The sequence below is a fragment of the Silene latifolia genome, chromosome Y (genome assembly GCF_048544455.1).
Source record: "Silene latifolia isolate original U9 population chromosome Y, ASM4854445v1, whole genome shotgun sequence".
Lineage (NCBI taxonomy): Eukaryota > Viridiplantae > Streptophyta > Magnoliopsida > Caryophyllales > Caryophyllaceae > Silene > Silene latifolia.
The window spans coordinates 346,962,445-347,034,533 of record NC_133538.1 but is presented as its reverse complement, the minus strand read 5'-3'; the positions used below and the strand labels follow the sequence as shown (position 1 = coordinate 347,034,533).

General features: G+C 35.1%; 2 protein-coding genes and 1 long non-coding RNA gene across 3 annotated transcripts; all 3 read left to right on the top strand.

Annotated features, from left to right (window-relative positions):
- Nucleotides 1-11,118: 11,118 nt before the first annotated feature.
- LOC141631568 (putative mitochondrial protein AtMg01250) lies at nt 11,119-11,667 on the top strand. Its single transcript, XM_074444223.1, has one exon. The coding sequence runs from the start codon at nt 11,119-11,121 to the stop codon at nt 11,665-11,667; it is 549 nt and encodes a 182-aa protein (XP_074300324.1).
- A 53,106-nt stretch (nt 11,668-64,773) lies between these two features.
- Nucleotides 64,774-65,268, top strand: LOC141631567 (uncharacterized). The gene has a single exon (XM_074444222.1). The coding sequence runs from the start codon at nt 64,774-64,776 to the stop codon at nt 65,266-65,268; it is 495 nt and encodes a 164-aa protein (XP_074300323.1).
- A 507-nt stretch (nt 65,269-65,775) lies between these two features.
- On the top strand, nt 65,776-67,662 carry LOC141633932 (uncharacterized). Its single transcript, XR_012538702.1, has 3 exons — nt 65,776-65,912; nt 66,022-66,093; nt 67,358-67,662. It is a non-coding gene; the product is annotated as an uncharacterized LOC141633932 (long non-coding RNA).
- The last annotated feature ends 4,427 nt before the right edge of the window (nt 67,663-72,089 follow it).

The window sequence follows — 72,089 nt, the reverse complement described above, 5'->3', positions numbered from 1 at the left end:
CGGTTGTTGTGGTTGTATTATGATTATTTAATATCATATTTGTATTGTGACGACGGTGATTGTGATTGTTTGTCTCAGGTTCTCGAGATGCGTTCTCGGCTGAGTGGAGTCACTTGCGGGAGTGGTTTCACGCCCTTGATTCGCCTTCTGTGGAACCCGCCACAGAAGGGATGTGCACATTAATGGACAGGGTTATCGCTCGATATAATGAGCGGGGCTTAGGTGGGAACGGCTGCGGTCCCCCACTGGCAGGGCTGGTCTAGTGGACAGTCAGTGACAGAGGTTGCTTGGATTATGGTGATTGTGTGTGAGATTGTTAGTGTCGTGTCGTGTTAATAGCTATGTTGTTGTTGTCATATTTTATCTCAATACTGACCTTGTGTGGTTGTTTGTTTGTTTGTTATGTGTTTGTCGTGATCCCTTATGGTGAGCAGTCGGTCTTAGCAGGTGTTGATGTTGTTGATAGCTGGAGTCCGGCAGGGATGAGTCTTCACAAGATTCGATAGCTTTAGAGTGTAGCTTTGAGTTGTATCTTTATATTGTTTGTTGGTTTAAATCACTTGTAATATAACAGAATAGTTCTCTTATCGATATTTGATAATTACTATCCTCGGGCAACCGAGATGGTAACGCCCTTATATGCTAAGGAAGGCCTAGTTAAGGCTCCTCTGAATATAGGGGTGTTACAAAGTGGTATCAGAGCGACGATTTTGGAACCTGTAACAAATAAAAATAATGAACGTAGTGAGTCTAATAAAATGAACCTGGTGTATGTGTAATGGGAGCCCCAACTGATGCTAGGTTTTGGGTGAGTAGGCGCCCTCATTTCAAAATCTTGGCCCCATGATACTTAAGCCAGTCACATGGTACGGGAATGTGGAGTCCGTGTGTATATGTGTGATGTGTATGCTAATTGTGTCGAAGCTACTTGTAGTTGAGCCTTGGTTGGAGTTAATAAGGATGTGATAGCTGTATTTGGGCCGTGCTTAGTGAAGTTTTGGCATGATTAGTGAGCTTGTGCGATGATTTCGAAATACGTGACAAAAGTTTATTCGATAGAAATGCGTGGGAATGTGAATAGGTGTGCTATAATAGAAGGATGAACATCTTTGGTGTTTCTTTGTAAGTTGATGGTGACGGTAGTCATGTACAAGTTTATAAACCCTACCGTGAGTACGATGATGATAGTTATAGAATTGTTGAGTTATAATTTAAAACATAGCATATAGTAATGCGTTTATGCCTTGTTTATTGGTTGAAATTTTTCCGCTGCGTAATAATTGATTTGTGTAAGATGATTTGCTTATGATTGAATGTAGAACATGATAGATTAATTTGTTATGCGGATATGCAATTATATGTTATATGAAAGAATGAATTAATGTTAATTATATGTTTCATGTTATTGTGAACGCGAGTTTGGTAGCGATATGTTAAGGCGAGTTTTTAAGTGTAATATGATTACGTGATTATGTTTATGAATGATTTGGTAGCAGGTAAACCGAGTTGGGTAATTTGTGTAGCGTAATGTGACATACACCTTATTAGTTGAGGCGATACGTTATGCGTGAGTAATGATTGTAATACGTGAATGAGTGTGATAATTAGTGCCGAATTCCGAACTTAGTTTGGAATCGACACGTGATGTTGTTTTGCAGGAATCTTCAAGTTACTTCGTATTTATGACCGAGTATTTAACTATACTTGACCGAGTGCGAGTGCTTACTAGACCGAGTAGACCTCACTCGATCTAGTTAGGAAGCTATGACGTCGGGATGTGGAAAAATTTCTGCAGATACTCGACGAAATAGCGCCTACTCGATCGAGTAGGGTGGTACTCGATCGAGTACCCTAGACACTCGATCGAGTAGGTTACTGTACAGTGAATCTTACGGGTTTCTTAAAACCCCTATTCTTTCTATTCTTCTCATTCTTCTTCTATATTTCAAAAACCTAAGCCTACTTCCTCTCAAAACCTTTCCTCATCCTGTGTTGGTGGTGATTCTTGGGGTTGATTTCTTTGTTTAATTTCGTTTCTTTACTTTGCTACTCAATCAAGGTATGCTTTTCTTCCTAATTGACATGATTTATTGATTTGAATGTGTTAGAATGGTGAAACAATCTGAAATTTTCGATTCACATGGATAGATTATTGCTTTTAATTGTTGTAATAGGATTCACATGCTTCCCTTGTATGATTGTTGGTGATTAATTCCTGTAAATTAGACTAGAAATTGCAAAATGGAAACCGAAATTTCTAGGGTTTACAAAAATCGAAATTGATTTTGATTGTTTTACAATGATTAGATGATGGAATTGAGTCCTATGTATTGTTTTTATCATGTTGAAGGATGGATTTTGATGATTTTCACCTTAAAAAGTTGCCTTAAAACTCCGTCTTAAAAGTGCCCCAAGAGGAAATTCGTTTGTTATATCTGAAATTTGGTGTTGTATATGACTGTTTAAGTAAAGGTTGAACTTCAGTATGATAGTAGGGACGATGAATGATGAAGAATATGTCAAAATTATTACAGCTGTAGAGACCGTCTGAAAAGTTTAATTAAGTTGTTGTTCCTAATATTGAAGGTTGATGATGATATGTTCTAAGTTACCTTTCCATGAGCTTGTTCAAATGCTTCACATGTTGTTAAGTGTGTGTATAGGGTAACATGAGAATCATGCTAGGATGTTAAAATTTGTTGAGCATGCGTATTCACCATGATAAAATTTTCACAATTGTGGTTTATGAGTTGCTGTAAACTGAGTTTATATATCAAATTTGGGAAACTGCTGGTGAATGTGTGTACCTAGCTGAGTATTCAAAGTTAATGGCATGAATTATGTGCTTCACATGTCGAACTTGTTGGTAAATTTGTGTACCTAGCTGAGTATGTAAAGTCAAAATTACATGAAGTATATGCTTTACGTGTTTATGAAAGTTGCTTAAGTCATGTGCTGAACACAGATGCCGAGACCGAATGTAGGAACCCATCAAAGTAAACGGGGGAGGGTTACTCACCCTGAGATTGGGGAAGGGAGTGAACCCGTGGTACCCGCAGTTCCGGAGTACCCTTATGTTGTTTTTGTCGATTTCAAACAGCGAGAGCGTTTTGTAGTTTTGCAAAAACGCAAAATGAGACCGACGAGGTGTATAGATACTACTTTGTTGGAGGATTTGGAGATAGAGACGGATGTCCGTCACATTTTTGAGACTTTGGGCCTTATTGGGTTGTATAGGCTGAGGAAACACTCTTATCCTTTTCTTACCTTGGAGTTTATGAGCTCCTTTAGCTATGACCCAGCGGCACAGACCGTTGAGTTTAAGTTGATGAACACCAGTTTTCTGTTGACTATGGATCTGTTTGCGTCTCACCTTGGGTTGGCCAAGCCTCCCAAGGATTGTATCACTGATATTCCTGCTGAGTGCGGTGTCCGCCGCCTAATGCCTTGTCTCGATCGGAAAGCCGACTCCTACCTCAAGTAACATGTAAATTAATGACTTTCAGCATGTTACCTTGAGGGTCTTTCTCCGTTCTCTTTCGAACCTCCTTTATGATAGACCGGATATCAGTAAACTGAATAATCACGAGGTGTTGCTTCTGATGTCTTACCTCAACCCGGAGCGGTCCAGGAAAGTGGTCTTTAATGCTCCTTCCATGGTTTGTGCTGCCCTTGCATTGATGGCTACCGCCTCTTCCTGGTACTTGAGTTGTGGCGCTATCGCCACTCGGTTAGCTGAAAAGCTAACCTCTTTTGAGGCTTCTTCGGAGTACGTGCCTCTAGCTACCCCAGTGCCCACTATGGACCGTGACTACTATCTCGACCTGAAATGGTTGAGGACCTTGGCTGACGGTAGCCTAGCTTGGAGGGTGTGAGCCATGAGTTGGATGAAAATTCCAGCTCCTGAGCACCTCCCACTGACGGAGCCCTTAGAGCCGGCGGTAGTGACTGTGGACTCTGATGATGAGGAGGAGGAGGAGGATGTTGATAGACCCCGCCAGCTGCAGACATACCTCATCGACGACACGATTCTCGAGGTGATGCCAGAGCCGAAGAAGGGCGAGAATGCGGCGGTCGTGGTGGTGGAGAGACCTAGGTTGGGGAGAGGACCCCGTCGAGTGAGGGAGAGGACCTCGGAGACTAGGCCACGGCCGGTAGCACCACAGCACCAGCAGCATCCTTTACCGTGCTACCCTTATCTCGACACCCTGGAGACGCGATCCAGCTACTTGGCGGAGAGAGTGTCATCTTCTTTGACACTCAGGAACATGCACGAGATGGCGTACACTCAGGGGATAGGGACCGATGGACCGCATCCAGTTTGGTGGAGTGGAGTTGGGGACTACACAGGGGTTTTCCACTCCTACGGGGTGGATCAGTCGACGTAAGGGACACCTCAGTCCTTTGCCTACAGTGGCTTGACGCCATGGTACGTGAGTCCGGGAGCCGGAGCAGGAGTAGATGCGGGGATTGGGTCATCGGGAGCGGGTACTTCTGGAGGTGGTAGTGATGATGAGGTGATGGTAGAGCAGCAGCAGCAGCAGCAGGAGTGATGCTCCTTGTTTTATCATTCTTTATGGTCGTTGGTTTTAGATGTTGGTAGCATTGTTAGATGTTGGTAGTTGTTTTCGTTGAGACTTGGTTTATGGACTTGTATTGTTGGCCATAAGGCCGGATTTGATATTTTGACCTTGTTGCAGGATGTTGGGAGTCGGGGAGTCATCCCGACTCGAGTTATATGACGACTATGTATATGTATGTTGATTTATGGCAAATTTTATAAGACAACTTGGCATGTAGGTACTCAACAGAGTACCCCGTACTCTATCGAGTAGCTGCAAGAAAGAGGGATAAAAAGCATTCTGATCTTTGGGCTACTCGATCGAGTAGCCAAGACACTCGATCGAGTAGCATGGCATTCGATCGAGTACCACTACATACTCGATCGAGTAGCACTGTTACAGGAGGTTTTCGAAAATTAAAAGTGTGCAATTGTTTTATAATTGCAAGTTTGATGTTTAATGTAGTTATTAGTGCGCAGTAACACCTATGAACCATTAATTTCATATGTTGGACGTCAAGTTTCGGTTTTATATGCATATCTGTAAAAAGTAGTGAAGTGGTGACGGTCTCTTGTTGTTTTAATATTATATATGCCATATTTCTATTGCTCCATTGAAGTTACATCTCTTCAAACGTTTGTGCATACGATATTAGCGTGCTTTATCGACGGCGGCTAGTTATTCCGGTGGTTTATGTATGATTTATAATTTAACAAGTATATGCCTAGCGAGTAATGTCCATAATAAATAATATGTTTCTAATTCATGTTATGAAGCAATTAATAGGTAATATGTGTTGTAATTTTTGGTGGTGAATTTCGGGGACGAAGTTCCTTTTTAGAGAGGAAGAGTAATGTCGCAAAATAAAAAAGGCTAATTTTGAAGTTATGTTGTTGTTCGTTTATAATGTTTTGTTGTTTAATTACAAAATTTTATAGTACTTTGATCATATTACTTATATGAAGTGTATGTAGTTACTTTAGTTCATTAAAGTGAATGTGATAGTATGTTTTAAAGGACAGTCATAAGGAGATAGTTGTGGTGCAATGTGGCGTAATAGAATCGCGTTGTTAAGTAAGATGGTGGTATTAGTTGTGCGGCATGAAGTTGACAAGAGATATGTTTCAGGTTGATAGTTGTTATCATATGATGGGTGATGGTTGTTTGTGCTGATTTGTATTGCGAGGTTGATATTTTATATATGATAGTTTGTAAGAGTAGAGGTATACATATAGAGTGACAGTTGATGATGACAATGTTTACATGGTAGTTGTAAGAGTCGGTTTGAATAGAACGTTAGACGGTGATGATGATGACATGGGGGATGGTATTTCCGGGGAGTAATGACTCGAGTAGGAAGAATGGTGATGTCGTGTTTTTCCGTGTCTTGTGTGTTGAGATAGGTGAGTTGAACTTCGGGGACGAAGTTCTTTTAAGGGGGGAAGACTCTAATACCCGCCCTTTTAGAGACCCTTTGACCAGCGTTGACTGACCTTAGGAGAGGGAGTAGTCTTAGAAATGCGTGCCAAAACTATCTTGGGTTACGTGATAAGAGTGGTACTCGATAGAGTAGAGGCTACTCGATCGAGTAGCTAGGTTACTCGATCGAGTAGGGGGCCACTCGATCGAGTATGTTGGGTACTCGATCGAGTACCGAGTTTTCAGCGAGGGTTTTATATCGCGTTTTATTATATCCGCAAATCATTTCTGCCACTTTCCTCCTATCCTTCAGTCGCCTCTTTCCCTTCCCTTCACCATGAAACCTACATGGAAGCCTTTTGAAGATCCTTGTTCCTTAGGAGAGCGTCACTTTAGTCGGGTAGCGGTCTTTTGCTGGGTTTCTCCTTATAGGTATGTCATAATCATCATCCGTGTCCTCATCTTTGCAGTTAGGGTTTGCTTGATAGTAATAGATGATTGTATTGTGGTTATAGGCATTGCTTGATTGCTGGATATGTTGTATGTCGGCATGGAATGGTTGCAGTTGCTTAAAGGTGGGTTCGCCTACTCAGTTTCTGTAGATAGTCTAGTGTGTCGGTTTTTGTGGTTGTATTGTGATTGTTTAATATCGTATTTGTATTGTGACGGCGGTGATTGTGATTGTTTGTCTCTGGTTCTCAAGATGCGTTCTCGGCTGAGTGGAGTCACTTGCGGGAGTGGCTTCACGCCCTAGTTTCGCCCTTCGTGGAACCCGGTACAGAAGGGATGTGCACATTAATGGACAGGGTTATCGCTCGATATGATGAGCGGGGCTTAGGTGGGAACGGCTGAGGTCCCCCACTGGCAGGGCTGGTCTAGTGGACAATCAGTGACAGAGGTTGCTTGGATTATGGTGATTGTGTGTGAGATTGTTAGTGTCGTGTCGTGTTAATAACTATGTTTTTGTTGTCGTATCTTATCTCAGTACTGACCTTGTGTGGTTGTTTGTTTGTTATGTGTCTGTCGTGATCCCTTATGGTGAGCAGTCGGTCTTAGCAGGTGTTGATGTTGTTGATAGCTGGAGTCCGGGCAGGGATGAGTCTTCACGAGATTCGATAGCTTTAGAGTGTAGCTTTGAGTTGTATCTTTATATTGTTTGTTGGTTTAAATCACTTGTAATATAACATAATAGTTCTCTTATCGATATTTGATAATTACTATCCTCGGGCAACCGAGATGGTAACGCCCTTATATGCTAAGGAAGGCCTAGTTAAGGCTCCTCTGAATATGGGAGTGTTACACTTACAAACTTAACGGATGTAATGAGTACAATTGAATTTAACCTGTTACATAATTCATTGAGTAGTTGAACACAGTAACGGTATAGTGATGCTTTATGGTCGTCGAAGCCTTGTCAAGAATGTCGTGAAAAACCACCTTTTTAGGTGTCTTATGTGTCTTAAACTTTGGGTGGCGTTCGTTGTAGTGAAGTGACAGGTCTTTCTTAGGTGTTGTCGCTATGTTAGGAGGTATGAGATGAACTTCGGGGACGAAGTTCCTTTTAAGGGGGGAAGACTGTAATACCCGCCCTATTTAAGGACCTCTTGACCGACCGTTTGACCAGAAAAGACCGTAGGAGGGGATAGGCGAGAGGATAAAGGACCTATGTATCTATTTACTCGACTTAGTAGGGACTACTCGGCCAAGTAGTGGTAATACTCGACCGAGTAAGGCATACTCGGCCAAGAATGAGAGTACTCAACCGAGTATCGCCGCTGTTGACGCGTTATTATAAAACGCAAGTTGGTAAATCTCATTTCATTTTCAACGGTTGCCTATATCTCTAACCCTAACATATCTCCCTCTCACCTATCACCCACCTCTCTATACACTCTCATCTAGCCAAGACCTAATCAAGGAAGGGGATTGGTTTATGCGTGGAGTATTAAAGTAAGGATGTCATCGTTATCGACTTCGGTCCGCGTCTCAAGGTAAGTCGCCGTTTCGTTGTTGTCTTTCAGTAGGTCTTTGGCGTAGTCGTGTAATAGGAGGTGGTTATTGTTTTTAGGATTCGTCTTGGAGTCTTGCTTGGCTAGTTGTTGGATGAATTTTCATGGATTAGAGATAAGGTAAGGTTTCCCTACTCGGTTTACTGTTTAATTGGTTTAAGACTGTGTTGTAATTGTTTGTACGATTGATATCATGATTATCTGCTGTTGTTGGATTGGAGTTTAGTGGTGGTTTTGTGATGGTTGTTGGTGATGTTCGCGAGGTGTGTCCTCGGCTGAGTGGAGTCACTTGAGGGAGTGGCTTCACGCCATAGTTTTGCCCTCTGAGAAACCCGCCACAGGAGGGGATGTGCACATTAATGAACATGGTTATCACTCGTTGATGAGCGGGGCTTAGGTGGACAAGGTTGCGGTCCCCCACTTGCAGGGCTACACACTTTAGTGTGTAGTCAGTTATATGATGAGATTGGAAGTTGGAGGTGGATTGTGACAGCTGTTTACTTTTATCGTACTTGTCTTATTTTGGTTATGCACTAAACTGACCCCGTGTTGTGTTTTATAACTGTGGTGATCCATTCGGGGATGGTGAGCAGTTGTCTTAGCAGGTGCAGCTGGTCTGGTTGTTGCGGGGCTTGGAAGGGAATCGAGTCATCACGCTACCGCAGTAGATGTAATCGTCACTCACGCTTTGTAGTTTAATAGTTGTTTATGTTGTATCTTTATTCTGCTGTTTAACCATGTAAAGTATAAATCTATTTAATATATATGTTCTACTTTTGTTTATTTGATCTACTTACCTCGGAAAACCGAGATGGTAACACTTTCATACATTGGGGTGGTCCTTGGTAAGTCACCTTGATGTACGGTGGTGTTACAATTATAGTTGATTCGAGCCAACAAACAAGACGGGTTTAAAATTATCTACATGGTATAAAAGCCAAGTTTTTTTGAGAATTGTGATTGGCTACTGATTTTAGGGGTATAAAAGTAATTTACTAAAGTGCGGCCTACCCATGATCTTAACAACAATTAGTTAAAATTTTCAACAAATTCTCTACAAGTGTTTGGGTAATTTATTTAATTCATTATTACTACATTTCAATTTAACTCAATGTCAATTCTCTAATTTAATTTCAATTCATATTTTTTTATTTAATTGTTGATAAAATAAATATTATATCTAATTGTATTCATACAAGGTCACTATATGATAATTTAAAACCTACCCGTGCATTTTTTTGCGCGGGCGTAAAACTAGTTATCATTATAAAAAGAAATAAAATAAAATATATTCATATATAATTATTATTATTTTTTTATGTTAAATATATAAATGTTCCTAGAAACATACCCGTCTTGTTTAATATAACATCATTAAAATGAACCAATTCGAATTCAACCCAAATAAATTACGGAGTATTTGTTAACTTAGCGCATGGTTAAAATTAGTGCTACTTTAATAATTCTATAGATAAAGATAACTAGTAGAAAAGAAACATTTGGCAAACACAAAAGGTTATCGTTAATCAGGATTGCCACTTATAAACTATTAATAATTATAGATGAATATTTTATATTTTATTTCTTTTATAATGATAATAATTTTAAACCCGTCTTGTTTGTTGGCTCGAAACAACTATAATCGTCAAACATAAACTAAACGATAAATTATATGAAAGAAAATTTACACATCAAATATGCTAATATTGATATACACACATTTACATTTTCAAACAACATATCTACTTTGATAAAATAAACTTACGTAATCCCTTATATAATAAAAGAATAGGAAAAACCCAAAGTTTTCCAACCTAAAACACTTCCCCTATTTTGATATGATCTTTTATTTACTTTCCTATATTAATGCACATTCTTATTTAGAATTTGCCCCTATATTTTTTGGTAATAAAAAAATCGTTCTTTCTAGGATAATCCGTGGCTAAAAGATATATGCTACCGTATTAAAAAAAATTATAAAATAATATCATTAATTTTGTGTAAAAAATAATATGGAGTATTCATTACTAAAATCATGTTTTATGTCATTACTTAATTCTCTTAATTATTTTTATTGTTATAAATTTTTTTCAAATCAAAATACGAATAATGAATTCTCAATTTACAATCAATAAATAATATACTAAGGAGTAAAAGATAAAACTTTGTAAATACCGTACATGCATTACACGGGGTCTATGCTAGTGTTTATTAATAACATATTTGAACACATGGTTCACATTAAAACAAATATAAACCCAACAACACATCTCATATCCCTTTAGTCCATAATAAGAAGGCATGGTTTCCGTAAATTACTAAATAATACATTAAAACTACTATGACAGTGGGTTATCAATCATTTACGAAATGGGCCGATTACATAGAATATCAACCTTATATACAATAATATCAGTCCAAAGACTTAGAAACAATATAAGCCTTAAACAATCAAACCGTAGCCAAATCCATACAATATCAGCCTCCTATAGATATCCCACCTCACAAAGCAAACCCTATTGTCACAATCAAACCCTCAAATATTCGACCAAGACCGCCTACCTCACACTCACCCTCACAATTAAACCTTATTCACTCACTAATTCCGCCTCCCTCATCGTCTCACTTACCCCTCCACACAATCAAACCCCTCACTCATCCTCACAATAACTCCGCCTTACTCCGCCTATGTAACCTCCCTTATCCTCTCAATCGTAGTCTCTCATGTAATCTTGTCATCACTCAATGAATCCTCTTCAAAACGCAATGAAAATTAAGATGAAGGGATAAATATGAAGACGAAAAGACGAAATTTTCATTAAAATGGAGAAGAGTTGAAGGATTCGATGTCGATTTAAAATGAAAAAGAAGATGATGGTACATAAACTTAATTTAATCATCTCTTTTATCACATGCAATTAATTTCCCATAAATTTAACTTCACTTTCTATTAATTTGTTATCTAAATCCGACATGAAATTGTCAATTCTGACATAAAACAGTGAAAATTGGGTCCGACTCCAAACCAAAGTGCTTTTATCAAGGGGAGAGAGATTGTGGATAATATTCTGATCTGTCACGACATAGTAAGATTATACAATAGGAAAACTTGTTCCCCTAGATGTATTATGAAAATAGATCTTAAGAAAGTATACGATTCTATTGAATGGAAGTTTATTGTGCAGATGTTGCTAGCCCTTAGATTTCCTCCTCAGATGATCACTTGGATTATGGTGTGTGTATCATCCCCCTGGTTTACTATCTCTCTTAATGGATCTAGTTTTGGTTACTTTCAGGGGGAAAAGGGTATTAGACAGGGTGATCCCATATCCCCTTTGATTTTTACTATTTGTATGGAATACTTGAGTAGGATCCTTGTTGTGGTAACTGATAAGATGGACTTCAACTTTCACCCCCTTTGCCGACCTATGAAGCTCAATCATCTGTCTTTTGCAGATGACCTACTCATGTTTTGTAGAGGAGATAGGGAATCTATTAAAGTGTTACTGAAAGCTTTTGTAACCTTTTCTAGTGTTTCTGGTCTTGAGATGAATTGTGATAAGTCCAATATTTATTTCAATGGAGTTTGTCAAGCTGAGATTGATTATGTGTTGAGGATCTCTGGTTTCAAGTCTGGCCAATTTCCTTTTAGATACCTTGGGATTCCTATCTCATAAAAGTGTATGGCTATAGGGGATTGCACTAGGCTTGTGGAAAAGGTGGTTGCTAGGATTCGAGGCTGGGGGGCTAGGAAGTTGAGTTACACTGGCAAACTGGTGTTAGTGCAGAGTGTACTGTCTCAACTTCATGTGTACTGGTCAAGAATTTTTGTCATTCCTGCAACAATTATTGATAGGATCACCACCATTTGTAGAAATGTTTTGTGGTCTGCTTCTGATCACTATGGCAGAACTCCTGCTGTGTCCTGGGAGTTTGTGTGTACTGCTAAGAAGCATGGAGGCTTGGGGGTGGTAAATAGTAGGCAGTGGAACCTGGCAATAATAAGGAAGTATACTTGGTGGTTAGCTTGTAAAAGTGACCACCTTTGGATACAGTGGGTTGATCACATCTATATGAAAGGTGTAACACCCCCATACTCCAAGTGCCTTACCAGGACCACCCAGGTATAAGGATGTTACCATCTCGGTTACCCGAGGCAATGATAATCATAAGACAATAAAGAAACATATTTAAATAGTTAATATAATTTAAGTGATTACATATCTCAAACCAAGACTGTCAAAGGAATTACAAAGTACTCAATCCGTCTACTGATAAAACTATCAAGCTACTAGACATCGTCGACACAAATGAAGACTTCTAACCGCAACGTGATGACTCATCCCGCTATCCCGTACGCATCATATCATACCCGCTCAATAACCGCCACCACCCCGAATGGATCACCACATTTTTTAAAACATTTAAACGGGGTCGATTATTTACACAAGTTATATATCAACGAGACATAGCAACCAACACAAACTCAAGCAATCATACACAATCGTGGCACTCCACTCCATCTCCGTCACCGATCGTCCACCGGACCCCGCCACCCGCGTGGAGGACCGCAGCCGTTCCCACCTAAGCCCCGCTCATCATACCGAGCGATAACCCCGTCCCATTAATTTGCACATCCCCTTCCGTGGCGGGTTCCACGAAGGGCGAAACTAGGGCGTGAAGCCACTCCCGCAAGTGACTCCACTCAGCCGAGAACGCATCTCGAGAACCACAGACAAACAATCACAATCACAATATCAACAACCGTCTGAATTAACCAATTACACCAATTACAGCACAATCACCACACATTATGTAAGTAATACTGAGTAGGGAAACCCTACCTGGAACAACAACACAATCAGACGGTCTCAACAGCTGTATCAAAATTCCTCTCCTACGAATCCTCCTCCTAACATATAATCATGCAATTGCTACCAATCAAGAAACATAACAAAAACCCCCAATCCCAAAATTAGGGTTTAACGAAACTTAACGAAATACTATAAAATTGTATGTAGATCTTACCCTCGACGCAAGGATTACAAAGGTATAAAGAACGATGGAATCCGACCTCTCGAGCTCCGGGATTTGTCAACAACACGTATGAAGGCGAAGAACGTAACTTGAATCTCCCTTTTAATTTTATTAGGTTTGTAAAGGTGTATTATGAAAGTGACGGAATGATTTATATATTAATCCGTGTTATTAACAAAACCCGTCGAATTATCACCCGCTAACCGAGCTACTCGATTGAGTAGCTGAGGTACTCAATCGAGTGCCCCCTTACTCGATCGAGTATCAAGGTTACTCGATCGAGTACCCAACAGGTCAGAAACTAATTTAAAACGCAACACACCCTTACTCGACAGAGTAAGGCCTACTCGATAGAGTACCCAGAGACTCATAAAACCGTAGTATTACAGTCTTCCCTCCTTAAAAAGAACTTCGTCCCCGAAGTTCAACCCATACATAAAAACAAACATACTAACTCGGTCAAGATGCAACAAAGCTACTAAGAACTCAAAACAAAACCCCAACTTACAAAATATGAAACCATGAACTCTTAACACCAACTATACCAACTATTCCTACCTCTACACCTCGCTCACGATGTCGTATCAACTACATCATAAACTCTGCCGACACTAACTCCATACATAACCACTACATAAACATCAAACGGAATGTTACATTCTACCACCCTTAAAAGGAACTTCGTCCTCGAAGTTTACTCACACTCATAACCTCATCATCCAACTCACAACACTATCAAGTATTCTCGCATTCCTAACATCGAACTACTATAAGCACGTCCATGACCTTTTAACACTATCAACCACAACATACACAAATCCATACCTTATGCTACACCAACACTCTACTTCCAAATATACTACCACATGTACAACCATCAAACTTTCTTTTATCGCATCCTACTCCTCTTAAGATAAATGTTACGTCCTCGTAACTCACTAATACTAAATCCTAGATATATCTTTTCATTTTCTCATCACCACCGCATGTCAAAGGTAATCCCCTATAACCTAAACACTCGCCATGCACATATCCAAGGCTTTCATTTTTCATACCTCAACTCATACGGCACACCACCTAATCTATACCATAAAACTCGTGGCAAAATCACCATACTAACTCTCCATTCTTACTGCAAAACAACATACCTCTCTATGTAAGGCACCTATCTCCCAAAAGCATAACTCACGATCTACAATCGTTACGTACACTCACACTAGATCCTCAAGTTCTTTTCTTTATTACCGCAAAACTCATACAAAACTTAACATGACACTAATTCCCCACACCCTACACTCACTGTCCCAAAATCTGATTATGAACCACCTGCAGCGTCCAGATCAGTACAACTCATGTTCCACCAATCACTTACCATTATTATGTCTAAAGCCTCATCTTAAAACAAGATCAAAAGTATCAGAACAACTTCGACAACTGTGTCCCATCAACAGAATGTCACTATACCATGACAACAACGAAAACATATACAACTCTCTTTCATATCATACTCTACCCTCATACCAAAACTTAACTGGTAAGAAACATCAATAAACAAAACAACTGTCTATCTGTACAAACTGAAACTCACAGGAAGCAACATCAAATAAAACAACAATCTATGTATGACTGGTATGAACTTTCGAAACTCGAATCATAATCATCCCGCCTACTCCACCACAACCGGTGACGGCTTCGCAACACCGCCACCAACAAACCACACACCACAAAGTGCGAAAAATACCCGCATCACAATACTAAATACCGTGCCCGGATCACCACCCGAGGCACCACAACCACATCGATAGACATCACAGCTACATACAATTCCCACAAACACTGACTCAAAATAACTTCTCAGACAAGAAAAACTTATTCAAATCCACTTTACTAAATCACATCGCAACATATTGTATGAATTAAACAGATAACCTCATGAATATCATCCCCTTACCATATCACAGATTAACATGTTCATGAATACATACAAGCATAACCAGTCACGCCAGATCACTCGAATTATTATCTTTTTGAATACCATTCAATTAGATTAGCGTACCCAACATGCATTACAGAACATTCAAATATGACTTTATAATAATCACACTATACCACTTCTTGTGAGGTCAAAACCTCACACAAACATTTATACACATCATAGACCCATAATCATATCCAACTGGTCAGTCCTGATCACGTAAGTTACCACTCAACATAGGTTACCTGCCGCCCGAGCTTAACTCATATGCCCCTCACAACATTTTCCCCTATTCGCACAACCATCACTTCTTGCCAAGTATAACCATACCATTACTATTCGACTATTAGCATCCGCCTCATCTAACCACATCTTATACCTTCTCACAATTATACACAACAATCAGGTCCCTACCAAATCAACCTCTTTTGAATTGCTACCTTTCTAATATACCATCACTCTTAACCATTAGTCACAAACCATAACACCACCACTGTCCGGACATCAAACCTCTTTCACTCATCTCTAAACATCACGATTTCTTTCCTATCTTCGGTTAACATTCCAAATAACTATCATCAAATTCACCAACAAAATTACATCAACATCATTCCCAATACTATCTTACTCGTATTTTCGTCGAACTCTCCACCAAATATCTATTATCGTGCAAATTTTCCACCAACTGCTTACTCCTTTTATTCTTCGAAACTCATGATTAATCATGTTGTCCTGAAATTTCTGTATAATCATTAACTTACTTACTCTTGATAGTATCATACATCTCGACGATTCATTACTTTTATGTCACATAACTCCGGTCAACATTTTCCTAGTTTTGCTCCCCTCATTCTTTTCTTGTACACTCGACAGAATCAATTAACCATTCAACTCCTTATCACTTCTACCTAACTCTTTAGTGTTCCGGTTACTTTCTCACTACTCCAAAACTCACATCTAATTATTTCATATCGATATCATCTCACTCTTTCTCGTCACAAATATTCTCTTATTATGTCATCAATCACCCTTGCCACTAATCCATCCATAGAATCAACGTTACTGTTCAACAATTACATCTCTAAAAATCAAAATTCCTTTCATACCGCTAATTGCCCAAAGAAATCACACAATAGTTTTATCTCTTAATAAACCAAATCTCTCAAACTCATTCACTGTCTACAAATCCACCTCGCGACATGTCTCCACAAAGTTCACTATATACTACTCTTCTCACCCTTTTAAAACGAACTTTCACTATGAATTTTCTTAACCCACACGACTCCTAACCATTCCCCTCCATGATTCTTTACACATCTCAAGATGCCACCATTTGCGTCCCTCATTTCAATCTTTTCATTCTCACGTTCCATAAACTCACATCATCCCTTGCCCACATTCACTTACTTTTACGTTACTCAACACACAACCATATCGCTCATCTCATTTCATCTTAGAAAACATGCTCTATGTCTCAATTAAGCCATAACGATCTTCTTTTTCTTTTTCCACTATCTATCACAACCACGTATAACTCATGTCCTCCCACCGAACGCATACTCACCACAGGTGCCACTCACTACACCACAAGATTGGGTAACTTACGCGTCAAGACCAACGTACATGTAAAACCATGCATAAAGAAGCAAAATAACAACTTTGAATTAAACAAAATATGCAACGAATTCAAAATATAAGCATATGACCCAAAACAGGGGTCGCTAGATCGAGTACAGGCCACTCGATCGAGTAAGTGACTTACTCGATCGAGTAGGTGAAGATCAGAAGCACGTAAAACGAATTACCAGGGCTACTCGATCGAGTAACTGACGTACTCGATCGAGTACCTATGCATTTCCCAGCACTAACCAGTTTTCGTAAAACAGTCATAACTCACTCATTTCTTGGTCGTTTTGGGCGTGTGACCTATTGTTAGAATCGTAAAAGGACAAGCTATCACCTCCAATTGGAATCACATTAAAATCATTAATGCATCTCAAGTTATAACAGTTTAAAGACAACCTCCCTATAATCGAAAACACAACTACTTGATTTTACTTCCCAACAACTTAAACGACAACATGGTAAACAAAAACAACTCGATGCTCATAAAACCAGTATCCCTAACCACATGTTACTAACTTAAAAAGCCAAGCAACAAATAATTCGATGCACATATATCATTCAACTTACCAATCACATATTACCCACATGTTTTTATTATATAACTTTACGTAAACAAAATCACAATTATATGACATCAAGTATCATATTCAACTGTTACTAGCATAACAACCTTATAAAATCTCTTCCATCATACAACATGCGTTATAAAAAAAATATCTTATTATCATGCAACAATTATCATCTTTTTCCCCCAATTATTCATGCTCTTACTCAAACTTTCAGCTATATAAACTCGTACAACACTACCAACAACATATATGTATACATAACTCTATGTATAACTCCAATCAAACAAATTTTCTTTCCGCATTTCTATAATGCCATATCGTAAAAACAACTATCATGCTTTCAATCAATAACTTACGAAATCACATCATCACCATCTTTTCTACACATTCCCCATTCTCAACATACATACATCCACTGATTCATGCCACACTTCACTACACAGGTACACACTACACAAGGTAAACACATAGCGATCCCGACTCATATCCCACAAAGGACCGGTTCAAAATTGTGGGGCGAGTTCGCGACTTTAGGACGTCTCCCAAGTCTTTGCATTAGCTCCTACAACTTTTACCCCGGGTTCATTTTATTTGACTCCCTATGTTTATTGGGTTCATTGGTTACGAGGTTTCAGATCGTCTCTCGATACCATTTTGTAACACCCCATACTCCAAGTGCCTTACCAGACCACCTGGTATAAGGATGTTACCATTTCGGTTACCCGAGGCAATGATAATCATAAGACAATAAAGAAACATATTTAAATAGTTAATATAATTTAAGTGATTACATATCTCAAACCAAGACTCACAAAGGAATTACAAAGTACTCAATCCGTCTACGATAAAACTATCAAGCTACTAGACATCGTCGACACAACGAAGACTTCTAACCGCAACGTGATGACTCATCCCAAATATCCCGTACGCATCATATCATACCGCTCAATAACTGCTCACCACCCCCGAATGGATCACCACATTTTTTAAAACATTTAAACGGGTCGATTATTTACACAAGTTATATATCAACAAGACATAGCAACCAACACAAATCAAGCAATCATACACAATCGTGCACTCCACTCCATCTCCGTCACCGATCGTCCACCGGACCAGCCGCGCGCTGGGGGACCGCAGCCCCTCCCACCTAAGCCCCGCTCATCATACCGAGCGATAACCCCGTCCCATTAATTTGCACATCCCCTTCCGTGGCGGGTTCCACGAAGGGCGAAACTAGGGCGTGAAGCCACTCCCGCAAGTGACTCCACTCAGCCGAGAACGCATCTCGAGAACCACAGACAAACAATCACAATCACAATATCAACAACCGTCTGAATCAACCAATTACACCAATTACAGGACAATCACCACACATTATGTAAGTAATCGAGTAGGGAAACCCTACCCGAACAACAACACAATCGAGACGGTCTCAACAAAGATCAAAATTCCTCTCCTACGAATCCTCCTCCTAACATATAATCATGCAATTGCTACCAATCAAGAAACATAACAAAAACCCCCAATCCCAAAATTAGGGTTTAACGAAACTTAACGAAATACTATAAAATTGTATGTAGATCTTACCCTCGACGCAAGGATTACAAAGGTATAAAGAACGATGGAATCCGACCTCTCGAGCTCCGGGATTTGTCAACAACACGTATGAAGGCGAAGAACGTAACTTGAATCTCCCTTTTAATTTTATTAGGTTTGTAAAGGTGTATTATCAAGGTTACTCGATCGAGTACCCAACAGGTCAGAAACTAATTTAAAACGCAACACACCCTTACTCGACAGAGTAAGGCCTACTCGATAGAGTACCCAGAGACTCATAAAACCGTAGTATTACAAAAGGTGTGGATTGGAAGCATTATGAGTCTAGCCAAAATACTAGCTGGACTTTGAGGATGATTTGTAAAGTTAAGAATATCCTGAAAGCTTGGTATGTGAACAACAGCTGGGCTACTGGTACTGGTGTGTATACTATCAAGGTTGGATATCAGTGGCTCCAAGGACCTATGGCTAAAGTAGAATGGTATCCATTGGTTTGGAACAGGTTCAATCTGCCTAAGCATTCCTTCATTGCCTGACTTTGTGCTAGGCAGAGATTACTTACTAAAGACAGGCTTTAGGCTTTTGGGATTGTTAATGATGGGCTCTGTGAAATTTGCAAGATTGAGGATGAGACTGATATGCATCTATTCAACCAATGTCCATTTAGTGTTTCTTGCTGGCAGCTATTGAAGGACTGGCTTCATGTTCCTTTACCTGGGCAGGATATCATCAACTGGTGTGTGCATTGGAGATGCCGGTCTTTATTACAGAAGCATGCTGTGTTTGCTGCTGTGGCTGCTGTTTTGTACTCTATATGGCAGAGCAGGAACTTATGTCGTCTTGAGCAATAGGTGAAAACCCCCAGAGCTGTTGTGCAGGAGGTTCAACAATGTGTCAAGCAACGATACTTAGCTAGGAATTGGCCTACTAGGTTTCAACGGAATTTCATTTTCTAATCGGGGTTATGTTTCCTGTTTGATAGTTGATGTTGTAGATGGTCTTAATTGTCTCATAAGCCATGTAATGTATATTTGAACTTTTATTATCTATTAATATATTTCACATTCCACCTAAAAAAAAAAAATTGGGTCCGATTTTTACCAAATTAATAGGGTCCTTTTTTTATATAAAGAATGAGTATACATCTATACTTGTTACATTTTTATCAAATTTTGTGTTTTTTATTATTTTTATGGCATTGTAATGGTAATCTAATCAGATCTCATCCATATCATTGTTGATTAGAAAATTATCAATTTTGTAATCATATATAGACTTTTTAATTAATTAATTAATTAATTTATTTAAATAAATATTGGCTAAATACATAGATCTATGATTTATCATTATTGATGTTAAATAATGTAACACACCACGTTAATTGAAGAGGTCCGGCGATAGGCTTAAATGACTAGTGCTTAAAGGGATTGGAAGTACTACTCATATCAACAAAGTGCACTTTCTTTAATGGTCATCCATGCGAAAGAACTCCAAAGTTAAGCGTGCTTGACTTGGCTGGGAGTAGTCTTAGGATGGGTGACCTCTTGGGAAGGTTTCCGGGAAGCGCATGAATGAGGACAAAATGCGCTATAAAGGACCCGTGTTGATCTGTGGGCCATATACACAGCCTGGTGATCTATCATAAGTAACCGTTCCCGACCCGGTTTGGGCCGGGGTGTTACAGTTGGTATCAGAGCATGGTTGCTCCCGACGCTTACACTTGGTAAACCCAAATAAAATATTAAATTTTAAGCATAACCTTAATGACTAAAATGAGAGATGGACAGACAGTTAAGGACCTAAGGTGGTAGTCTGCATGTGTGTGTTTAATTGGGTGATTATCACCATTGTTAGGTTCTAACCTCGTCTTATTTTGAGTAAAGATGGCGGCAGACCTGGTAATGTGAACAATGCGATTCTCCAAAGTTTTACTCAATTGCTCCAGAATCAGAATAACAACAACAACAACAACAATAACAACAACAACAACAACAACAACAACAATAACAACAACAACAACAACAACAACAACAACAACAACAACAACAACAACAACAACAACAACAACAACAACAACAACAACAACAACAAAAACAAAAACAACAAAAACAACAAAAACAACAACAACAACAACTAGTATACTAATATTGCAAGCCGGATTGGCAGGAGTAACGCAAAGATTTATGATGGAACAGTTGATCCTGTGCTGATGTCAGAGTGGACCAGGGACATGAGAAGCGTTTCATTCTGTACCGTGTTACAGAGGCTGATAAAGTTAACATTGCTGCAAATTTTCTCGAGAAGGAAGCTGATCGTTGGTGGGCTATGACTGGTCCCACTGCTACTTTGGAACCAGATTTTGGCTGGGAGAGATTCAAGACTCTTTTGGAAGCAAGATTCTATCTTGCTCAATTGAAACACCAGAAGATGGCAGAGTTCCTGAATTTCAAGCAAGGGGATTTATCCGTACAAGAATATACTCATCAGTTTAATGCTCTAGCCCATTTTGTTGAACCTATGATTCCCAATGAAGCACAAAAGACTTTCTTTTCCAGGCAGGGGTTGAAGGCTAAGATCCAGGGTATGGTGAGAAGGGATACTGAAACTTTTGCTCGTGTTTATGATGAAGCTCTTTGGGCTGAGGGTGCAATTGAAGCAGTCAGACTTGAGACGGTAGCTGAGACCGCTAAATCTTCCAAGAGGCCGTTTACTCCTTCTACTTCGCATGCTTACAGTTACAAGAAGGGAAAGCATGAGAACCAGAAGAATGTTCAGATCAAAGACAAAGTATGCTACAGTTGCCACAAGACCTACCACCCTGGGAAGGACTGTAAGGGTAATGTTTTGGGATGTTATAATTGCAAAGAACCGGGTCACAAAGTTGCTGGTTGTCCCAATAAAGATACTACTCCTGCTGCAGTGAATGCCCCTAAGCCGAAGGGATGTATATTCGTGATGAGCTATGCTGAGGCTGAGGCACACCCAGATGTGATTACTGGTATATTTACGGTTTCAGATGTTCCTGCTTATGTTTTATTCGAGACTGGCGCATCTATATCTTTTATATCTGCATCCTTTGCCAAGAAAGCTGCTCTTGTTTCCTATTCTGCTAAGACCACGCCTGTCTCTTTACCGTCGGCGAAGTTGTTTCATGTTCCACAATATTCAAGGATGTTCCTATCTCTATTGCGGGATCTATCCTTCCAGCTACTCTTATTAGTTTCTCCTTAGCCGTGTTTGACATCATTTTAGGCATGGATTGGTTATCTCGTTACGATGCTATATTTCAATGTCGAGACCAGAAGATTTTTCTTAAGAGTCCATGTGGTGCGAAGTTGACCTATAGGGGAATGAGAATGCAACCAAGTATCAAGTTAATTTCAGCAATGAAGCTTATTGGCATACAGAGGAAAGGACACCAAGTGTATCTATGTGTGGTGACGAGTGCTCCATCATTACCGAAACTTGAATATGTTCCAGTAGTCAATGAGTATGCCGATGTTTTTCCATATGAGCTACCAGGTATACCTCCGGAGAGGGACGTTGAGTTTGCTATCGATCTTGTACCAGGGACATGACCTATTGCTAAAGCTCCATATCGTATGGCTCCTGTTGAATTGCAAGAATTGAAGAAGAAGTTAGATGAGATGATCGAGAAAGGTTTTATCCGCCCGAGTGCTTCTCCTTGGGGTACTTCTGTCTTGTTCGTCAAGAAGAAGGATGGTAGTATGAGGTTGTGTATAGACTACCGTGAGCTGAACCGCGTGACCATCAAGAATAAGTACCCGTTGCCCAGGATGAATGATTTGTTTGATTAATTGAAGGGTGCAAGTGTGTTCTCCAAGATTGACCTAAGATCAGGCTATCATCAGTTTCCAGTTAAAAAGGCCGATATACCGAAGACCGCTTTCAGTACGATATATGGTCATTACGAGTTTAAGGTGATGCCTTTTGGATTAACGAATGCTCCTGCAGTTTTCATGGACCAGATGAATATAACTTTTAGGGAGTATTTGGATAAGTGTGTGGTGGTATTCATTGATGACATCTTGATTTATTCCAAGGGTGAGAGCGAGCATAAAGTGCATCTCCGTGCAATACTCGATATTCTTCGTAAGCAGAAGTGGTATGCAAAATTTTCTAATTGTGAATTCTGGTTGAAAGAGGTGTCGTTTTTGGGGCATATCATCTCAAAGGAAGGTGTAATGGTGGATCCTTCAAAGGTGGAAGCTGTGTGGAATGGAAGAGCCCGACTAATGTCAGTGGGATTCGAAGCTTCTAGGGTTTGGCTGTTTATTATCGCAGATTTGTCAAGGATTTTTCTAAACTGGCGAGACCGATGACTCAATTATTGAAGAAGGAATCAAAGTTTATTTGGTCTGAGGCGTGTGAGAAGGCTTTTCAAGAGTTAAAAGCACACTAGTACAAAAATATTTATTTGCGGCTCCAAAAAAGGAGCTATTTATTTGCGGCGTTTTAAAAACGCCGCAAATAACTTTGCTATTTGCGGCCCCCTCATTTGCTGCTACATAAAAAAAAACCCCAAATAGCAAAAAAAAATGATTTAAAAGGCCAAACAAATGATTTAAATATTATAACTCTCAAATAGACACAAAACAATTTTACATGATTTTAGTAAATATTCTAAATTCATACATCAAATAACTTTGCTATTTGTGGCCCCCTCATTTGCTGCTACATCAAAAAAAAAACCCCAAATAGCAAAAAAAAAATGATTTAAAAGGCCAAACAAATTATTTAAATATTATAACTCTCAAATATACACAAAACAATCTTACATGTTTTAGTAAATATTCTAAATTCATACATCAAATAAAAATAAAACACGTACCAATATATAATACTAAAACTAATTATAAGGACACTAAAATACACTTCGTATTAACTATTTAAAGATAATGACTTCTATGTATCATTTCAATTCCATATTCTTAACATCATTGGAAACCAAGGTCCACCGACTGTATAAATTAACTCTTCAAGAACTGTAAAACAATGTGGAATATGATCCGTCTGAAATGCATTTGTATGGACATGGAGTTTCAGTGACACCACCTGTCAAGAGGGATAATCAGATCATTAAGCTACCATCCTATTAAAAGGATAATCATAGGAGCAAGGGGAGATACTAATATGCACACTGGCCAGTGGCCAGAAGGTCGAAAATTCTTCCAACACTAAACTAAGACATGCAAACAAATGAAACAATTAATGAAGAAGTAACAGTTTACCAAGGCAGGGATGCTGATTAAACTACATGTAGCTTCCAGAGCACATCATCATAACTACATCAAGAACAAGGTTTCTTTGTTTCCATCGTAAAGAAAAACACTCAACTAATGTAAATGAACAAGAAACACTTATATTAAACCAATGTATGCCTTGTTTGCTGCCTCATGTACCAAAGAACTATTCGTTAATGGGAACATGGGAGAAGGTATTAACAGACAAAAGACAATTATAAATAATGAAATGCAACGTCGACAGTCTTCCGGATCATCCAAGATGAACAATGACCATTAACCAAATTACTTACCATACCAGACATAGGTGAAAATTTGAAAACACACTTGAAGAAGAAGCACAAATTTCAAGAAGATAAAATCAAATTACTAACCCAAAACCCTAAGAAATAATAAGAGCGGCCCTTATTAATCCCCTTGGCTTACACCAGACACTAAACAACATCCCAAAAAAAAAAAAAAAAATTTAAGCCTTTCGGGTATACTTAATGAGGCAGATTCTAGGTTTGTATACGACTTTTGTTTCCCTTCCCCCCTCCGATCAAAGAATTGCTTAGATAAGGGGATTGCGTATGTTTATTTAAGCCTTCCTTTTAACAAGAAATACAAATTAATTTACATTTGATACCATACCTCTAAAGTCAGAGAGAACTCGCCTTGCAGAAGGTGCCATAGAGGCCCTTAGGACAAGACTTTCTGGTTACGGTTCTGTTTTCTCCAGCACCACCTTGAGCACCTCAAAGGCCTCCCCTGCGTCAAAACAACAATAAACTGATAAGTCACCGTGAGGCCGTATCCTCTGATACAATCATGGCACATGATACTGAAAACCCTAAACACACCCCAAGCCAATATTTATAAATGAAGCCAAGAGCACGTAAAAGCTGGGCACTATCAGCATGAGAAGCTAAATGCAAAAAATTACCACAAATGGACAATGAGCTGTTGCTGGCAAACTAGGTTATTGGTTTAAATTTTACAAGGACACACTAAGAATCTCATTATTATACAAGGACCGTTTTGGGAACATCATGCATTCGAAAGCCTACAAATTACGTAAGATCTTAGCCTCTTAGGCAATAAACAAATGCCCAATAAATGTCATAAGAGAAGAAACAAAAGGGAAAAAACAATTAAGTTAGGTGGACACTCAACGTGGAATATTTCTCAAACCATGTAGTAATGTTTTTGTATTGTTTCAATTAGAAGACTACGATTTGGTGTATCATGGCACAATCACTCAAAAATAATTTAGGAGATATGAGGCTTTTAAGTGGCTGCTAGTACCTGAGAAAAAACTAAACAATTCATAGATGACCTGTTGTTACTCAAACCTTTATATCTCGAGTTATAGTCCACAACTTCGGTTGATTGATTCTTGATTCAAATGAGGCCTCAAAGAGACTGCTAGTGCTCAATATCTGTTAGAAAAAATAACTCAGTTATATACGAAATTAGAATGAATCATTAATCTTAATGGAATTATAAGACCAGTAGTATAAAATATAATAGGAATAGATGAAACTTTTCCTTGATTATCGCATCTCACTATACCCAAAAGGCCACCAATTTGTCATCAAGTAGCAAAAGGGCTTTCATAAAAAATGATCTCTCTTCCTTGCTTAAACAAAAAAATACAAAAATACATACGTTCAAATAGGACAAAGGCAGCTTGAAACAAGCAAAGACCTCCCATTAGCCATTCACACCATGACTCGTGCTCAAAACAGCATCACTGAAGTAAACCTAAAAAATCACTCATGTACAACAACATATACACATGGATTTTGAAAAATATCGACACACAATTGCCAAATATAACAGGATGTGCAAGAGAAATAAATTTCATGCTGCTACTAAATGATATAAGACACCTACCAATTTACAAATAGAGAGCCACAAATTACCAAGTCAGCCACTCATCCATAACCTATACACACACAAATAACAATACACAGAATTTAGCGAATGAACTATTGAGTGTAGCCTGTAAAAAAAAATAGAGTAGCCCTGGAGTGTTAGTGTTTGCTTCATTAAGCTATAGTTAAAGTAAGACACCTCATAACATATTGGAAAACCTTAAACGAGGTGGACTAGTATGAGTACCTCAGAGCTGCCACAAGAAAAAGATTAGGATAGTGAAGTGTATAAACATAAACCCTTCTCTTCAATTATTGAAGGAACTGAGCACATCTGCGAAATAAAGTGGTACCTGCATATTCATGAACAAAAATTAACCAATGAAGATCTCACCGAGTCCCCAAGTGCTTGTTGTTTGGGAATACTGGTTGGAACTCCCGAAGACTGGCCAAATCTGCTCAACCCATGCTGATGGGCCTTGCGGTCAACTATAAACTGCAACCTCCATTTATTAGCAAAATCAAACAAGAAACGCTAATTTATTTATGGTACTCTCTTTTTCCTTCTCTTACCTTCCTCAATGTCTGAACATCCTACTTTCCTGCTAAAACGATAGAAAGATTGTCTAATTTATACTATTCCATAACCTGGAACAGTCTTACACAATATAAAGTACCTCTATTTAACTACTCTTTTCTCTTAATCGTTAGATATAACTTCGCTATAGGCTGGGGTTTAATATTAAATTTATACATGTATAAGGCGTGTAGCAATGAAGGTACTAATTCAGAGTAAAGAAGTCCTTACTCCTTATATATTGAAACGAAGTCTTCATGTATATTTTTCGTCTTTTATGCTATTCTCTTATGACGTTAGTGTAAATATACATATAATAATAGAAGATTAGTCAATACCTTTAAAAATCTTGTTCATAGCCCAATTTATGTCCAATGTACACCATCTTCTCGTTATTATACTAGTGGAGTAATATCCTCGTTATTCTTCCCCATCCTCCTCTTTCTCCTTACCTGTAGTCCCAAGCCAATAACCGATTGCCTACATCTCTCACAACCCCCCAGACGTTATTCTTCCCCATCCTCCTCTTTCTCCTTACCTGTAGTCCCAAGCCAATAACCGATTGCCTACATCCCTCACAACCACCCTAACAATTAATCGAATTGTATCTCCTAGAATTATACTCTAATTAATCGATATTAAACATAAACCCTAACAAATGATAATTAATCCAAAACAAACCTAATCCCTAAAAATTAACACTGCAACTAATTGAAAAATTAAACCATAACACTGAATTTTACATACCTAATGCACAAATACCGACGATTTCAGACGTTTTCCAGTGAGCTAGGTGGCGCGATGGTGGTGAGGGAGTTATGAGTGAGAGGCGTCTGTCTTTTCTATAGGGAAGTAGAAGATGTAAACTGATATGGCTAGATATAAGGTTGAGCAAAAAATCCGATTATCCAAACTGATCCGATATCCGATCCGAATCTTTGGATATCCGATCCGAAAGTTATGTTTAGTTTGGATATCTGATCTGAGATCTTTGGTTTTGGTTTGGATATGGATATTAGAATTAAAACATTTGGATATCCGATCTGATCCGAAACTATAGTTTTCTAATATAATTTCGAGAAAATAAAATTTTATTTGATACAACAACCTAATTAATGTTTAAAATATTAGAGAAATATCTAGGTGGTACTTAAATTTTATAGCGAGAACATTGGAATAAAAATACGAAAGAAAATCATATGTAAAACTATGAATATAATCGTGTTTCAAACTTAATTTTAAAGTAAAGTAGGTACTATACCGCGCTTCGCGCGACCTATTTTAATATTTTATTATTATAATTGAAAAAAAAAAATTCATATATGATCTTTAATATTTTTACTTACAAATAAAAATAAATTAATTTTTCTCAAATTAATTTTTTTAGGTTTAACTTCAAAGTTTTAAAATAAAATACATACAATTTTAATTATTAAACTAATAAGTAATAATTAATTATTCATGATCAACGTTTTATAAACAAATTTGTGACTTATCTAATATCATATTAATTAAAATAAAATTTATTTGAATAACACAACGATCAACATTGAGTTCTCAAATTATATTAAATTTAACGATACATTATGTCCCGAATCAGTTAATATTTGTTCAAAATGATGTGAATATAATTTTATGTAATTTATAATTTTTTATGTATAACGGTATGATAATTATGTATTAAACATATAGCGTCGAAACTCAACTTACTCAATTCTTTTGATTGTGTGTTGCAATTGCTATGTGTCAAACATATTTATAAGAAATTTGCACCTTTTGTTTTTTAAACAACTATCAATTGAATTATTTTTCTACAATAATGTTTAATAAATTATCTGTGAATAAAATAGGTTGAACTTTCTCAAATATTTTTTTATTGAGGTTTAACTTAAAAGTATTTAAAAGATAACATATTAAATATTTATCTTAAAGTAATATTTAGTTAGTAATAATCAATATTTTATACTTGACGGATACATATTTAATTGAAGATATTAAAGAAAATTGTAACGTGTTTTCTACTTTAAAAATATCGTTTATAATACTATATATATTACTTAATAATCATTACTTTTTTATTATTATTTAAATGTACTTCCAATCAAAGTGTTACTGTGTAAATACATACTCCTTATCACACTATTTATACCTATCAAAATCTTATACATATTCAATTTATCGCTATATAATTAATTTTTTCATTCTCATACTATAAAAACTTATCTCTTAGTAGTTTTCTTTAAGTTCTATTTTTAATAAATACAATGACTCTCCCAAATATATTTGTCTTACCAGATTTAATGTTTTAAGTTTTATAACTTTCTCAAAATATTTTTTACGTAAATGTAAAATATTGTGAGACACTCACTTTAATCATCTCTAGATATCAAAATATTTCAATAAATATAATCAAAATTATACTCAATTGAAAGCATTTTTCGCAATGAACATAATTATTTACATTTTAGAATTTGTATCAAAATTATTTTTACTAAATTTAGAATCAAATTGCCGTAATTTTTTTTATGTAATTTTATAATAAATTTATTAAACTATAATTAATATTTTGCTAAGATTTATACAACATTTATTATGCTTATATTAAATGATTAGCTGTAATTACTAATTAATGCTTGTCATTACGGTTGTATAGGACACGTGGCGCATCCACAACGCTTCAACCAAGTTATATATACATATGTATATATATATATACATTATATATACATATGTATATATATATATATATATACATATGTATATATATATATACATATATATATATATATATATATACATATATATATATATATATATACATATATATATATATATATATATATATATATATATATATATATATACATATATATATATATACATATATATATATACATATATATATAGATACCAAGTTAAGGCGGATCTTTTTACAGTACCAACATAGTATAAGAACGAGGTCGCACACCCAAGTGCTAATTACAAGTGATTGGGATATTACCACGATAGTGTTAAATCTGACCTGATAATAACTCGGAGATGACAAAAAACGCCTAGCGCCTATCCACGGCATAACGGCAAAACGGTGCCTCTCCTTCCATGTTATCAATTCAGATTGAACAAAATGTGTACCCTCACTAAACCTTCTTATTTTATGTTGATAGGTATAAAAACCATCTTAAAATAATAACACATCCATGGTTTCATATATAACTTAATCAAGTGTTGTCATAATTCAACAAATGATTTAGCCTATTAGGCTCATCCTTAGAGTCTAGATATATAAAATAAAAACAAAATTAAAAACAATAAAACTTACAAACTTAGGTTGTGCTCAGAATGGAAGACAAACGGTTGACGAGTTTTTATTAATGAAGAAAGAAGATTTACAAGGGGGAGAGAGAGAAAACTGAGGGTACACATTTTGTTCAATCTGAATTGATAACATGGAAGGAGAGGCACCGTTTTGCCGTTATGCCGTGGATAGGCGCTAGGCGTTTTTTGTCATCTCCGAGTTGTTATCAGGTCAGATTTAACACTATCGTGGTAATATCCCAATCACTTGTAATGAGCACTTGGGTGTGCGACCTCGTTCTTATACTATGTTGGTACTGTAAAAAGATCCGCCTTAACTTGGTATCAGAGCCATGGAAGTATATATAATTTATGAGAGTTAGGTCATAATTCAACACTTTCTCATCTTATGAGTTTACGCGTACTTAATACGGGTAAGTCTACTGTAAAAAACAGTATGACTGAAGAAGTTGAATATCCTCAGAATTTAGATTTGCTAAACAAATGGACAATTCCAGAAGTTAGCAAAAGAACTATTTATAATTATGGATTTTTTGAATATATTAGGTTAAAACACAGAGTTAAAACCACAGAGAAATCTATTTCTCTAAATAATGAAGAAATGTATCTTCAACTTTTAAATAATAATGACTTAGAACCATTAAGAAAATGTAAACATCAATTTATTCATATTGGTTTAGTCCAAGTGGCTTTTAAACCACTAACTCTGGATGGATTACCAGAAAGTTTTATTGCAGCCTTAAGAGATGGCAGAAATTTGAATTGGCAAAAGTCAATTATTGGAGTTGTTAAATCCAGTTTGGCTCATGGTCCAGTCTATTTTGACGTTTATCCAAATTTACAATTATCTTTAACAGATGTTAATATATTAGATGCTTTAACTTTGAATGTTAAAACTCATGGTTACAATTATGCTAAAGGATCTGAATTAATTTGTATTTGCTACAGGATTTATTATAAACCTTTATATACGTTAAATCCTCACTGTAGATTAGCTAATAAAGCTATAAATGAAACTATTATTATTGAAACCAATTGTAACAGATCTAATATCACTACTAGAAAGGCTATTAAATGGGAAGAAATATCTTTTCCTGAAAATTGGACAATTACTCAGGCTATGCCTCCACAACCGATTATGGAAACTAATTTACTTGATGTACAGCAAACTCCTGAAGGAGCTGTTACTTTAAATTTTGGTAACAATCATTTTCGACCAAGAAGTAGTACTTCAAAAATGACTAGATCTTTTTCTAATAGGACTTTTATTTCAGCCCTTGATCAAGACTTAGACATACCTAGTACATCTAAGTGTTCATGTAACATCCGCGAATTTTCCATTTTGATATTTAAAATTTATTAAGCCATTTGAATTACTTTATTTCATATTTTTGAATTATTCAATTTAATTAATTTTATGTCAAACACGATTTTTATAAACGTATTATATAAAAGCTCATTTTTATAAAGATACGTACGATTAAATTATATCTTTAAGGCATGATTTATATAATAATATATGTATACGTATTCTTGGTCGGATAATAATAGTGACGGTAATAATAATAATCTCTGTCTTAAATTCCTTCTAGCTATAGAATGTCACATTTTCCACTTGTGAGTCTAACCTTTCTCGACCTATCATATATTGACAACACGTCACACCCACCTAACATCTCATACTCTACTTTTAAAATATCCCTTTATTATATGTTTATATATTATCATTATTATTATTATATATTATTAATATTATTTGTGGTTGTTGTTTAATATACCCGTCCCCACCTCCTTTCATTTCTCCTTCCTTTTTCTTCTTCTTCCTGCGTAAAAACAAACAACAACAACAACAACAATATGCAGCAGCAACAACAACAAACCCGTACACACCATTTTTGTCTACCTTCAACCATAGATCCCTCCTTCATTCCTCAACCAAATTCCATGAATTTTGCACTAATGGCTTCCCCATCTCGTCCTCCTTCTTTGTATGTAAGAAAGACGCCATCTTGCCTCTGTTTCCGTTCGGTCGTCTTACTTTGGGCTTGAATTTCCCGCCTTTTTCCTTCGTTCGTGCGTTTGGGTGTTACTTGGGACAGCTCAGAATAGCTTTGGGCAGGAAGCATGCTATTTTAAAGTGCGATGAGGTAACGGTGATAGGTTACTCGACAATCGTCGAAATTTCCGTCTTATGTGTCCTTTTAAATGTTCTTGTTTAGTAAAGTTTAAACCTTTATAATGTTTGGCATTTGTATGATGTTTCTCGTCTTGAATGTTGTTTTGAAACGGGACTGTTTTGAGCCCGAGACTCCGTTATGAGCCTTGTGTGGTGGAGCTCGGTTTATAGCTCATAGGGACCCGTGATGGTGGTTGCTTGAGTTTAGTTTTTGGGGTGGTCTCTGTTATGCGCCTTAGGACTAGGTTGGGTTCGGTTTTATGCGTCTCTTGGCTCTGTTTCGGACTGATTTTTGGGTCGGGTTGTGTGGTGGTGTGAAGGGTGGTTATGGGTAGTCAGGTGGTGGTCGTGTCGGGCTGCTCACGGCCTGTTTTGAGTCCGTCTTGGCACCGTTTGTGTCCCTGTTTTGGTACTTATTTTAGGTCGGCAAGGTGTTCTTGCGGGATGGGATTTATGTGCAGTGTTAGGACGGTTTAACAAGACGGTGTGGGACTGTTAGGGGCTGCCGTGAGGGAGTGGTTGCGTGGGTTGTAGTGGCTGGTGCATAGGTGGTTGCCTGGCCGTGAGTTGGTGGTGCAGCCACGGCCTCGTGGCGTGGTTTGGTCTCGGGTAAAGGGTTGGTTCATACCCTCTATTCCCCTCCTCCGTTGGTTATTTCCTAGTGATAATGATATCTTTGTTACTAAATTATTTGGGCGTATTACATTAAGTCAGTTGGGTTGCTTTGTCCATCTAGTTGGACCGCTTACATGGGATACCATCGGACCATAGGGAGCTATGGCTTGCCAAGTTGGGCTGAGTGTTGTTTTGGATATTAGCCCAGTTAGTGATGATGGGGCGGTCTTATAAATGTTCGTTATGATTATTCGAATCCCGTCTCATGCTTTATATAACTTAACTCGTTAATTATCAATCATTTACGCATTGAGTTAATTGGACTTCACATAATTATTTTGTGGGACTCATTTGATTTAGTTTGTTGGGCTCATTTGATTTCATGAATGGGCTAGCTAAGTTTAGTAATTTGGGCTAGTCATGGTTATAAATCGTTTTGGCGCTAAATTGGTTTAATTATAATATGATTAATTAACCGTCTCACATTTTATTTAACGGAATTAGTTAATATCGTTCATCTACTTATTTATTCTGTTGGACTTGTCACATGATTTATTTATTGGGCTTATCCTAGTCCATTCATTGGATTTCACATGATTTAGTTATTAGGCTCACCTCATTTCTTTTATGGACTTTATTTGATTCATTTGTTGGACTTCACATGATTACATGGTTGGGCTTTGCTTAATTAACTTGATGGATTTCTTGTGTCTTCAAGTATTGAGTTTTTATAACTTATTGATGGGCTCATAAACGAGTCACTTGAGTCGGTCACATTTTATCCCGTAGATTTCATATAACGTAAATTATTCGTTATCATTTATTAGGTTTTGTTTAAGCGGCATGTTAAATTATAAAAAAGGAACATTTATTAATATAATACAAGCATGAGATATTTATCATAAATATTTGTGAAGAGTCATATTCTTGATAATGCCTTGTATTGTTCTGTTGTGAGAGTCTTGGTCCTATCGGATACTAGGGGTGAGCTATAAGCCCTCTAGTTGCGATATGATCGTTGGGATTAATGTTCCCATCTGTACTCATGGTGAGATGCAAGCTATGAGTATGAATGTGACATTAAGGACCCCGTATCATATGATGTTTGCATGATCATTCTTACTCCTATTGTGACTCAAGTGTGACATTTTACATTGGGTGACTACTTGACATTCCTTATTTATTTGCCCTCGGACATTGGGTCACGGTTAGGTGCCATTGTTTCCGGATTGGGCTATTTTTCCTTCCGCCTCTTCGGACCGGGGGTCACGGTTAGGTGACAAGGTTTCGATTTGGGGTTACTCGACTTTCGGGCACGTTTAGGTGTACCATGTTTCGAGTCTTGGATACGATTTGGTATCGTTTGTCGAATCGGGTGTCGTCCATCCCGAGAGTCTGGCCAGGTTTAGACTAGGACCGTATTATGATCGTCGTCCTACCAAGAGGTTGGAGTCTAGATGGTTTGTCTTGTGAGTTCATACTAAGTATATGTCTTACACTTGTTGAGTCGTGTCCACATGAGTGGGTTGACTTGGTGATTCTATTCCTTGATTGTACATTCATCCTCATATACCGTGCCTATTCTATTAAGAAAGTATTATGCCTGTTTCACCATGGTTGTTCATTATATCTCCTTATTCTTTATTGTTCGTATATGTTGCATGATTAATATGTTTGATTAAGTGTTGTTTGTTACCTGCATTTCGACATATTGTGGCTGGAAGAACCTTGAGTTACTCCCCACTGACTGTGGCGTTCATGTTTACATGAATGACAGGTTTGAAGATGCTTACGTGGCGAAGACGTGTGGGCTAGCGAGAACTAAACCCTTGGACCTTAGTTTCTAATTTAGAAACCCTTAATTTGTTTATTCGTGGGATATCTTTTCCCCGCTTTCTAGACTTGGGTTGTAATAACCTAAATTTGTCTATCGTGGTATTTGTTTCATTTCATTTTTGGCACCCGCGTTTTAATCCTTAACTAGTAATCTAAAAGTTTTTAAAATCTCACAATTTCCGCTTTAATTTATTAGTTATATTTTCCGCTTTATCGCGGGGTGTCACAGTTGGTATCAGAGCATATGTTGCTCCCGACGCACACACGTGTACCCCAAATTTAATTTGAACTTGACCTTGAATAATGAATGAGAGATGGGTAGACTTAAGGACCTAAGGTGGTAGTCTGTAGTGTGTTTGCTCTTTGTTAGGTTCTAACCTGTTTGTTGATTGTCATTTAATACTTGTTGTGTCCTTGGATCAATGACCGTGAGCTTACCTATGTGAATATCAAGAGTTGGTGCCTATTGTCGAGCATTGAAGATTTGTTCAACTTTTGAAGAATGCTTCTTCTTCCTCGAAGTTTTTCCTCCATCTTTATGTACCTTGCCTTGCTCTTTACTTCTTAATGTTTGCTTCTTCTAAACTCTCTTTTCTTATTCCTTGGGAATTACTCTTGTACCCTCCTAATTTCTGCTTTGTTCATTGCTTATCCTCCCTTAACGCCTTTTTGATAGTACTCTTTCCTTTGTGGAGTGTTAACCATGGTTGGATAATTTGACTTTTGTGGAGTTTGTTTATTTTTGACCCTTAACCCTGGTTTTGAGAGGTCGTGATGTTAGAAAGACTTAGGTAATGTGATGAGACATACTTAGTGATTCTTATACCTAGTTCCTTGACAAAGTGAGTATAATTGATTGGTGGATTATTTGTGTTAGGAATGAGTTGCCTATGTGATTAAAGTTATAGAACTTGGCTTATTGTTTATGTTTGGGATTTGAAAGCTTAGTAGGTTGAGCGTCGTTACCTTAGGAGTAAACATGAGATAAGTTTAGGATATGAATTTGGAAGAAAACCCATTTTTAGATGTTAATGATCCCGTATAGATTGGTGATGTGATTTGATGTTAGTTGTTCCTTAAGAATTTTGTTGAGAAGTCTTCGTTAATTCATTCTTTGGTTTTTAAAACCTTGAGGTTGTGTCAAATGCTTGTGATAAAGAGATGCTTTTATACTTGAGTGGTAGATTTGCTTTAGGGAAATCCTAATATGTGATAAGATAGGTGGAAGAGGTATCTAACCGATTTATCAACCCTTAAGCGAGCGTTTCTTTTACCTTGACCCTTGTTTTGGGATTTGGTTGTTTTGGTTGTAGAGGTACAATACCCTAATAGGTGTGACCTTGTTGGAAAGAACCTTATGTTTTAGGAAGCGTATGGATTAAGCCTTAAAATCCTCTTTCGTGCCATTAATCGTTTTCCTTCCCTTCGTTCATGCCTTGGTTGGATTTGATTCTTAAGTATAAAAGTTTACTTGTCATTTCCTTGTCTTGAATACCTCCCTAATTCTAATATCTCTTACTGGTGTTAACTAGTTATCTTTATGATTCGGCTCTTTCAGTCTCACATCTTGACATGTCCAGGTATCCCTTTGAAATTTCCTATCATTTCCTGACCTGGTTATTACTCTTTGTTTCCCTAGTGGAGTGATGGCGTTGTTGGCTACGTTGTAGAGTGAGTGAGATGCTCTTTGAGGTTTCTTGGTGAACCTTGATTTCGTCGAAATTGAATTAGTGGGACTTGAGTTAAGTTGATTAGGAAAAGTTGTGTGACAAACCTATTTACCTTTTGGTTGGTGGTCTTTATAATTTGGGGAATGTGACCAGTGTGATTGTATATTCGAGTGTGAATAAGATTTTATTTGGAATGTTAGGAAGTATAAGGAGCTTGGGATTATGATCTTTGATTAAGGATTCTACCATAGTGAGAACTCATAGTGGTCGATAGTTGATTATGAGTGTAACTCTTTTAGTAGTTTTGATCTGGATCTTAAGGAAGTCGTTTGTAGATGTTTGAGGGTTTGGAGTGATGAGATCACACTTATAGTAGAGTACCTTGTTTCAAGGAATAGCTTAAGATGAAGTAACATGAGTGATTTGAGGAGATTCTTGGGAGTGTTGTGATTATAATTTTTAATACTAGGAAGTTTTCGGGACCGTTTAGGATGATGTTTTGTTTGAGGTTTGAGTACCTAGCGTTTCCTTGTTGTCTAATTCCCTTTCTTCTTTGACATAAGCGTTACCGTTCATACCTCCTTTCCTCGCTTCATCATGCTCCTCCTTTAAATTTGATGCTAATGACCTATAAAAACTCTATCTTTTGCAACCTTGTAAATTTTGACTTCAATTCTTACCCTATGAAATTCATCGTAGCTCTTTTGATTAGTTAAGTGTGAATCCTTTTAGCATACTTGTATCTATGATGTCTAAGTTACTTTTCTTTTATTCAATTTTTAAATATTTCAAGCTACCATTTTATTCATTGTTAAAAGTTGATGTTGCTTTTGCAAAACCTTACCTATTTTAAAGAGTTGAAAATGAAAATTTGATTTAATTCCATATTTGTCCTTGGAATATAAACTTAATTATCATGATTTTAATTGCTAAACCCGAAATTTCCTTAAATGTTATCCAATTTCGGTTAACTTTGATCTGTTTATGATTTCTTGGTGAAAGTTTAATGTTATATTTTCAGGAATTTGACTCCCTTTTTTAGTTTAAAAGTGGAACTTTTATTTTTATATTGGCTTTTGTAAAAGGAAAATTTGAATAAATTACCTTTTTTGATTGTTTTTAACGTTGATGGAATGTTAGGACTCGTTATTAAAGGCGTCTAATAACTTGTCCTGCACTTATCGATGAATGATTTTGTTTTGATTTTGTCTTTGACTTGGAAGGTTAGCGTTCTTGTGTGCACGACAAGAACAATTTCGTTCCATGAATGGGACTTATACTTTTGAAAACTCTTCATTAATGTTTTTGAAAGTGTTTTGATTTGGATTTATACAAATGATTTGCCTTTCGACTTGGTTCTAACGGAAAATTTCGATTTGAACCTTTTAAAAGAATTTTGAATTCTTAAAATAAGTAACATTTAAAATGTTTTGGTTACCGATTCCAATTCCAGTTTTATTTTTATAACCTTTCATTTCTACTTTCAAGTTTCGAGGACGAAACTTTTTAAAAGATGGGGTGATTGTAACACCCGCGAATTTTCCATTTTGATATTTAAAATTTATTAAGCCATTTGAATTACTTTATTTCATATTTTTGAATTATTCAATTTAATTAATTTTATGTCAAACACGATTTTTATAAACGTATTATATAAAAGCTCATTTTTATAAAGATACGTACGATTAAATTATATCTTTAAGGCATGATTTATATAATAATATATGTATACGTATTTTTGGTCGGATAATAATAGTGACGGTAGTAATAATAATAATCTCTGTTTTAAATTCCTTCTAGCTATAGACTGTCACATTTTCCACTTGTGAGTCTAACCTTTCTCGACCTATCATATATTGACAACACGTCACACCCACCTAACATCTCATACTCTACTTTTAAAAATATCCCTTTATTATATGTTTATATATTATCATTATTATTATTATATATTATTAATATTATTTGTGGTTGTTGTTTAATATACCCGTCCCCACCTCCTTTCATTTCTCCTTCCTTTTTCTTCTTCTTCCTGCGTAAAAACAAACAACAACAACAATATGCAGCAGCAACAACAACAAACCCGTACACACCATTTTCGTCTACCTACAACCATAGATCCCTCCTTTATTCCTCAACCAAATTCCATGAATTTTGCACTAATGGCTTCCCCATCTCGTCCTCCTTCTTTGTATGTAAGAAAGACGCCATCTTGCCTCTGTTTCCGTTCGGTCGTCTTTCTTTGGGCTCGAATTTCCCGCCTTTTTCCTTCGTTCATGCGTTTGGGTGTTACTTGGGACAGCTCAGAATAGCTTTGGGCCGGAAGCATGCTATTTTAAAGTGCAATGAGGTAACGGTGATAGGTTACTCGACAATCGTCGAAATTTCCGTCTTATGTGTCCTTTTAAATGTTCTTGTTTAGTAAAGTTTAAACCTTTATAATGTTTGGCATTTGTATGATGTTTCTCGTCTTGAATGGTGTTTTGAAACGGGATTGTTTTGAGCCCGAGACTCCGTTATGAGCCTTGTGTGGTGGAGCTCGGTTTATAGCTCATAGGGACCCGTGATGGTGGTTGCTTGAGTTTAGTTTTTGGGGTGGTCTCTGTTATGCGCCTTAGGACTAGGTTGGGTTCGGTTTTATTCGTCTCTTGGCTCTGTTTCGGACTGATTTTTGGGTCGGGTTGTGAGGTGGTGTGAAGGGTGGTTATGGGTAGTCAGGTGGTGGTCGTGTCGGGCTGCTCACGGCCTGTTTTGAGTCCGACTTGGCACCGTTTGTGTCACTGTTTTGGTACTTATTTTAGGTCGGCAAAGTGTTCTTGCGGGACGGGATTTATGTGCAGTGTTAGGACGGTTTAACAAGACGGTGTGGGACTGTTAGGGGCTGCCGTAAGGGAGTGGTTGCGTGGGTTGTAGTGGCTGGTGCATAGGTGGTTGCCTGGCCGTGAGTTAGTGGTGCAGCCACGGCCTCGTGGCGTGGTTTGGTCTCGAGTAAAGGGTTGGTTCATACCCTTTATTCCCCTCCTCCCTTGGTTATTTCCTAGTGATAATGATATCTTTGTTACTAAATTATTTGGGCCTATTACATTAAGTCAATTGGGTTGCTTTGTCCATCTAGTTGGACCGCTTACATGGGATACCATCGGACCATAGGGAGCTATGGCTTGCCAAGTTGGGCTGAGTGTTGTTTTGGATATTGGCCCAGTTAGTGATGATGGGGCGGTCTTATAAATGTTCGTTATGATTATTCGAATCCCGTCTCATGCTTTATATAACTTAACTCGTTAATTATCAATCATTTACGCATTGAGTAATTGGACTTCACATAATTATTTTGTGGGACTCATTTGATTTAGTTTGTTGGGCTCATTTGATTTCATGAATGGGCTAGCTAAGTTTAGTAATTTGGGCTAGTCATGGTTATAAATCGTTTTGGCGCTAAATTGGTTTAATTATAATATGATTAATTAACCGTCTCACATTTTATTTAACGGAATTAGTTAATATCGTTCATCTACTTATTTATTCTGTTGGACTTGTCACATGATTTATTTATTGGGCTTATCCTAGTCCATTCATTGGATTTCACATGATTTAGTTATTAGGCTCACCTCATTTCTTTTGTGGACTTTATTTGATTCATTTGTTGGACTTCACATGATTACATGGTTGGGCTTTGCTTAATTAACTTGATGGATTTCTTGTGTCTTCAAGTATTGAGTTTTTATAACTTATTGATGGGCTCATAAACGAGTCACTTGAGTCGGTCACATTTTATCCCGTATATTTCATATAACGTAAATTATTCGTTATCATTTATTAGGTTTTGTTTAAGCGGCATGTTAAATTATAAAAAAGGAACATTTATTAATATAATACAAGCATGAGATATTTATCATAAATATTTGTGAAGAGTCATATTCTTGATAATGCCTTGTATTGTTCTGTTGTGAGAGTCTTAGTCCTATCGGATACTAGGGGTGAGCTATAAGCCCTCTAGTTGCGATATGATCGTTGGGACTAATGTTCACATCTGTACTCATGGTGAGATGCAAGCCATGAGTATGAATGTGACATTAAGGACCCCGTATCATATGACGTTTGCATGATCATTCTTACTCCTATTGTGACTCAAGTGTGACATTTTACATTGGGTGACTACTTGACATTCCTTATTTATTTGCCCTCGGACATCGGGTCACGGTTAGGTGCCATTGTTTCCGGATTGGGCTATTTTTCCTTCCGCCTCTTCGGACCGGGGGTCACGGTTAGGTGACAAGGTTTCGATTTGGGGTTACTCGACTTTCGGGCACGGTTAGGTGTACCATGTTTCGAGTCTTGGATACGATTTGGTATCGTTTGTCGAATCGGGTGTCGTCCATCCCGAGAGTCTGGCCAGGTTTCGACTAGGACCGTATTATGATCGTCGTCCTACCAAGAGGTTGGAGTCTAGATGGTTTGTCTTGTGAGTTCATACTAAGTATATGTCTTACACTTGTTGAGTCGTGTCCACATGAGTGGGTTGACTTGGTGATTCTATTCCTTGATTGTACATTCATCCTCATATACCGTGCCTATTCTATTAAGAAAGTATTATGCCTGTTTCACCATGATTGTTCATTATATCTCCTTATTCTTTATTGTTCGTATATGTTGCATGATTAATATGTTTGATTAAGTGTTGTTTGTTACCTGCATTTCGACATATTGTGGCTGGGAGAACCTTGAGTTACTCCCCACTGACTGTGGCGTTCATGTTTACATGAATGACAGGTTTGAAGATGCTTACGTGGGGAAGATGTGTGGGCTAGCGAGAACTAAACCCTTGGACCTTAGTTTCTAATTTAGAAACCCTTAATTTGTTTATTCGTGGGATATCTTTTCCCCGCTTTCTAGACTTGGGTTGTAATAACCTAAATTTGTCTATCGTGGTATTTGTTTCATTTCGTTTTTGGCACCCGCGTTTTAATCCTTAACTAGTAATCTAAAAGTTTTTAAAATCTCACAATTTCCGCTTTAATTTATTAGTTATATTTTCCGCTTTATCGCGGGGTGTCACAGTTCAACTTCTCAATTAAGAGATGAAGATTTTATTGAAACAAATGAAGATGTTTTAAGAATGCATTCTGATAAAATTTTAAGACGGCATTCTAAAAAGGAAGCGGACACATTGTCCCAAATGAGTTATACTGATGATTAATAAGTCCGTACTAGATTTTTCTCCTTCTTCAACAACCAGAAAATTAATTAGTAATGAATTTCAATCTCCCAGTTGGGAAAAATTTAGAAATTGGTTTTTTCATAATTTTGATGAAGAACAGCAAGATATTTTGCAAAATGAGTTTTATGATTACTTGCAAGTCAAGAAATGAAATTATTTATTTTGTTCCTTGGTATTGTTCAACTTATTTATATAATCATTTGACTATCCTTGAAAGAAATTTTGAACTTCTCAATGGAAATGAAGTTAAAGGGGTTTATCCTCCCCTTAAAAAATTTAAATTAGACGGGTGTTCTTTCATGCCCCTTTCAAAAATTTATGAAAATGAGACTATAACAACAACTACTAAACATTTAAATTTTTTAATTGAGCAGAATAATTATGCTAATATATCTTTAAAAATTCTTGGTGAACACATTACAGATTTACATCATAAAACTAATAAAGTCATTAATCTTCTTAATCAAGTCATCTAGAATACCAAAGCTGAAGAAAATTCTTCTTCACAAGAGTTGGTTCCTATTATTAAAAGTCCTCCTGAAATAAAGAATTTTAATTTTTTATCGGATATTAAAAATGAACAGCTAATAAGTAAGTTAGCTGAAAAGATTTCAAAATTAAATTTAAATACTTTAAATGAAGAATTGTATCCAGATTTCAAAGATGATTTGAATGTTGTCACAAGAAATAAATGGGGCCAAAAACCTATTAATACTTTGTATTATAATAAACGACCTTCACCTGTAGATATTATGCAGGAGGAAAATGCTGAGATTATTGGTAACAGTTATCGTGGAACTGATATCTACGAATGGAATATAGATTATTTTGCTGAAAAGCAAATTCATAACCATTGTCATAGAATGCTAATGTATTCTCAATGTTGTAAAAATGCAAATAATAGTGATTCAAATGTTGCTAAAATGATAATATCAGAATTTTTCAGGTCAACTTAAAGGATGGTGGGATAATTACCTCACTAACGAACAAAAGGTAGCTATTCTGACAACTACAGAAATTAAAAATGAAGTAATCACAGAAACTGCGGTTTACACTTTACTTGTTAATATACTTGAACATTTTACTGGTCAATATGGGAATAATTATGATTCCACAAGAACTCTTTTACAAAATTTTAGATGTAAAACTTTAACTGATTTTAGGTGGTACAAAGACAGCTTTCTTAGTAAAGTCATGCTTTTACCTGAATGCAATAGCTCTCATTGGAAAGCCAAATTTATTGACGGTTTACCACATTTATTTGCAGAAAGAATCAGAAAGATTCTTCGTGGAGATAATCCTTCTATTAATTATGAACATTATAATTATGGTCACCTTATTAAAGCATGTACAGCAGAAGGTATAAACCTCTGTAATGAGATTAAATTAAATCAACAACTCAAGCACCAAAATATTATTGAAAGAAATCAATTAGAAGAATTTTGTGAACAATTTGGCATGGATATGCCTTCTACTTCTCATAGAAAACAACACAAAGGTAAGGATAAAACTTATTATCCTAGATATAAGAAGAGAAGATATTCTAAAGAAAAATTAGAAGGAAAAACTCATCGAAAAAATCGTAGAAAGTTTCATAAAAACATTACGAAAAGGAGATTATGTACCTCCAAAGGAAATAAGATGTTTCAAATGTAATAAAAAAGGTCATATGGCAAACAATTGCTGGACCCAAAAACAAATTAATAATTTGGATATAGATGATGATCTTAAAGACAAGATTTCAAATTTATTTCTTAATGAACAAAATCTACAAAGTGGAACCAAACTTTGTCGATGATTCTAGTAATTCCAGAATAATTTAAAAATTCTTAAAGATGATTCTTTCTATACAGATAGTAGTTCTGCAACTACTAGTTCAGAATGTGAACCATGTGGACATGGAAAAGTTTGTATTAATCCCAAAAAAGATGAATTCTTTAATCTTTTATCCAATTTTCAAGATGCAAAAATACAAGTTCTCACCAATAATAATTGGTTGGATATGTTAAAAGCTATCCCAAATGCAGAATTAAGGTCTCAAATTATTGAAAATATACCTAGCACTTCTCATAATAATTTTGATTATAACAGCAATAAGAATTTTACAGAAGAAAAATCTTATTCTTTAAATGAAGTTTATAAATGTCTCCAAAATAAAAATACAACTTCTAGTCCTTCTTCCTTACAAGATATTTTGAAAGAGATGGATAATTTAAAATCTGAAATTAAACATCTTAAAATTGAAGAACAAAGAAATGATATAAGAATTTCTAATCTTGAAAAACATTTTATTTTTCAACATGATTTGATAAATAATGATCAGGAAACTAAAGGTAAAAAGGTTGATAACCATGATATTATTATCCCTGACTTTATCCCTAATTTAGATGGTAAAGATCAAGCTATGCAACTTGTTAATACACCCCCAGAATTAGAGAGAAATAAAAAATTTCTCCAAACCATAAATATGGTCGCTGGCCAAAAATGGTATGTTAAGATCTTACTCAGGATTAATAATCATTTTTCTAAAGAATTTATTGCTTTAATTGACACTGGAGCAGACTTAAATGTTATACAAGAAGGAGAAATTGACTCCATGTATTTTGTCAAAACTACTCATAGTTTATCTCAAGTAGGAGGAGATAAATTAGATATTGAATTTAAACTCCCAAAAACTGATATATGTGTTAATAACACCTGCATTCCTTTAAGCTTTCTTTTAGTCAAGAATAAACTCTCAGTTCCTATTATTCTTGGAACACCTTTCATAACAAAAATTTATCCCTTTACTGCAGATAATAAGAATTTAACTGCAAATTATCAAGGAAAAACTATTACTTTTTAAAACATGAAGTTAATATTTTGACATTAGATCAAAAGGATAATAATCCTAAATTAAAACAAAAAATTATTGATATTGAAAACCAATTTTCTCTATCTATTTGCAATGATCATCCTAATGCTTTTTGGAATAGAAAAAAGCATATAGTAAATCTTCCTTATGAAGAAGATTTTAAAGAAGAAAATGTTCCTACCAAGGCTAGACCTTGTCAAATGAATTCAGAATATTTGGAATTTTGCAAAAAAGAAATAAGTTCTCTTATAGAGAAAAATCTTATTGGACCATCCAAATCACCATGGTCATGTACAGCTTTTTATGTTAACAAAAATGCTGAAAAGGAACGAGGAGTTCCTAGATTAGTTATTAATTATAAACCTATAAATAAAGTTTTAAAATGGATTAGATATCCAATACCTAATAAAAAAGATTTATTAGATCGTTTGTATAAAGCTCTCATATTCTCTAAATTTGATTTAAAATCTGGTTATTAGCGATTCAAATTGACCAATGACAGATACAAAAACTCGCTTTTAATGTTCCTTTTGGACAATATGAATGGCATGTTATGCCTTTTGGTTTAAAAAATGCTCCATCGGAATTTCAGAAAATTATGAATAATATTTTTAACAATTATAGTCACTTTATCATAGTTTATATTGATGACATTCTCATCTTCTCTATGAATATAGAAGAACATTTTAAGCATTTAGATATTTTCAAAAAAATTGTCATATCTAATGGTTTAGTAATTTCTAAAACTAAAATGTCTTTATTTCAGACTAAAGTCAGATTTTTAGGTCATAATATTGAGAAAGGCCAAATTATTCCTATTAATAGAAGTATTGAATTTGGGTCTAAATTCCCAGATGAAATTATTGACAAAACTCAACTTCAAAGATTCTTAGGAAGTTTGAATTATATTTCACCTTATTATGATGATTTGGCAAAAGATACAGCCATTTTATATGACAGGTTGAAGAAGAATCCCTGTGCTTGGTCTAATGATCACACGAAAGCTGTTAGAAAAATTAAGAGTAAAGTTATATCTTTACCATGCCTTAGTTTGGCAAATCCTCATTGGGAAAAAATAGTAGAAACTGATGCTTCAGATATTGGTTATGGAGGGATTCTTAAACAAATTGATCCCAATAATAAACAGGAATTTTTAGTCCGTTTCTATTCAGGGAAATGGAATTCTGCACAATCTCATTATGCAACTGTTGCTAAAGAAGTTTTAGCCATAGTCAGATGTGTTTTAAAATTTCAAAATGATTTATATAACAAAAAATTTACAATAAGAACAGATTGTAGTTCTGCGAAATTTATATTTCAAAAAGATTTTAAACATGATGTTTCCAAACAAATGTTTGCAAGGTGGCAAGCTCATTTAGCCCCTTTTGATTTTGAAATACATTATAAAAAAGGCTCTGATACCAAGTTAAGGCGGATCTTTTTACAGTACCAACATAGTATAAGAACGAGGTCGCACACCCAAGTGCTCATTACAAGTGATTGGGATATTACCACGATAGTGTTTAATCTGACCTGATAACAACTCGGAGATGACAAAAAACGCCTAGCGCCTATCCACGGCATAACGGTAAACCGGTGCCTCTTTTTCCATGTTATCATTTCAGATTGAACAAAATGTGTACCCTCACTAAACCTTCTTATTTTATGTTGATAGGTATAAAAACCATCTTAAAATAATAACACATCCATGGTTTCATATATAACTTAGTCAAGTGTTGTCATAATTCAACAAAGGATTTAGCCTATTAGGCTTCTCCTACCCCTCTCTCTAGTTTTCTCTCTCTCCCCCTTGTAAATCTTCTTTCTTAATTAATAAAATCTCGTCAACCGTTTGTCTTCCATTCTGAGCACAACCTAAGTTTGTATGTTTTATTGTTTTTAATTTTGTTTTTATTTTATATATCTAGACTCTAAGGATGAGCCTAATAGGCTAAATCCTTTGTTGAATTATGACAACACTTGATTAAGTTATATATGAAACCATGGATGTGTTATTATTTTAAGATGGTTTTTTTACCTATCAACATAAAATAAGAAGGTTTAGTGAGGGTACACATTTTGTTCAATCTGAATTGATAACATGGAAGGAGAGGCACCGTTTTGCCGTTATGCCATGGATAGGCGCTAGGCGTTTTTTGTCATCTCCGAGTTGTTATCAGGTCAGATTTAACACTATCGTGGTAATATCCCAATCACTTGTAATGAGCACTTGGGTGTGCGACCTCGTTCTTATACTATGTTGGTACTGTAAAAAGATCCGCCTTAACTTGCAAGTTAAGGGGATCTTTTTACAGTACCAACATAGTATAAGAACGAGGTCGCACACCCAAGTGCTCATTACAAGTGATTGGGATATTACCACGATAGTGTTAAATCTGACCTGATAACAACTCAGAGATGACAAAAAACGCCTAGCGCCTATCCACGTCATAACGGCAAAACGGTGCCTCTCCTTCCATGTTATCAATTCAGATTGAACAAAATGTGTACCCTCACTAAACCTTCTTATTTTATGTTGATAGGTATAAAAACCATCGTAAAATAATCCTTTAAGCTTTCTTTTAGTCAAGAATAAACTCTCAGTTCCTATTATTAAAAGTCCTCCTGAAATAAAGAATTTTAATTTTTTATCGGATATTAAAAATGAACAGCTAATAAGTAAGTTAGCTGAAAAGATTTCAAAATTAAATTTAAATACTTTAAATGAAGAATTTTATCCAGATTTCAAAGATGATTTGAATGTTGTCACAAGAAATAAATGGGGCCAAAAACCTATTAATACTTTGTATTATAATAAACGACCTTCACCTGTAGATATTATGCAGGAAGAAAATGCTGAGATTATTGGTAACAGTTATCGTGGAACTGATATCTACGAATGGAATATAGATTATTTTGCTGAAAAGCAAATTCATAACCATTGTCATAGAATGCTAATGTATTCTCAATGTTGTAAAAATGCAAATAATAGTGATTCAAATGTTGCTAAAATGATAATATCAGGATTTACAGGTCAACTTAAAGGATGGTGGGATAATTACCTCACTAACGAACAAAAGGTAGCTATTCTGACAACTACAGAAATTAAAAATGAAGTAATCACAGAAACTGCGGTTTACACTTTACTTGTTAATATACTTGAACATTTCTTGGTCAATATGGGAATAATTATGATTCCACAAGAACTCTTTTACAAAATTTTAGATGTAAAACTTTAACTGATTTTAGGTGGTACAAAGACACCTTTCTTAGTAGAGTCATGCTTTTACCTGAATGCAATAGCTCTCATTGGAAAGCCAAATTTATTGATGGTTTACCATATTTATTTGCAGAAAGAATCAGAAAGATTCTTCGTGGAGATAATCCTTCTATTAATTATGAACATTATAATTATGGTCACCTTATTAAAGCATGTACAGCAGAAGGTATAAACCTCTGTAATGAGATTAAATTAAATCAACAACTCAAGCACCAAAATATTATTGAAAGAAATCAATTAGGAGAATTTTGTGAACAATTTGGCATGGATATGCCTTCTACTTCTCGTAGAAAACAACACAAAGGTAAGGATAAAACTTATTATCCTAGATATAAGAAGAGAAGATATTCTAAAGAAAAATTAGAAGGAAAAACTCATCGAAAAAATAAGAGAAAGTTTCGTAAAAAACATTACAGAAAAGGAGATTATGTACCTCCAAAGGAAATAAGATGTTTCAAATGTAATAAAAAGGTCATATGGCAAACAATTGCTGGACCCAAAAACAAATTAATAATTTGGATATAGATGATGATCTTAAAGACAAGATTTCAAAATTATTTCTTAATGAACAAAATCTACAAAGTGGAACTGAAACTTTGTCATATGATTCTAATAATTCCAGTAATAATTTAAAAATTCTTAAAGATGATTCTTTCTATACAGATAGTAGTTCTGCAACTACTACTTCAGAATGTGAACCATGTGGACAGGGAAAAGTTTGTATTAATCCCAAAAAAGATGAATTCTTTAATCTTTTATCCAATTTTCAAGATGCAAAAAGACAAGTTCTCACCAATAATAATTGGTTGGATATGTTAAAAGCTATCCCAAATGCAGAATTAAGGTCTCAAATTATTGAAAATATACCTAGCAATTCTCATAATAATTTTGATTATAACAGCAATAAGAATTTTACAGAAGAAAAACCTTATTCTTTAAATGAAGTTTATAAACGTCTCCAAAATAAAAATACAACTTCTAGTCCTTCTTCTTTACAAGATATTTTGAAAGAGATGGATAATTTAAAATCTGAAATTAAACATCTTAAAATTGAAGAACAAAGAAATGATATAAGAATTTCTAATATTGAAAAAGTTTTTATTTTTCAACATGATTTGATAAATAATGATCAGGAAACTAAAGGTAAAAAGGTTGATAACCATGATATTATTATCCCTGACTTTATCCCTAATTTAGATGGTAAAGATCAAGCTATGCAACTTGTTAATACACCCCCAGAATTAGAGAGAAATACAAAATTTCTCCAAACCATAAATATGGTTGCTGGCAAAAAATGGTATGTTAAGATCTTACTCAGGATTAATAATCAATTTTCTAAAGAATTTATTGCTTTAATTGACACTGGAGCAGACTTAAATGTTATACAAGAAGGAGAAATTGACTCCACGTATTTTGTCAAAACTACTCATAGTTTATCTCAAGCAGGAGGAGATAAATTAGATATTGAATTTAAACTCCCAAAAGCTGATATATGTGTTAATAACACCTGCATTCCTTTAAGCTTTCTTTTAGTCAAGAATAAACTCTCAGTTCCTATTATTCTTGGAACACCTTTCATAACAAAAATTTATCCCTTTACTGCAGATAATAAGAATTTAACTGCAAATTATCAAGGAAAAACTATTACTTTTAATTTTATTATGAAACCTTTTATGAAGGCGATAAATGAAATTTATAGAAAATTTTCTTTAAAAGAAAATCAATTAAGTTTTTTAAAACATGAAGTTAATATTTTGACATTAGATCAAAAGCTTAATAATCCTAAATTAAAACAAAAAATTATTGATATTGAAAACCAATTTTCTCTATCTATTTGCAATGATCATCCTAATGCTTTTTGGAATAGAAATAAGCATATAGTAAATCTTCCTTATGAAGAAGATTTTAAAGAAGAAAATGTTCCTACCAAGGCTAGACCTTGTCAAATGAATTCAGAATATTTGGAATTTTGCAAAAAAGAAATAAGTTCTCTTATAGAGAAAAATCTTATAGGACCATCCAAATCACCATGGTCATGTACAGCTTTTTATGTTAACAAAAATGCTGAAAAGGAACGAGGAGTTCCTAGATTAGTTATTAATTATAAACCTTTAAATAAAGTTTTAAAATGGATTAGATATCCAATACCTAATAAAAAATATTTATTAGATCGTTTGTATAAAGCTCTCATATTCTCTAAATTTGATTTAAAATCTGTTATTAGCGATTCAAATTGACCAATGGACAGATACAAAACTGCTTTTAATGTTCCTTTTGGACAATATGAATGGCATGTTATGCCTTTTGTTTTAAAAAATGCTCCATCGAATTTCGAAAAATTATGAATGATATTTTTAACAATTATAGTCATTTTATCATAGTTTATATTGATGACATTCTCATCTTCTCTATGAATATAGAAGAACATTTTAAGCATTTAGATATTTTCAAAAAAATTGTCATATCTAATGGTTTAGTAATTTCTAAAACTAAAATGTCTTTATTTCAGACTAAAGTCAGATTTTTAGGTCATAATATTGAGAAAGGCCAAATTAATCCTATTAATAGAAGTATTGAATTTGGGTCTAAATTCCCAGATGAAATTATTGACAAAACTCAACTTCAAAGATTCTTAGGAATTTTGAATTATATTTCACCTTATTATGATGATTTGGCAAAAGATACAGCTATTTTATATGACAGGTTGAAGAAGAATCCCTGTGCTTGGTCTAATGATCACACGAAAGTTGTTAGAAAAATTAAGAGTAAAGTTATATCTTTACCATGCCTTAGTTTGGCAAATCCTCATTGGGAAAAAATAGTAGAAACTGATGCTTCAGATATTGGTTATGGAGGGATTCTTAAACAAATTGATCCCAATAATAAACAGGAATTTTTAGTCCATTTCTATTCAGGGAAATGGAATTCTGCACAATCTCATTATGCAACTGTTGCTAAAGAAGTTTTAGCCATAGTCAGATGTGTTTTAAAATTTCAAAATGATTTATATAACCAAAAATTTACAATAAGAACAGATTGTAGTTCTGCGAAATTTATGTTTCAAAAAGATTTTAAACATGATGTTTCCAAACAAATGTTTGCAAGGTGGCAAGCTCATTTAGCCCCTTTTGATTTTGAATACATTATAAAAAAGGATCTGATAATCATCTCCCTGATTTTTTAACAAGGGAGTATTTAACTCTATAAGAGTTTGTTATTTGTTTCAGGAATGGATTCTGGTCGAGTCCGTGGCCGTGGCCACTTTATGCATCCTTCTAATAGAGGGAAAGGAAGACAATCATCCTCAATTATCAAAGATGGGAATAACGCAGGACAATCATCCTCAATTATCGGATATGGGAATAACCCAGGACAATCATCCGAAATTATCAAAGCTGGGAATAACCCAGAACCAGGTTCATCATCTGGTTATATAAGACCAAGTAATACCTTGGCACAATATGGGGGAAAAAGGCTAATAGCCAAAAATTTATGTGATAATATCACAAAAGAAGAATATGATGAATTCCAAATATGGAAACAAAAAGAACTTAATATAAGTTCTCCATCTTTCAAAAAAATTATGAAAGATTCTCTTGATGAAAAAGAGAAAATGGTGAAATCACCAGAGGAAAGGGGGATTATTATACTCCAGAATTCTGACAAAAAATGGGAAGATAATCCCTGGTTATTATATAACCGCTATTTAACAAATAACCAGTACCCTATGGAGACTTATAAAAGTCGGGGTTTTTATGAAGGAATTCTTTCTGAAAATGAATGCAATTTCTCTCATTGGGAAGATCCAGGAAATTTCTGGAAATTTTCAAAAATTAATATCAAAAGGATAATATCCATAGAAGAATGGGGAATAACTCCATCTACTTCCAAAACTTTGATAAACAAAAATAATGTTAAAGTTGAGTACAATTACTGGGATTATATCCAGGCTTTCCACAAAGTTTTCTTATATGAAAACCCTACAAAGAGCCACACATGGCTAATAAAAATTTACCCGGAAGTTTTTGACCAAAATTTACCAAATTGGTTAATCAAATGGTGGCAATTTTATGGAACTAATGAAGACATTCTGCCACAAATGTTTAAATATCTTTATAATGAATGGAAAGATTTGCTTCCAAAAACTGATCAGGATGATATTCCTGGAATCATTCAATTAAATTTCTTTATTGAATTTTCTATTCCCTGGATTTGGAAATTTATCCCCAAAACAGGATATAATGATCTCAAATTATTTTGTTTAAAAAGAGAATCTTATTCTCGCTTTTGTGAAGCAATGATGAGACAAGATAAAGATACAAATGAGTTAAAGTGTATTTACATAATCAATTTAATTCAAGACAAGATTGATAGTCTGATTATCTTCAATGCTGAAGAATCTGGTGAATTTGAAGAACACCAGTTATCTGAAGAATTATTTCAGGTTGAAAATAAATCTGAAGCTGAAATTCTTAGCCATTTTTCTAGATTGGCAGAAAGGGCTTTAGCTCAAAGACAAATGCATGAGGATAGTAAATCCCAGACAAGCGATGTATCAATGGCAATATCTTCAGCATCCAATAGCAAGAATAAATTTGACATTCTTCAAGATGCTCAGGAAATGGAAGCAGAGATAGAAGTTCAATTATTAATAGAAGAAGAACTAACCAATAAAAAGGCCAGAGATGTCAAACCAAAAGACAAAGGGAAAATAGTGGAATAGAAATACGACTGTCAAAACGCATGCCGTAATAATAGAGCACTAGCAAATGGAGCACTAGCAATAAGCACTAATAAAGTGTCAATAGTCTTAAGGACTAATTTCAAAAGCTTTTATAAAGCTTACAGTAACAATTACTGTTTTGTGAATAGTTTTTATTTTTGCCTATATAAACAGGCATTTGTTTTAGTTTAGGGCAGGCTTCTCCTACCCCTCTCTCTAGTTTTCTCTCTCTCCCCCTTGTAAATCTTCTTTCTTAATTAATAAAAACTCGTCAACCGTTTGTCTTCCATTCTGAGCACAACCTAAGTTTGTAAGTTTTATTGTTTTTAATTTTGTTTTTATTTTATATATCTAGACTCTAAGGATGAGCCTAATAGGCTAAATCCTTTGTTGAATTATGATAACACTTGATTAAGTTATATATGAAACCATGGATGTGTTATTATTTTAAGATGGTTTTTATACCTATCAACATAAAATAAGAAGGTTTAGTGAGGGTACACATTTTGTTCAATCTGAATTGATAACATGGAAGGAAAGGCACCGTTTTGCCGTTATGCCGTGGATAGGCGCTAGGCGTTTTTTGTCATCTCCGAGTTGTTACCAGGTCATATTTAACACTATCGTGGTAATATCCCAATCACTTGTAATGAGCACTTGGATGTGCGACCTCGTTCGTATACTATGTTGGTACTGTAAAAAGATCCGCCTTAACTTGGTATCAGAGCCATGGAAGTATATATAATTTATGAGAGTTAGGTCATAATTCAACACTTTCTCATCTTATGAGTTTACGCGTACTTAATACGGGTAAGTCTACTGTAAAAAACAGTATGACTGAAGAGGTTGAATATCCTCAGAATTTAGATTTGCTAAACAAATGGACAATTCCAGAAGTTAGCAAAAGAACTATTTATAATTATGGATTTTTTGAATATATTGGGTTAAAACACAGAGTTAAAACCACAAAGGAATCTATTTCTCTAAATAATGAAGAAATGTATCTTCAACTTTTAAATAATAATGACTTAGAACCATTAAGAAAATCTAAACATCAATTTATTCATATTGGTTTAGTCCAAGTGGCTTTTAAACCACTAACTCTGGAAGGATTACCAGAAAGTTTTATTGCAGCCTTAAGAGATGGCAGAAATTTGAATTGGCAAAAGTCAATTATTGGAGTTGTTAAATCCAGTTTGGCTCATGGTCCAGTCTATTTTGACGTTTATCTTAATTTACAATTATCTTTAACAGATGCTAATATATTAGATGCTTTAACTTTGAATGTTAAAACTCATGGTTACAATTATGCTAAAGGATCTGAATTAATTTGTATTTGCTAAAGGATTTATTATAAACCTTTATATACGTTAAATCCTCACTGTAGATTAGCTGATAAAGCTATAAATGAAACTATTATTATTGAAACCAATTGTAACAGATCTAATATCACTACTAGAAAGGCTATTAAATGGGAAGAAATATCTTTTCCTGAAAATTGGACAATTACTCAGGCTATGCCTCCACAACCGATTATGGAAACTAATTTACTTGATGTACAGCAAACTCCTGAAGGAGCTGTTACTTTAAATTTTGGTAACAATCATTTTCGACCAAGAAGTAGTACTTCAAAAATGACTAGATCTTTTTCTAATAGGACTTTTATTTCAGCCCTTGATCAAGACTTAGACATACCTAGTACATCTAGGTGTTCAACTTCTCAATTAAGAGATGAAGATTTTATTGAAACAAATGAAGATGTTTTAAGAATGCATTCTGATAAAATTTTAAGACGACATTCTAAAAAGGAAGCACACACATTGTCCCAAATGAGTTATACTGATGATTAATAAGTCCTTACTAGATTTTTCTCCTGGTTCAACAACCAGAAAATTAATTAGTAATGAATTTCAATCTCCCAGTTGGGAAAAATTTAGAAATTGGTTTTTTCATAATTTTAATGAAGAACAGCAAGATATTTTGCAAAATGAGTTTTATGATTACTGCAAGTCAGTAAATAAAATTATTTTTTTTTGTTCCTTGGTATTGTTCAACTTATTTATATAATCATTTGACTATCCTTGAAAGAAATTTTGAACTTCTCAATGGAAATGAAGTTAAAGGGGTTTATCCTCCCCTTAAAAAATTTAAATTAGACGGGTGTTCTTTCATGCCCCTTTCAAAAATTTATGAAAATGAGACTATTACAACAAGTACTAAACATTTAAATTTTTTAATTGAGCAGAATAATTATGCTAATATATCTTTAAAAATTCTTGGTGAACACAATACAGATTTACATCATAAAACTAATAAAGTCATTAATCTTCTTAATCAAGTCATCCAGAATACCAAAGCTGAAGAAAATTCTTCTTCACAAGAGTTGGTTCCTATTATTAAAAGTCCTACTGAAATAAAGAATTTTAATTTTTTATCGGATATTAAAAATGAACAGCTAATAAGTAAGTTAGCTGAAAAGATTTCAAAATTAAATTTAAATACTTTAAATGAAGAATTGTATCCAGATTTCAAAGATGATTTGAATGTTGTCACAAGAAATAAATGGGGCCAAAAACCTATTAATACTTTGTATTATAATAAACGACCTTCACCTGTAGATATTATGCAGGAAGAAAATGCTGAGATTATTGGTAACAGTTATCGTGGAACTGATATCTACGAATGGAATATAGATTATTTTGCTGAAAAGCAAATTCATAACCATTGTCATAGAATGCTAATGTATTCTCAATGTTGTAAGAATGCAAATAATAGTTATTCAAATGTTGCTAAAATGATAATATCAAGTTAAGGCGGATCTTTTTACAGTACCAACATAGTATAAGAACGAGGTCGCACACCCAAGTGCTCATTACAAGTGATTGAGATATTACCACGATAGTGTTAAATCTGACCTGATAACAACTCGGAGATGACAAAAAACGCCTAGCGCCTATCCACGGCATAACGGCAAAACGGTGCCTCTCCTTCCATGTTATCAATTCAGATTGAACAAAATGTGTACCCTCACTAAAACTTCTTATTTTATGTTGATAGGTATAAAAACCATCTTAAAATAATAACACATCCGTGGTTTCATATATAACATAATCAAGTGTTGTCATAATTCAACAAAGGATTTAGCCTATTAGGCTCATCCTTAGAGTCTAGATATATAAAATAAAAACAAAATTAAAAACAATAAAACTTACAAACTTAGGTTGTGCTCAGAATGGAAGACAAACGGTTGACGAGTTTTTATTAATTAAGAAAGAAGATTTACAAGGGGGAGAGAGAGAAAACTAGAGAGCGGGTAGGAGAAGCCTGCCCTAAACTAAAACAAATGCCTGTTTATATAGGCAAAAATAAAAACTATTCACAAAACAGTAATTGTTACTGTAAGCTTTATAAAAGCTTTTGAAATTAGTCCTTAAGACTATTGACACTTTATTAGTGCTTATTGCTAGTGCTCCATTTGCTAGTGCTCTATTATTACGGCTTGCGTTTTGACAGTGGTATTTCTATTCCACTATTTTCCCTTTGTCTTTTGGTTTGACATCTCTGGCCTTTTTATTGGTTAGTTCTTCTTCTATTAATAATTGAACTTCTATCTCTGCTTCCATTTCCTGAGCATCTTGAAGAATGTCAAATTTATTCTTGCTATTGGATGCTGTAGATATTGCCATTGATACATCGCTTGTCTGGGATTTACTATCCTCATGCATTTGTCTTTGAGCTAAAGCCTTTTCTGCCAATCTAGAAAAATGGCTAAGAATTTCAGCTTCAGATTTATTTTCAACCTGAAATAATTCTTCAGATAACTGGTGTTCTTCCAATTCACCAGATTCTTCAGCATTGAAGATAATCAGACTATCAATCTTGTCTTGAATTAAATTGATTGTGTAAATACACTTTAACTCATTTGTATCTTTATCTTGTCTCATCATTGCTTCCCAAAAGCGAGAATAAGATTCTCTTTTTAAACAAAATAATTTGAGATCATTATATCCTGTTTTGGGGATAAATTTCCAAATCCAGGGAATAGAAAATTCAATAAAGAAATTTAATTGAATGATTCCAGGAATATCATCCTGATCAGTTTTTGGAAGCAAATCTTTCCATTCATTATAAAGATTTTTAAACATTTGTGGCAGAATGTCTTCATTAGTTCCATAAAATTGCCATCATTTGATTAACCAATTTGGTAAATTTTGGTCAAAAACTTCCGGGTAAATTTTTATTAGCCATGTGTGGCTCTTTGTAGGGTTTTCATATAAGAAAACTTTGTCGAAAGCCTGGATATAATCCCAATAATTGTACTCAACTTTAACATTATTTTTGTTTATCAAAGTTTTGGAATTAGATGGAGTTATTCCCCATTCTTCTATGGATATTATCCTTTTGATATTAATTTTTGAAAATTTCCAGAAATTTCCTGGATCTTCCCAATGAGAGAAATTGCATTCATTTTCAGAAAGAATTCCTTCATAAAAACCCCGACTTTTATAAGTCTCCATAGGGTACTGGTTATTTGTTAAATAGCGGTTATATAATAACCAGGGATTATCTTCCCATTTTTTGTCAGAATTCTGGAGTATAATAATCTCCCTTTCCTCTGGTGATTTCACCATTTTCTCTTTTTCATCAAGAGAATCTTTCATAATTTTTTTGAAAGATGGAGAACTTATATTAAGTTCTTTTTGTTTCCATATTTGGAATTTATCATATTCTTCTTTTGTGATATTATCACATAAATTTTTGGCTATTAGCCTTTTTCCCCCATATTGTGCCAAGGTATTACTTGGTCTTAAATAACCAGATGATGAACCTGGTTCTGGGTTATTCCCAGCTTTGATAATTTCGGATGATTGTCCTGGGTTATTCCCATATCCGATAATTGAGGATGATTGTCCTGGGTTATTCCCATATTTGATAATTGAGGATGATTGTCTTCCTCTCCCTCTATTAGAAGGATGCATAAAGCGGCCACGGCCACGGCCTCGACCAAAATCCATTCATGAAAAAAATAACAAACTCTTATAGAGTTAAATACTCCCTTGTTAAAAAATCAGGGAGATGATTATCAGATCCTTTTTTATAACGTATTTCAAAATCAAAAGGGGCTAAATGAGCTTGCCACCTTGCAAACATTTGTTTGGAAACATCATGTTTAAAATCTTTTTGAAACATAAATTTCGCAGAACTACAATCTGTTCTTATTGTAAATTTTTGGTTATATAAATCATTTTGAAATTTTAAAACACATCAGACTATGGCTAAAACTTCTTTAGCAACAGTTGCATAATGAGATTGTGCAGAATTCCATTTCCCTGAATAGAAACGGACTAAAAATTCCTGTTTATTATTGGGATCAATTTGTTTAAGAATCCCTCCATAACCAATATCTGAAGCATCAGTTTCTACTATTTTTTCCCACTGAGGATTTGCCAAACTAAGGCATGGTAAAGATATAACTTTACTCTTAATTTTTCTAACATCTTTCGTGTGATCATTAGACCAAGCACAGGGATTCTTCTTCAACCTGTCATATAAAATAGTTGTATCTTTCGCCAAATCATCATAATAAGGTGAAATATAATTCAAACTTCCTAAGAATCTTTGAAGTTGAGTTTTGTCAATAATTTCATCTGGGAATTTAGACCCAAATTCAATACTTCTATTAATAGGAATAATTTGGCCTTTCTCAATATTATGACCTAAAAATCTGACTTTAGTCTGAAATAAAGACATTTTAGTTTTAGAAATTACTAAACCATTAGATATGACAATTTTTTTTGAAAATATCTAAATGCTTAAAATGTTCTTCTATATTCATAGAGAAGATGAGAATGCCATCAATATAAACTATGATAAAATGACTATAATTGTTAAAAATATCATTCATAATTTTCTGAAATTCCGATGGAGCATTTTTTAAACCAAAAGGCATAACATGCCATTCATATTGTCCAAAAGGAACATTAAAAGCAGTTTTGTATCTGTCTGCTGGGTCAATTTGAATATGCCAATAACCAGATTTTAAATCAAATTTAGAGAATATGAGAGCTTTATACAAACGATCTAATGAATCTTTTTTATTAGGAATTGGATATCTAATCCATTTTAAAACTTTATTTAAAGGTTTATAATTAATAACTAATATAGGAACTCCTCGTTCCTTTTCAGCATTTTTGTTAAGATAAAAAGCTGTACATGACCATGGTGATTTGGATGGTCCAATAAGATTTTTCTCTATAAGAGAACTTATTTCTTTTTTGCAAAATTCCAAATATTCTGAATTCATTTGACAAGGTCTAGCCTTGGTAGGAACATTTTCTTCTTTAAAATCTTCTTCATAAGGAAGATTTACTACATGCTTTTTTCTATTCCAAAAAGCATTAGGATGATCATTGCAAATAGATAGAGAAAATTGGTTTTCAATATCAATAATTTTTTGTTTTAATTTAGGATTATTAAGCTTTTGATCTAATGTCAAAATATTAACTTCATGTTTTAAAAAACTTAATTGATTTTCTTTTAAAGAAATTTTTCTATAAATTTCATTTATCGCCTTCATAAAAGGTTTCATAATAAAATTAAAAGTAATAGTTTTTCCTTGATAATTTGCGTTAAATTCTTATTATCTCATAGTAAAGGGATAAATTTTTGTTATGAAAGGTGTTCCAAGAATAATAGGAACTGAGAGTTTATTCTTGACTAAAAGAAAGCTTAAAGGAATGCAGGTGTTATTAACACATATATCAGCTTTTGGGAGTTTAAATTCAATATCTAATTTATCTCCTCCTGCTTGAGATAAACTTTGAGTAGTTTTGACAAAATACATGGAGTCAATTTCTCCTTCTTGTATAACATTTAAGTCTGCTCCAGTGTCAATTAAAGCAATAAATTCTTTAGAAAATTGATTATTAATCCTGAGTAAGATCTTAACATACCATTTTTGGCCAGCAACCATATTTATGGTTTGGAGAAATTTTTTATTTCTCTCTAATTCTGGGGGTGTATTAGCAAGTTGCATAGCTTGATCTTTACCATCTAAATTAGGGATAAAGTCAGGGATAATAATATCATGGTTATCAACCTTTTTACCTTTAGTTTCCTGATCATTATTTATCAAATCATGTTGAAAAATAAAAAGTTTTTCAAGATTAGAAATTCTTATATCATTTCTTTGTTCTTCAATTTTAAGATGTTTAATTTCAGATTTTAAATTATCCATCTCTTTCAAAATATCTTGTAAAGAAGAAGGACTAGAAGTTGTATTTTTATTTTGGAGACGTTTATAAACTTCATTTAAAGAATAAGGTTTTTCTTCAGAAATTCTTATTCTTTGTTATAATCAAAATTATTATGAGAAGTGCTAGGTATATTTTCAATAATTTGAGACCTTAATTCTGCATTTGGGATAGCTTTTAACATATCCAACCAATTATTATTGGTGAGAACTTGTATTTTTGCATCTTGAAAATTGGATAAAAGATTAAAGAATTCATCTTTTTTGGGATTAATACAAACTTTTCCCTCTCCACATGGTTCACATTCTGAACTAGTAGTTGCAGAACTACTATCTGTATAGAAAGAATCATCTTTAAGAATTTTTAAATTATTACTGGAATTACTAGAATCATCTGACAAAGTTTCAGTTCCACTTTGTAGATTTTGTTCATTAAGAAATAATTTTGAAATCTTGTCTTTAAGATCATCATCTATATCTAAATTATTAATTTGTTTTTGGGTCCAGCAATTGTTTGCCATATGACGTTTTTTATTACATTTGAAACATCTTATTTCCTTTGGAGGTACATAATCTCCTTTTCTGTAATGTTTTTTACGAAACTTTCTCTGAGTTTTCTCTGAGTTTTCGATGAGTTTTTCCTTCTAATTTTTCTTTAGAATATCTTCTCTTCTTATATCTAGGATAATAAGTTTTATCCTTACCTTTGTGTTGTTTTCTACGAGAAGTAGAAGGCATATCCATGCCAAATTGTTCACAAAATTCTCCTAATTGATTTCTTTCAATAATATTTTGGTGCTTGAGTTGTTGATTTAATTTAATCTCATTACAGAGGTTTATACCTTCTGCTGTACATGCTTTAATAAGGTGACCATAATTATAATGTTCATAATTAATAGAAGGATTATCTCCACGAAGAATCTTTCTGATTCTTTCTGCAAATAAATATGGTAAACCATCAATAAATTTGGCTTTCCAATGAGAGCTATTGCATTCAGGTAAAAGCATGACTCTACTAAGGAAGGTGTCTTTGTACCACCTAAAATCAGTTAAAGTTTTACATCTAAAATTTTGTAAAAGAGTTCTTGTGGAATCATAATTATTCCCATATTGACCAGTAAAATGTTCAAGTATATTAACAAGTAAAGTGTAAACCGTAGTTTCTGTGATTACTTCATTTTTAATTTCTGTAGTTGTCAGAATAGCTACCTTTTGTTCGTTAGTGAGGTAATTATCCCACCATCCTTTAAGTTGACCTGAAAAATTCTGATATTATCATTTTAGCAACATTTGAATCACTATTATTTGCATTTTTACAACATTGAGAATACATTAGCATTCTATGACAATGGTTATGAATTTGCTTTTCAACAAAATAATCTATATTCCATTCGTAGATATCAGTTCCACGATAACTGTTACCAATAATCTCAGCATTTTCTTCCTGCATAATATCTACAGGTGAAGGTCGTTTATTATAATACAAAGTATTAATAGGTTTTTGGCCCCATTTATTTCTTGTGACAACATTCAAATCATCTTTGAAATCTGGATACAATTCTTCATTTAAAGTATTTAAATTTAATTTTGAATTCTTTTCAGCTAACTTACTTATTAGCTGTTCATTTTTAATATCCGATAAAAAATTAAAATTCTTTATTTCAGGAGGACTTTTAATAATAGGAACAAAATCTTGTGAAGAAGAATTTTATTCAGCTTTGGTATTCTGGATGACTTGATTAAGAAGATTAATGACTTTATTAGTTTTATGATGTAAATCTGTAATGTGTTCACCAAGAATTTTTAAAGATATATTAGCATAATTATTCTGCTCAATTAAAAAATTTAAATGTTTAGTAGTTGTTGTAATAGTCTCATTTTCATAAATTTTTGAAAGGGGCATGAAAGAACACCCGTCTAATTTAAATTTTTTAAGGGGAGGATAAACCCCTTTAACTTCATTTACATTGAGAAGTTCAAAATTTCTTTCAAAGATAGTCAAATGATTATATAAATAAGTTGAACAATATAAAGGAACAAAATAAATAATTTCATTTACTGACTTGCAGTAATCATAAAACTCATTTTGCAAAATATCTTGCTGTTCTTCATCAAAATTATGAAAAAACCAATTTCTAAATTTTTCCCAACTGGGAGATTGAAATTCATTACTAATTAATTTTCTGGTTGTTGAACCAGGAGAAAAATCTAGTAAGGACTTATTAATCATCAGTATAACTCATTTGGGACAATGTGTCCGCTTCCTTTTTAGAATGTCGTCTTAAAATTTTATCAGGATGCATTCTTAAAACATCTTCATTTGTTTCAATAAAATCTTCATCTCTTAATTGAGAAGTTGAACACCTAGATGTACTAGGTATGTCTAAGTCTTGATCAAGGGCTGAAATAAAAGTCCTATTAGAAAAAGATCTAGTCATTTTTGAAGTACTACTTCTTGGTCGAAAATGATTGTTACCAAAATTTAAAGTAACAGCTCCTTCAGGAGTTTGATGTACATCAAGTAAATTAGTTTCCATAATCGGTTGTGGAGGCATAGCCTGAGTAATTGTCCAATTTTCAGGAAAAGATATTTCTTCCCATTTAATAGCCTTTCTAGTAGTGATATTAGATCTGTTACAATTGGTTTCAATAATAATAGTTTCATTTATAGCTTTATCAGCTAATCTACAGTGAGAATTTAACGTATATAAAGGTTTATAATAAATCCTGTAGCAAATACAAATTAATTCAGATCCTTTAGCATAATTGTAACCATGAGTTTTAACATTCAAAGTTAAAGCATCTAATATATTAGCATCTGTTAAAGATAATTGTAAATTTGGATAAACGTCAAAATAGACTGGACCATGAGCCAAACTGGATTTAACAACTCCAATAATTGACTTTTGCCAATTCAAATTTCTGCCATCTCTTAAGGCCGCAATAAAACTTTCCGTAATCCTTCCGAGTTAGTGGTTTAAAAGCCACTTGGACTAAACCAATATGAATAAATTGATGTTTAGATTTTCTTAATGGTTCTAAGTCATTATTATTTAAAAGTTGAAGATACATTTCTTCATTATTTAGAGAAATAGATTCCTCTGTGGTTTTAACTCTGTGTTTTAACCGAATATATTCAAAAAATCCATAATTATAAATAGTTCTTTTGCTAACTTCTGGAATTGTCCATTTGTTTAGCAAATCTAAATTCTGAGGATATTCAACCTCTTGATCATCTTTTTTTTTACGAGACTTACCCGTATTAAGTACGTGTAAACTCATAAGATGAAAAAGTGTTGAATTATGACCTAACTCTCATAAATTATATATACTTCCATGGCTCTGATACCAAGTTTTTTATAAAAATGAAGGTTATATATATATATATATATATATATATATATATATATATATATATATATATATATATATATATATATATATATATATATATATATATATATATATATATATATATATATATATATATAAATAAGATTCAAAAGTATGGATATTCGATGGATATCCGCATCTGATCCGATTATTTTGGATACCCGAACATTGGATATCCGAGACATTTGGTTTGGATATTGGATATCTAACTTCAGGATTTCTAATATGAGTATCCGATCCGAACTAGCACTTTGGATCAAATACCCGATCCGTACTCTGCCCTAGCCAGATATGTGGTGGTGACTGTTGAGTAAGTGAGTGACTTTATTTCATTTTCTAAATAATTATTTCTATTTGCTGCGTTTTTCAGTTTGGACGCCGCATATAAGTTATATGTGGCGTTTTTCCCTAAAAACGCCGCACATAGTAGTATAACTTAAAAAAAAAAAATTATTTGCTGTCGTTCGTCTAAACGCTTCAAATAGAGAGCCGCAAAAAAAATATTTTTCTACTAGTGGCAAGACTATCTTCTGCTCCTGTTTTGACCTTACCCGAAGATGGTGTTGAGTTTGATGTCTTTTGTGATGCTTCTAAGAATGGGCTGGGTTGTGTCCTAATGCAGAATAGAAGAGTGATTGCTTATGCTTCGAGGCAGTTGAATGTCCACGAAGTGAACTATCCGACACACGATTTGGAGTTTGCAGTTGTGGTACATGCTCTTAATATATGGCGACACTACTTGATTGGAGTTCGATGCCGCATCTACACCGATCACAAGAGTCTCAGGTACATTTACACTCAAAAGGACTTAAACCCGAGACAGAGACGCTGGTTAGAGTTGGTTAATGATTATGATGTGGAGTTGCTTTATCATGAAGGGAAGGCCAATGTTGTAGCTGATGCCCTTAGTAGGAAGACCGTTCATTCCGTTAACTCTATCAGAATTTTGCCAGATGATTTGTGTGCAGAGTTTAGGAAGCTTAACTTGGAGTTTGTAGAACCTAGTAGCGCATGTTTGAATGCCATGGTGGCTAAACCGGAGTTATTCCATGAGATCCGAGAGAAGCAGGTAGCTGATAATAAGTTAGCTGGAATTTGTTCTATATTGGGAGATGGTAAGGCTATTGGTTTTGAAGTCAATCCAGATGGGGTTCTCAAGTTTCGAGGTAGATGGTGTATCCCTGACGATGCCGCGTTGAAAATAAATATTTTGAGTGAGGCGCATAACACACCATATTCAGTACATCCAGGTGGTGATAAGATGTATCAAGATTTGAAGCTCCAGCTTTGGTGGCCCCGGATGAGGAATGACATTGCTGAGTATGTGAGTAAGTGTCTTATTTCTCAGCAGGTTAAAATTGATCAAAAGAGACCAGGTGGTTTGTTGCAGCCGTTGGCGATTCCTAATTGGAAGTGGGAGTCTATCTCTATGGACTTTGTGATGGCATTGCCAAGAACTGTTGGTGGTAAAGATGCTGTTTGGGTGATCGTGGATCGTCTGACGAAGTGTGCTCGTTTTGTGCCAATTAAGGAGACTTGGAGTTTAGATCGTTTGGCAAGTGCTTATGTGGATGAGATAGTAAGATATCACCGTGTTCCTTTAGAGATTGTGTCTGATCGAGATCCGAGATTTCGTTCCCGTTTTTGGCAAGCATTGCAAAAAGCTATGGGTAGCAAGTTGATGATGAGTACAGCTTTTCATGCCGCTACAGATGGACAGACGGAGAGAACTATTCAAACTCTTGAAGACATGCTCCGTGCTTGTGCCTTGGATTTTCAAGCGAGTTAGGAGAAGAATTTACCTTTGGTCGAGTTTTCCTACAACAACAGTTATCATGCAAGTATCAAGATGGCTCCTTATAAGGCTTTGTACGGGAGGAAATGCCGCAGTCCTTTATGTTGGGATCAAGCTAGTGAAGTCCGTGAATTGGGTCCTGAGAAGCTACAAGAGACCATTGACGGCGTCAAGCTGATTTGAGAAAGGATGAAGGCAACACAAGATAGGCAGAAATCTTACACAGATATAAGACGACAACCTTTGGAGTTCGAGGTAGGTGACAAGGTGTTTCTCAAAGTATCTCTGATGAAGGGTGTTAAGAGGTTTGGGATCAAAGGGAAGCTGAGTCCTAAGTATGTGGGTCCTTATGAGGTGATTAAGAGAATTGGTCTGGTGGCATATAAATTGGAGTTGCCAGCTAATCTTGGGAAGGTTCATGACGTGTTCCATATTTCTCAGCTAAGGAAGTACATTAGCGATCCCGGTCACGTCCTGCAAACTGAAATCTTGGAAATTGAGCCTAACCTGACCTATGAGGAGCGACCTATTCGCATTTGGGATAAGAAGGAAAAGCGCCTCAGGAATAAGGTTTTGCCTTTAGTTAAAGTCCTTTGGAGGTGCGACAAGTTCGAGGAAGAGACATGGGTAACTGAAGATTCTATGCGAGCAAAGCACCCCAATCGTTTTGAGAAAGGTGATTAAGTATTATCACCCTATTTAATTAGTTTCGTTCTCTTCTTTCCTACCTTCTTTTTTCTCAAGTTAAGTTTCGAGGGCGAAACTTTTTAGAAGTAGGGGAGACTGTAACACCCGCATATTCCGTCTAATGTTAGTTACTCTCGAGCTTTAAATTTCTTTAATTGATTTTATAATTTTTCTAAGTCGTCATATTTATTTAATATGATAGGGAGATAATTTTATAAACTATGCGTACTAGACTATTTTATAAAGTATATAAATTAAATTATTTCCGACTCATATTTTAATATTGAAATAAATATTTTATTTAAGTAGACTACGTCATTTTATTATTCTATGCTAGACCGTCTTGAGATGATGTTTAATCGTTAAGGTTATTAACTGTAGCCTATCAGAGAGTCAACCTCGTATGATAAGGTTGTTGGTAGACCTAAATCACATCTCCACGATCCTTGGGGAAATCCCACGTTTCTATTACTTTATTTTCTTTAAAGAGAGGTCTGACGCCACTCAATTTATCTCATAAACCAAATATCATCATCTCTTCGTCATTTTTGTGCTCACCAAATACCTACCTTCGGCATCTCAGTTCTCACTCATTTCTTAACGGTTTTCAGTAATTTTTGCGCCATTCTCTTCACCTCGCGGTAAGGATCATATTCATATTATTTTCGTTCCACTTCGCCTCCTTTAATACGTGACCCTGTAGCCTTAAAATGTGTAAGTTAACGCCGTTTCGTTCCGTTTTCGACATAGGTTCAAACTCGGATGACCCGGACGCCGACTCTTACGTTGTTGACGATTCGATTGAAGATTAAGTGCTAAAAGGTAACATAAACGACTGTCCTTGGTATTACGTTGCGGTTTTGCGGTCTAGTATGTTAGATTCATTAATAATGGTGCAAGTTATTTACACGTTTGGCTTATGTTGATTGATCAAATGAAGATTGTTAGTAGTTTGGTTAAGTTAGTCCTTTTGCCATTTGCGTATATAGTTGTACGAGTTTCGTTCTTCTACTAGTATGGGTTGATTTCATTGAGTATGCATAACATGTCTGCGTGGGTTATTTTTGTATTGACTTCTAATAATATTAATATTAAATATGTTACCATTGTAAATATGAGCAATGACATGTGCCTAGAGTTAATCTGGGCTAAGTGTTTTTAATCTTGTCGTCTAGTTAGTAATTAGAACTAATGATGGTTTTGGTTTTAATAATGGATTAATGGTGTTGCACAATTACGAAAAGTAGGCTAGACTTCTTAATTTTACTACTAGTAAGTAGCAGTATGTATGTTTATAATATAATCAATATGTGATAGTTTTAGTGCCTTTGTTTAGCCTGCTTATTAAATCATAAGAGTGGAGTATGTTGCATGAAAAGTTACGTAGGTAGCTGGTGATTAGTCATGAAAAATATAATAGAATACCTCTTATTGATTTTGTTACTGTTTAGAATAGGAAAATAAGATGGTATTGTATATGTACTTTTGTCAATTATTTTTGCTGCGTCGTATTGGTATCAGTGTTGCAGTTACATACTCATAACCCTTATAGTATATATTTGCTTCATATTAATTAATTAGTTCACCAATTCCAGTAATTATGAATCGTCTTAATTTATCCGCTTCACTTGTATCCTAGTAGCTCTGTGTATGGGCAGTCTAGGCAGGTCGGAGTTGTCCTATTAGCCCGGTTGTTTATTGGCTGATATGGAGTCTATGGGGTCATCAGCCCTGATGTTTGTAGGCTTGGTGATTGTCGAATCGGGGATATATTTATCGTGGTCCTACCGTAGGGTTAAGGTAACAATGATGGGTTACCTTGACGTTTCGCCTTACTGAGTGGTAACTGATTTAATATGTTTGTTTAATAAGTTTACGTTTGTTAAATGACTCATTTGATTTATTTAGTTTAAAGTTTGTTTAATTATAGTGAGCTTATAATTTTAATTGTATAATATGTTATTGGTAAGTTATTTACATATTGATTTGTCTTAACTACTTGATTGCTTTATCGTGATGTAATATGGCTAGGAGGATGTCCGAGTTAAACCTTACTGACTGTGGTTGTCATTCTTATGACTGACAGGTGGTTGATGATTGCTTATTATTATTTGCTGGGGTTGCATCGAGTGAGCTAGCGAGCGCCTTTGTTTTACCGCACTCTATTAGTTTTATTTGACTCTTGTTTTTAGACTTTATTTCATTTCGGATATAGGGGTATTTATTCCCCGTAGACCTTATTTTTCAATTTGAGTACTCTGTTTTTATTCAGTAGCTACCGCGGTGTCAGGGTGTTTTCGCCACCTTGAACTTAATTTATATTCTTGTTTTACCGTGGTTGTTTCAGGTGGTATCAGAGCAACCCTGCGACCATGTGGTGATGGGAGGCACTTATTATACGCTCCTAGAGGCAGTTGTTATACGCTCCATTGTGATCACCCACATAGCTCCCAGGCGCAACGAGGACGTTGCGTTCTTCAAGTGGGGGTGATTGTAACGCCCCACGTTAATTGAAGAGGTCTAGTGATAGGCTTAAATGACTAGTGCTTAAAGGGATTGGAAGTACTACTCATATCAACAAAGTGCACTTTCTTTTATGCTCATCCATGCGAAAGAACTCCAAAGTTAAGCGTGTTTGGCCGGGAGTAGTCTTAGGATGGGTGACCTCCTGGGAAGGTTCCTGGAATGCGCATGAGTGAGGACAAAATGCGCTTTAAAGGACCCGTGTTGATCTGTGAGCCATGTACACAGCCTAGTGAGCTATCATAAGTATCCGCTCCTAACCCGGTTTGGGCCGGGGTGTTACAAATAATTCGTGATTTGTTGATTTTTTATTTTATTTTATTGGCCATATTAATGCACTGGAATGGTGTTTCTAATGGAGAAGTATTTAGATCTATGTATTTGAAAATTTAAATGGTGGACATAATTAGGTCTAAGCTATTATTGTTGATTACTAAATTGTTGAGTTTTTCTAATCCCATATGGACTTGTTAATTAAATTAATTAAAATATATCGGTTGTTTCATTTGTAATTTTATTTTATTGAAGTTAAATACAGTAGTAATAAGTATATTTTTTAAAAAAATTAGGAAATTAGGATTTTTCCACATCTGGCTTCTTAATTAATTGCTTAAATTATTCTAACCCGACGCATCCTAGGTTGTGTTAACCCGACCCGAAATGGGTTGATCTAAACCAACCCAACCTGGGATGACTTAACCTGACCTAACCTTTTGAAGAGTTAAGAACGATAAACACCTAAGAGGGGGAGGGGTGAATTAGGTGTACCTTTTAAAAATTTTCTCCTTTACTTGGTTAATGACTAACACAAGTAAGATCTATTAATACTAGTTTGAGAAACTTAATGGATTGTAAGTTCACAAACGGTACAACAGGTCTATGCAACAGTATGAGAGACTGTTGCACAGTACTGAGAGCGAGATTAACGTGTAAAAGAAGAATGATAAGAGAACGTGAAAGTAAATAAACAAACAAGACGATGTTTAAAAATTGGTTCAGCTCCTACTCCGGAGCCTACGTCCAACCGTTATTGTATTGCTTGTTTAGAAATTTACTCAAACTTAACTAAACCATTACAATGAAAACAACTCGCCAACCTACTCCGGTTGCAATTGCTTAAAGCTACTCCGCTTCAAGACTTTCTCTTGCTCAAAGCTACTCCGCTTCAAGACTTTCTCTTGCTCAAAGCTACTCCGCTTCAAGACTTAAGGTTCTATCTCAATTATTTACAGAGTCAAAATCTCAGTGGTTCACTTAAGAACATGGAGATTACAATTAAAACCTAAACACGAGAATCATTGAACATATTCGTTTATGCAACAGTTAAGCGAACTGATACTTGGAGATTTTACAGCTTTGAAAAACAATTGAAGACTTTTGAAAAACAGAAAACGGTTTTGCAAATGATTGAAGAACAAAGCTTTTAATGCTGAAAAGATTTGCAAAGTGTTTACAATGAATGCTCTTTCAAAGTCTTGCAATAAATGAAAAATGAAGTGGCTATTTATAGAGAAAGGTAGTGTGTAAGAGAAGGATCTTAACACTACATTAATCTAATATCCACAAGTTTGTAGTATGCATTTTCATTTAAAAAATATAAAAGAACAATCAGGTTTGAGAGGCTCAAGGTGGTTGCGTTTTTCCAAAGAGAATGAGTGTTTCCCATAAAATATGGGAACTCACAATTTTGCCACAAATGGAAAAAGCATAAGACCCATTTTTAGCATGAAAAACAACTTGCACAAATGGGATTGGCATCTTTAAAATTATTGTGCAAGCATATTCTTTTTGTTCTTTTTGTTCTTCAGTTTTGAAATAATGTTCCTCTTGAACATAGAAAAGCTTTTTAAAGAATTTCAAACACTTGTGAATTTTCCCGAAAATTTCTCCATTCGTTAGTACCAGAAACCATGGTGCAACAGTCACAGGAACTGTTGCACGATTTTGCCATAACTTATGCGTAAAAAAGAATATGTTGAACTACCTCGTTTACATCATTTGTTTTAGACTATGGGCATGCTTGACTTGTTCTTCATCTTGATCATCTTTGAACTTCTTTGATCTATCATTGGATGCTTCAATTTGCTAAGCATTAAACTAAGAGGCAAACGATTAAATCATAATGAAACTTGGCATCATCAACCAAGTGTGTTCTAACAAATTCCCCCCTTGATGATGGCAAGTTTTAAATATGTGTGAAGTTCCCTAAGCCCATGGTGAGTCGGTCTTTGAACCAAATAGTAAGAACATCAATTAAACATGATCAAAGTGAATGGGGGTCAACATGCTTGGCCTAAGTAGAACATCTTATCATCATAGCTAAGACAAATTCACGGTGAACGTTAGCCGAAGAGTTGTTAGTTAACACATAAACACATAATTTAACTACTTCCCCCTCTTGACATCATCAAGAGAAGGACAGAAACATGTTCAAGTAGTACATAATTAAACCAAGACAAATGTTCAAAATAAGAGAAAAGAAACAGCCCATAGTTTGCATAAGAATTAAGAACAAAGAGCCAAAAGGATATGAGGGCAGGGTTAGGTACGGATGCCTCATTCATCATCGGACACATGACCACCAAGACCTTGTACACACTCAATGAGATCTTCATTCAGGGTTTTGAGCTCAGCAACATCTTCCTTAAGGGTCTCATTATCCACAACCAATTTGGACACCATGGTCATAAGCTTGTCCAACTTACCGAGTACAACACCCATTTCAAAAGTTGAGCCAACTGTTGCACCAGTTTTACCTCTACCCAAGTACTTGCGAGTCAACTTCCCATTGTTGATAGCCAAAGTCATTTGAGAAAGCAAACCCATGGTCATGTCATCACTGAGTTTTTCAATACCGAGGCTACCTTTCATGACTATCTTCCTTTTCATGAAGACAATGGACAACCACATACCGTATGGAATCACGGTTTTCTTGTCAAATTTCCCTTTTTGGAGGTCGGGGGCAATCTCATTGATACGGTGGAAGATTAGTTGAGGAAGGTTGATGGGACGGCGTTTGATAATGTGGTAAATAAGGAGCATCTCAAGAAGAGAACATCGTCCCCTACTGTTATTGCTTGGTAAAATGGCTCGGTGAACAAGGTTAAAGGTGAAACGGTGGGGGGCTTGAAGTTCATGGGCATATATGTTGGTGGTGCCATTTTCATTGTCGGGTCGAAGGGTTCTCATAACCTCACTAGCCATAGTTTCATCAACATCACCCCAAGTAGTCTTAGGAAAGGTGGTAAGACCCACGGCTTCAACCTCAAGGTAAGAGGCAAGTTGGTCAATGGTCAAGACAAAGGGTTTTTGGTTTATAAATGCCGAGAGAGTTCCTGATGCAACATCAACCTTGACTGTTGCATAGAACTGAATTAACTCCGACATGTAAACCGGAGAGTATTTGTCGAGGAGATTAAACCAACCCTGACCAAAAATAGCAGCTTTGAAGAATGCAAAAGCCGGGGAAGAATCATACCATGATTTCTTGTATAGTCTCCCACTTTGGAAGCAACATGTAAGCATGCCGTGACATAGCTTGAGGGTGTCATCCGGAAGGTCGAGAGAGTTGAGATGAGCAAGGACCTCATTCTTGAATGCCTCATCGTGAGTGGTGACCATCAACTCTGTGCATGTATTGAGAGGAATTTTATCCTCAATAACATCATCATCTTCCGTTGGAAGGACCACCTCCTTCTTCCGTGGGTACCTCGGCCTTTTAGCCGCTTTTGGCTTTGGTTGCTTCTTTCTTTTGATACCGGCCTTAGATTTTGCCTTTGATTTGGTGGGAGTTTCAATGATAATATCATCATCATCACCACCAAACAATTCGGTGATTTTGATTTGGGATTTGGTTTTGGGGTTTTCGGTGGAAAAGGGGTCAAATTTATCAGCAACAATGTCTTCATTGATGGTTTCATTTGTGGTTTCAATGTTGGGAATGACTTCTTCATCATGAAGGACTTCTTTTTCTGAATTTTGATTTGGGGAATCAATTTTTTCGCCATCTTTCTCATTCACTGTTCCCTTTTCTTTCTCTAGTTCACTTTCTTTCTCTTTTTCCTCCTCATCTTTTTCACTCATTTTTTCTTCCTTATCATCATTCTTTTTAATTTCATTTTTCTCTTCAACATCTTTCTCATTCACTTTTTCTGATTCTTTTTCTTTTTCATCCTCAACAACATCATCAACAACCTCATTTTCCTTTTCTTCTTCAATAACAGTAGCAACAACCACATCATCATCATCATCAATTTCTTTGTCTTTGTGGATGTTTCTTGCTATTTGTTTGAGCA

Coding starts and splice junctions, on each gene's coding strand:
- LOC141631568 (XM_074444223.1), top strand. CDS start 11,119: ATGAAAATAGATCTTAAGAAAGTATACGATTCTATTGAATGGAAGTTT.
- LOC141631567 (XM_074444222.1), top strand. CDS start 64,774: ATGAAGGCAACACAAGATAGGCAGAAATCTTACACAGATATAAGACGA.